This window comes from Sciurus carolinensis, chromosome 1, assembly GCF_902686445.1.
Source record: "Sciurus carolinensis chromosome 1, mSciCar1.2, whole genome shotgun sequence".
Lineage (NCBI taxonomy): Eukaryota > Metazoa > Chordata > Mammalia > Rodentia > Sciuridae > Sciurus > Sciurus carolinensis.
Window position 1 is genome coordinate 172,313,987 of NC_062213.1, and position 72,089 is coordinate 172,386,075.

The following is a 72,089-nucleotide window of genomic DNA, read 5'->3' on the forward strand; positions in this document are numbered from 1 at the left end:
ATAGTTTCTTGGAGTTTAAAAATACGTTTATGTATATGAATATCTGGATTACTATATTATGCTCATAGATGGGAAGATATTAACATTTTAAAGATACAGTACCATCATGTTAATTTGTAAATTTTTAATACACTGCTAGCAGGACATGGGGAGCAATAGAATCATTTAATCTCAAAATTCTATGGAAGAATTAATGTGTACTAATATTGAAAAGAATTATAAAACAAAGTTTTAATATCACTCTATCAGATATTAACATATATAACAAAGCCATAATGAAAGAAAAAAAGCATAATGATATTAATCTAAGAAAAGACAAATTCATTTGTCTAGAAAAGCCTAGAGTTAAATACGATATTTGTCTTCTGGTTTTTTCCCTCTTGTCCCCTCAGATCCATTCTCACCTTTCTTGGCCTTATTTTGTGCCTTGCAGAGCCGACCTCTACCAAGTCAGTAATTTGAGGTCCTTCCTTCCTGGCCTGTGGGACACTGTTAGGACACTAAAGTGTGGGTGGAGGGAGGGCAGTGGGGAGAAGACAAAGCGTTTTTTTTCCCTGCTCCGTTCCTGCTTTATTAAAACATTGTCTGTGACTCATGCCTCTGCAGCTCAGCTCCCTACTAGTCAGTCAGTCAGTCTCCCAGTTCTGGCAAGGCTACTTCCTGCTAATAATAAGGATGGATAACTTCTCACGGTAGCCAGATCTTGAGACTTTTGCTGGTTCATTTAGTGGTAGTTCACCTTTCTATAAACATTCTCTTCATTTGATCATCTTCAGAATCTCATCAGAATCAGCCTTTTGATTCCTGCTCTAACTCCAATTAAAATAGGCAGAATTACATATCAGTGGATAAACAATGAGATCCTGAGGATAATTGGCTCACTCTATGGAAAAAATATTTTCAAAATTCAGGGTCCTTGATGACATTCAAGCAAAATGAATTTCTTAATAAGATCCCCCAAATAAAAATATATGAAAATAATAAAATATATGAAAAAAATAATTTGACAACTTTAGACTAGTTATCTAAACTAATTTAAGGGCAAGAGGCAAGGTTAATAGATATTTGACATGGAAAAATATTTCAAAGATAATTATCTGAAGGGATTACCTAGCAGGTACAAGAAATATCTGTAAATCAGGGAGAGGTAAATGATAGAAAACTTAATAAATAAATTGTTAAATTGTATAAATAAGAACTCACCAAAGGATAGGATTGAAAACCTAAAACCCATACAAAGAAGGACAAAACCTTTACAGTCACTAGATAAATGCAAATATCAGGGAAAAAAGAGATATAATTTCTAACCCATGAGATGAGCAAAATTAAGAAATTAGATAAGATGGTGGGAGCTAACATCTATTTCAGATAAGAGGGGAAATAAACCCATCTATTCTGAAATATAATCTCTTCACTTGGCCTTAAATCAAGAATCCGTGCACCTATCAAATACCCAGGACATATTTTGGTAGATACCTCTAAGAGACTCTTCTCACAGGTGCTCTTGACATGTAAAAGAACATTTCCCACAATTCACTTATAAGAAAAGGGCTGGAGACAATCCAGGCAGCAGTCATTCAACAGTGAAAAATATTTCCATTCTGGAAGCATGTGAAACACAACAGAAACCACACAAAGGAATATAGGAATATGATCATTAAATTACTAAACACTATTAATCAAGAAAAAACCACCAGAGAAAAGAGACATATTACATATAGGAGAAAACCAATCAGGGTCACCAACTGACACCTCTGGAGAAATAAAACAAGAGAGAAGGAAATGGAATGATGTCTTTAAATTGCTGCAAGAAAAACAAATCAGCCTTTATTTCCATATCCAAAGAAAAAGTAAGTGAAAAACCAAAGCACTCAGGCCTGCTCTGCCCGTAGCTGTAAGAACCAATATGATAAGCCTAAGTCCATTTCTTTTCAGTTTCTTTTTACCTGACCCAGTCTTTGTTAAAAAAAAAAAAAAAAAAAAAAAAAAATGGGAGGCAACTGTTAGAAGGAAAAAACGAAATTTCAAACCCGCCAACCAAATATAGCAGTTTTGTTCACGACATGCTGTTTGAGCCTGCTTTAAGAGAAAGAACAAGAAGACACTGAAAGAAGATGCTGTACCCAAAGTATTTCTTTGTTCTGAAACACATGGCAAAAGAAAGATGAGTTGATTTTTGTTCAAGATGAGAGAGATAGAAAATAAGTTAGATATATACTGTGAAATTTTAATCTTTTGTACTGTCAAGATTTTTACATTTTAAAATTTTTTAAAATTTGTCTTAATTAGTTATACAAGACAGTAGAATGCACTTTGATACATCATATATAATGGAGTATAATTTCTCATTCTTCTGGTTATACATGATGTAGAAGGATTTTTACACTTTACCAAAATATTTTTAAAGTTACAATATTTTGAGCTATAATCTCAAGAATGGAGATTTTTGGGTTTTGAGTATTTATGTAAATAATGTGAAGATAAAAAAGAGAATGAGAGTAGTACAATGAGGATGGTTTAAGTTTAAATGTCAAAATTAATGAAATTGCAATGACTGCTGTATTTTAAGTCAGAAGTATGGGTCAGATCATGGAACATAACTTCTCAGATATCATATACACGCCTACATATTCTTATGTGTAGAAGAATGTGTAAGAAGAATCATTTATCTTTCTAAATCACTTCCTGAGAATGAATTGGCAAGCTGACACTTTAAACAAAGATCTGAGCCAAGCACGATGGCATGTACTCCTCCAGAAGCCGAGACAAAAGGGTGGTAAGTTCCGGCCAGCCTCAGCAACTTAGGAGACCCTGTTTCACAGTAAACAGAAACAAGGGCTGGGGATGGAGCTCAGTGGCAGAGCACCTCTGCATTCAATCCTGAAAGCCCTAAAAAAGATAAAATTTGGATGTCTTCACAGCAAAATATAAAATCTTTCCATACCTAATTAATATGATTAAATGGCATTATGAAAAGTAGGTCATAAAAAGTAAGCCCTTCTTTTTTTCTCTCATTATCCAACATTATAAAATTAAAGGTGCATCTCCAGTGGAAGAAACATTCTTTAATAAATGCAGTAGACCTTGTTGTCATATGAAGTAATATAAATGGGAACCTGTTCCACAATACACTTTTTTCTTCATTATTCTCTAACTAAGGGACATCCAGTTCCCCAACTGTGGTTATAACTCCATCCAAATCTCTATTTGTGTCCTGTGCTAATAGTGTTTGACTTATATCATAATATGATTATCTTGAACTTGAATAATTGATTTTGGTTCAGACTGCACATAAAAATATTACTTCTTCTCTTTCACCCAAGTTAAATGTTCTATTCCATTTACTTAAATAAGTGATTTGTATTCAAAGCAACCTAATATTTATCATTTAATTTACTAAGTGTCGAGTTTAGATACTGAGGTATCTGTTTAAACTATGAATTGTGTTTTGACTTAATGAGAAATTTTACATATATTTGAAATTAAAATAAGCTCTATGTAAACAAATATTGCCATAGAATTACCAGATTGGAGAGAATAACCTTTCAGACTACAACTATTATATTTATATTTACAAGTGCACTAAGATAGTCAAAGAGCAACAAACTTTTTAAGACAGTATTAAAGATGTGAATTTTTTTTCTAAATCCAAGAATGCATGCATCTTCAGAAAAATAAAAACCTGAAGGTTTTTGCTGCCAGAAATGTAAAGCAAAGTTATCCAGACAAAGAAATATTACACCAGATGTCAAGTATGATCTAAGGATAGAAGTTCTAGAAATAGTAAAAATGTAGTTGAATTTAAAAGATGGTTTTCTCCTTTCTTAATTTCCATATATAGTAATCAAATGTTTAAAGAAAAATAATAAGAATGTATGATACAGTTTATAATATGTGAAAGTAAAAGTATATCAACAGTAACCCAAAGAATAGGGTATAGAAGCACATAATTACAACTTGGATGTTTTTATATTATATAATCACTGGTATAATTCAATTCTAAAGTAAAACTTGACAAGTTGAAGTTGCAAATTTTAAACCCAAAGGCAGCCATTAAAGTAAATGCACAACTAATAAGAAAATAATAGAATACTAAGGTACTCATGTAGCACAAAACAGGATATGAAAAGCAAGGCCCAAAAACAAGATATGAAAGAAATTGTTAAATAAAATAAGATGTTGAATGTACAAAGAGAAAAGTTTAAAAAGAGAAAGCTTGAAAAGCAATATACTTCATGAACAGCAAGAATATTATTATCTTACTATATTAACATCAGACAATGTTGTTTGTAGATTTCAGTACAAAGAATACTGACAGAAATAAATAAAAATATTTTAGAATGACAAAAATCCAACTCATTGAGAAAATATTAAAATTATAGATGTGTATGTTCCTAATAAGATTCAAAAGTGTGAGGCAAAAAACTAACCAGACTAAGAAGAGGAGTTCAGAAGGAAAATTAGAAAATGTTATGAACTGAATGCAATTGAAAACACAGTACATCAAAATACAAGGGATGCAATCAAAGCAGATCTTAAGAAAATTATAAATTTCAATGCCTATACAAGAAAACCATGAGTTAACACTGACGTCTGAGCTTCCAGCTTAAGAACCTAAAGAAACATATATATTTCTGGCAGGAATATTATAAGGACAAACAATGGAAAAGAGGAATTGAGTTGGGGAGGGTAGCAGAGAAGTTCAGAAAGGCAGCACTGTGGCAGCAACACCCACCTACGAGGAGGACAGAGCAGAAGAGGAAGGAAATCACTCCATAGGCAATCAGTCGGTGATCAGGAACCCTAGCAGTAAGGCTCTGAAGCATAAGAATTTTAGTAACAAGAAAATATTTTTGAGAAAATGGAAGCTTTAAAATCTAGGAAAGAAGCTACAAATATGGAAAGTTAGGATTAACTCTGTGGCACTGAATTGGAATATGAGAATTGATACAAAGTCATGGATTTCAATATATTAGGTAGAGAATTAAGTATAGAATATGTGAGTGGATAAATTGATAGATAGATAGATAGATAGATAGATAGATAGATAGATAGATAGATAATTAGTTCTGTCAACTGAGAGGACCTAGGAGCAAAAGCACTCCAGTTTCACTGAGGACACATAGCATCCAAAGAGTCTCTAAATGCCACCCACTCTCAATGGAACCATGGTTCTTTGGGCAAATAACTGGTTCCAGAGTCAGTGCTAGAAGAACAAGATGAACCTGGAATAAACATTAGATAAGGACATGGAATTCAGGGTTCTCACTGGCTAAGGTGGGGCAATATGAGCTTCAAAATAAATAACATAGAAATGGGTAATATCTTTAAATAGAATACCCATGAGTTCAGACTCACATATATGTATAAAAATAAATCAAAGGGGGAAGAGAATTCATTTCTTTAGAATAGAACGTCAACTGACAAATGAACAGGAATGATGAAATTATTAACCAAGAACCTTTTCCTGACCAAAATGTAGTCAGGTTTCTGAACCTTCTTCTAGACCTGTCTGTGTATTTACTTGTAAAATTCTGTTTTAGAAGAGAACCTTTCTAAATCAGTTTAGTAAAAATTTCCCATCCTTGGTATCTGATCAAGCTCCTGATCCTCCATCATTCCCAGGTGATATTTAATATCTAGAATCTTGTTAGGTCAGTTTAGCTGGAATTACCCTTCTTCTGATGTGTCCTCTTAGAAATTCTCCATCCACTAACCCCCATCCTCCTCCTGAACTATAAATTCCTACTTGTCCATGCTGTACGCAGTGTTGAGCCTGATATCTCTCTCTCTCTCTCTCTCTCTCTCTCTCTCTCTCTCTCTCTCTCTCTCTCTCTCTCACTGCAAAATGCCATGGTAGTAGTCCATTTACTTGTCAGGAGCGCCCTGAGTGAAGTTTTCTTTACCACAGTTTAACAAATATCACTGATTATTTTTTTTTCTTTAACATTGGAAGTCACCATTTGCAATCATTATAGGAGCAAGGCAAGTGATAATTGGGCAAGAAACATTAATGCATACTAAAAATAGTAGAGGAAAGTAAAAAGAGAAATGTGATTTTACATAACCTCAAGGAAATCCCTTATAAAACAGTTATAAATAAAAATGGGGCAAAATCTTTATAGTTGAGAAATATGGCAGACATCATTTTAATGAAACTATCAAAACTCCCTACCAGAAAGAGAATAAGCAGACACAATGTGCCACCATACATAATCCAATGAAAAGAACATAGAATTACTTGATATTCTAACCTAAAATGATTAATCTGAGTCTAATCAAGAAGAAACATTACTCAGAGCAAACAGATGAGGGATATATAAAATGATGGTTCTATAATTATCAAAGGTGCCCATGTCATTAAAGTGAAGGGAAGACAGAAATTTTTTAGGTATAGAAAGACTAAAGAAGACAGAAAATTGGTTACTTTGCATAATCCTGAATTGGATTCTTTTACTATAAGGAAAATTTGTGGGACAAATACTGAAATTGGAATGGAATCGCCAATGGAGTTTTTGTACTATTCTTGAAATGCTGATGAGAGTTTGAAATTATTTTAAAGCTCAAGTAATAAGAGACTACTCTTACTTTCACTCTAAAAACAAGGACATTGTTAAACTACAGAATTATAACTTTTTAAAATCCATGAGAAAACTGAGGACACAAAGAGCCCTCATGAACTGATTTCCAGAGAGTGAGTGAGGAAAGCTTTCTCACTGAGACACCTACCACTGCCTCCGCTTCTGGTGGAACTGTGGGAGAAGGCAAAAGTCGCCATTGGCAGGAGAAAGGCAAAGTAAACTAACTTTTCAACAGTCACGTGGCCTCGGCTGAGAGATTAGAGGAGCCCTTGCCTCAGAGGAAGTCAGTATCTACCACCAGTTCTTTCCAATGGAAACTCAATTAGTTCTTGGGAATGTAACATGAAGGGCTGGGAACGGGACACAAAGGGGGCAAGATCTCACTTCAGGCATGCTGGGCCTGCCTCAAGTACAGGGCAGGGCTGCTGAAGATTAGAGGAAAGGTAGGAGAAGTGAAGGACGCTTCCTAAGAGACTCCCAAATCAGTTATACTCCCCTGGTCTTCTAATGGGTGAGGACAGGAAAAGAGGGTGAAGAAAGATCGCCTAAGAAACTAAAGGGCTACAAAGTATGGCAGGAGAGCAGAGAGAATTCCCCAGTGAACCAAAAAGCTGGCAGCAGGACAGAAAGCGATCTCTCTCTGTCCAGAAAGGTGGTGACTGGGTGGTAAAACATAAAGGCAACCTTTGCAGCTTGCCAGGGCTTAGCTCCTTGGATCCTTAGAGGGGAAAGTCCTGACATCACACTCCAAACACTTGAAGCAATTAGTGAGACTGAGTCCAGCTAATCCCGAAACTGCCCTGACGTAACTCAAAAAACTCATTAGATGGTTTCAGTCGCCTTTACCAACAACTTGACCTAGGAACAAATGTGTTCTTTGATGAGCAGAATAGCTTAAGTTCCTTCTGCTCAACAGCATATCAATAGCTGATATACAAAGTTCACAAAACATCAGAGAAGTAATAAAATGTGGCACATTGATAAGGGAGGAGTCAAAGAAGCAAACCCAGAGATATTGGATTCATCACTCAAGAGTTTTAAAGTAATTAAGATAAATATAATTACCAAGAGATATAATGAGAACAGAATTGGGAATTTAACACCGCTCAATTTCAGGACGCATTATAAAGCTATAAATCTAGTGAGAACAGAGTTGGAAATTGAACACTACTAAATTTCAGGACCCATTATAAAGCTATAAATCAAAACAGTGTTGCTATGAGAACAATAGTGTTGTACTGACAACTAACTTTTGAAGTAGTGCACAATACAAAAAGTCTAGGGCTATTTCTCTACTGTTGTTTGTTTCACTGATCTATTTGTGTATCTTTACAACAATAATACTACATTGTCTTCATGAGTATAATTTTATATTGTGGTTCAAAATCACATTATTCAACTGAGTTCTTATTCAAGAACCACCAGGCATATACCTAAGATTTAGAGGAAAGGTAAGCCCTCTTCTGCAAGTAACTATTTTCCTTTGGAGAAACAGCTTCTGAATCACTATCAAATGCTAGTAGAGATTGAATATCTGATATTTAGAAACTAATTGACCATAAAGGTCTACACTGGTTCCTAAAAATCAGCTCATAGACTGGTTGGTTGGTCAGAATCTTGGAATATACCCATTGGAAGATTAGTGACAAGTGGTCTAGGAAGCACATGTGAATATATCTCTCAGAACAAGCAAACATGACCATATTCATGTTTTTTTATATGACCATCCAAAGTTATCTATTGGAGAAGAAGCCTCAGCAATCAGGTAGACATGGCATCCCATCCTTTGAATGTCAATCAGCATCTTTTCTGAGTAACTTTGGTGCTTGTTTAGTGAATTCGTGTACAAAACAGTTGCAGTGGTGAGATAGGGTTATGCCTGAGCTCAATAATTTTCCCTTCCCACTGTTTCTCAGTCTACTGAAACCACTGATTATACAACCGTCAATGGTAGAGATTAAATATTAATCCCTCAATATTTTAAAACATTCTCCACTGTTTACATTGGACCTCTTCCACCATAGAAAAATAGTTTGTCTTTACTGGGTTAGATAATTATCCTGTATATGTATCCTACATATGTATTTGTCTATAGCACTACTGGCAGCATCATTAAATGCTGCAGACTTATCACAACATCTTGTGGTAATCATAGTATTGCACACAAAATAGTTTCTGATCAAGAAACTAATTTTACTTCAAAACAAATTCAGAAATGAGTTCTCACTAACAGAATTGACTGACTTCACCATGTACTGTATACCAGCTGCTCTTATAGACCAATGGAATGGTCTGTTGAACACTCAGCTTAGTTGTTAGCAGGAAAACACCATCTGTAAGGATGTAAACTACCCCCAAAAGATGCAGCCAATGACTTCTTTAGTGTCCTTTTTAACTCCGTTATCAAACTGCATAGTTTCAAGACTACAGAAAAAAATGGGAAAGGTTTCCTTTTTTTTTCCATGTGACATGGAAGTTGAGACTGCCACCTGGCCAATTTGAGCTCCCAGTGCCACTGAATCAACATCACCAAGGCAGAGAGAACTATTCCCAGAATCCCAGGAGCTTCTATTGCATAAATCTAATTCCTTAGGTTCAGTAGAAAATGTTAGTTAAAGATCACAGTAATGACATAAAAGCACGACCACTCAAAATTCAAAAGATATAGGAATGAAGAGATTTGGGTCCCCTCATCAGATAAAGGATCTCAACTATGCATATTTTCTCTCTTGCTGAAGAGGTATTATAGGCACATTCCACATTATCTCTTCTTGGGGAGCTAGGTAAATTAAATAGTATAACTGAAACACACTGTCAGAGCTCATCAAATAGTATACTATTCTAAGAAATGTGTTCTTATTTATTATATACATGCATGTCCACAAGTGGAGTATGAATGTGTCCTTTCTATAATTACTTGCCTCCAAATCATCACACAGTGGTCCAACTGACTACCAACCCCTTTACATTTCTGCAGAAGCCAGCACTTTCAGTCTAAGTGAGATCAGTTTAAATGATGGCCAGACATAAGGAAAAATCAGGATAAGTCATCATTCTTATCCTGAACCCAGACACACTTCTCTTGAGTTTTCTGTTTCTACAGGTAGATACACCATTTCAACAAAACAGAGGACAAATGTGTTTTCTGCATCAAACTTGCCCAGCATCTATTTATATCTGAACTAATCGTGAAACTCCAAGTATTTGTCTTTATGAATTTTACCAAAATTGGCCACAGTAAACTTCTCTGCTGGAAATAGAGCAAGAGTCAATGTAGTAGGAAGACTAGATTTTTTGAATTGCAGAAAGGATCCTGAGGAGGGTGATTACCATTTTGTAAGAGAAGTATTAGGCTACTCACCTGTATATCATTTAATCCATCCAAAATGTCAGCATGTCTTTGCTCCCTCCTTGTTCCCAGAAACACCACCTTCCTGACCAATGCTGCTACATGGTGAGAAAAGAGCAGGGCGGAACTGAACTAGTCACCAGCTCATTCACAGTGATAATTCAAATGAATAGAACCAAGTCAAGCCAAGGCAAGTCACTGCCAGAAATAGAACAGCTTTACAACTATCAATGTTCCCCGGACTCCTGAGTGAAGGAAATTCCCTCTCAAGTATCATATGACAAAATTTGATCTGGTATTTTATACATTTATTGTGGTGTAACTGATATATTAAAACTATACATTTAAGGTGCACAAGCTGATATCTTGATGCCTATGAACACTGTGAAATAATCAGCATAATCAAGCTAATTAATATATATATTATCTCACATAACTACCTTTTTTCCTTTTATGTGGTAAGAATACATAAGACCTACTCTCTCAGCAAATTTCAATTATACAATTTAGTGTTGTTAATAACACTAGTCACATTTCTGTACATTAGCTCTAAAACTTACTCATCTTATATAAGTGAAGTTTTGCATACTTTGACCAATATCATCCCATTGCCTCATTTTCCAGTCCTTGTAAACACTTCTCAATTCTCAAAACTATGAGATTTTTATATTCTGCATATAAGTGAGATCATGCAGTACTTATTTTTCTGTGTCTGGTTTTAATCTACTTGGTCTAGTGTCCTCTAGGTCCATTCATGTTCATCCATGTCTATCAAAAAATAGGATTTCAGCGGGCAATTAGCTCAGCCTATAGAGCACTTACTGAGCATGTGAATGGGCCTGGGTTCAAATCCCCAGCACCTTGGAAGAAAGCAAAATACGAAAAAATAGGATTTCATTTTTAAGTCTGAGTCATATTTCATTGCATATACACACCACATTTTCTTTATTCACTCGTCTATCAACAGACAGATTTTTTTTCTACATATTGACTACTGTGAATAATGCTACATTGAACCTGGGGATGCACATATCTCTTTGATACACTGATTTTTTCCTTTGAAGATACCCAGTAGTGGAATTGCTGGATCATGTTTTGGGAGAAACCCCCATACTGTGTCCTTAATGGTTGTACCAGTTTACATTTCCACCAACAGTGAGTAAAGCTTCCCTTTGTACCAACCATATCCTCTTCAATACCTGGTACCTCCCTCTCTTCAATAATTGACATTCTGAAAAGTATGAAATGGCTTGTTATTGTGGTTTTGATTTGCCTTTCCCTGATGATTAGAGCTTTAGGGCACCTTTTCATATACCCTACCATTTATATGTCTTCTTTTGAAAAATATATTTTCAGGACTTTTTGCCCACTTTTTATTGGTCTATTTTTTAAATTTTTTATTGATTGTTTTTGGTTATATGGAACATTAGAATTCATTTTGACATAAATGCAAAAACATGGAATGGCAATTTGCTCTAATTAGGTCCCCAGGACATCCCCCTCCCCTCTGCCTCCATTTCCTGCTCCCCTCTGCTCTACTGTTCTTTCTACAATTTACTTACAGTTTTTTTTTTTTTAATTAGTTTCTGGTGGATATACTTGATGCTGAGATTCACTGTGCTATATATTGTATGTACATACAAAAGTTGGGTCAGATTTCTTCCACTAATCTTTCCTTATCCCATCCCTCCTTTCTCTTGCTCAATCCCCTTCATCTACTCTACTGAATTCCTCTATTTCAATGGAATTCCTTCCCCCCCTTTTTTTTATTTCTTTCTTCCTTTCTCCCTCGCCCTTATTTTGAAATAGCTTCTGCCTATCAGAGAAAGCATTCAACCTTTGAATTTTGGCAACTGCCTTATTTCAGTTAACATGAGTCTCCAATTCTATTCACTTACAGGCAAATGCTATAATTCATTCTTTTTATGGCAGAGTAATACTCCATTGTTTATATACACCACATTTTTTTAATCCATTCATCTGTTGAAGGACACCTAGTTTGTTTCCATAGCTTGGCTATTGTGAATTGTGCTACCGTAAACATTGATGTGGCTGCATCATTTTATGTCGATTTGAAGTCTTTGGGATATCTAGGGAAGAGTAAGATAGTTGGGTCATATGGTGGTTCCATTCCTAGTTTTGTGAGGAATCTACATATTGCTTTCCAGAGTGGTTGCACTAATTTACAGTCCCACCAACAATACATGAGTGTACCTTTTTCTCCACATCCTTGCCATCAGTTTTTATTTAAATCACATCCTAACTGGAGTGTGATGAAATCTCAGTATAATTTTTTGTGTTTTGTTTTGGCACCAGATAGTGAACCCAGGGGTACTTAATCACTGAGCCACATCCCCAGTCGTTTTTCTTTTTTATTTTGAGATAGCACCTTGCTAAGTTGCTTAAAGTCTTTCTAAGTTGCTGAGGTGACTTTGAACTTGCAATCCTTCTGAGCAGCTGGGATCACAGACATGCGCCACTGTGCCCAGATCAATGTAGTTTTGATTTGCATTTCCCTGATTACAAAAGATGTTGAATATATTTTTCATATATTTCATATATTTGTTGGAAATTTTTATTTCTTTTTTTGACAAGTAAATGGCTGTTCAGTTCATCAATCCGTTTATTGAATGGGTTATTTGTTTTCTGGTGTTAAGTTTTTTGAGTTCTTTGTATATTTTGAATAATAATGCCCTGAGGGACAAGTGGCAAAGACCTTCTCCCATTCTATAGTCTCTCTCGTCACACCCTTAACTGTTTACTTAGCTGTGCAGAAGCTTTTTAATTTGACTCCATCCCACTTTCTGATTTTGTATTTTATTTCTTGCATTTAGGAATCTTAAGGAAGTCAATTCCTATGCCAACATGCTGGAGTGTTAGGTCTACATTTTCTTCTAGAAGTTGCAGAGTTTTGGGTCTAATTCTTGGGGCTTTGATCCACTTTGAGTTGAGTTTTGTGCAGGGTGAGAGATAGAGGTTAAATTTCATTCTACTACATATGGATTTCCCAGCACCAATTATTCAAGTCTATCTTTTCTCCAAGTATGTTTTTGGTACCTTTGTCTACTATCAGATAATTGTATACATGTGGGGTTTTCACTGTGTCTTTTATTCTTTCATTGGTCTTCATGCCTGTTTCGGTGCTGGGTATCATGTTGTTTTAGTTACTGTAGCTCTGTAGTATAATCTGAGGTATGGTATTGGTGATGCCTCCAGCATTGCTCTTTTAGCTAAGGATTTCTTTGGCTATTCTGGGTCTCTTATTTTTCTAAATGAATTTCAGAACTGCTTTTTCTATTTCTGTGAATCATGTCATTGGAATTTTGATGGGGATTGTATTTAATCTGTATAGTGCTTTTGATAGTATGACCATTTTGACAATATTAAGTCTGCCTATCCAAGAACATGGGAGGTCTATCCATTCTTTAAGGTCTACTTAAATTTCTTTCTTCAGTGTTTATTGTTTCCATTGTAGAGGTCCTTCAGTTCTTTTGTTACATTGACACCCATTTTTTTTAAGGTTATTACAAATGGGATAGTGTTCCTAATTTCTTTTTCAGCTGATTCATTATTGGAGGATAGAAATGTGATCAATTGATGTATGTTAATCCTATATCCTGCTACTTTGCCGAATTGATTTGTCAGCTCTAGAAGTCTTCTGATGGAGCTTTGGGTCTTCTAAATATAGGACCATATCATCATCTGACGAAGATATTTTGAGTTCTCCTTTTCCTATTTGTATCACTTTAATTTTCTTCTCTTGCCTGATTGCTCTGGCTAGTTTCAAGGACTATGTTGAACATGGGCATCCCTGTCTTATTCCTGTTTTTACAAAAAAATGCTTTCAGTTTTTCTCTATTTAGAATAATGTTGTTCTTGGGTTTGTAATATATAGTTTTAAAAATGTTGAGGCAATTTCCTTCTATCCCTAGTTTTTCTAGTGTCTTAAACATGAATGGGTGCTGGACTTTATCAAATGCTTTTACTGCATTTGTTGAGATAATCATGTGATTCTTGTGCTTAACTCTGTTTAAGTGGTGAATTACATTTATTGACTTTCACATGATGAACCAACCTTGCATCCCTGGGATGAAACATATTTGATCACAGTGCACTATCTTTCTAACATGTTTTTGTATGTAATTTGCCAGTATTTATTTAAGAATTTTTGTGTCTATGTTCATCAAGTTTACTGACCTGAAGTTTTCTTTCTTTGATATGTCTTTGTCCGGATTTGGTATCCGGGTGGTACTGGTTTCCTAGAATGAATTTGGCAGTTTTTCCTCCATTTCTATTTTATGGAATAATTTGAGGAGTGTTGGTATTACTTCTTTAATGGTCTGATAGAACTCATCTAAGAATCCATCTGGTCCTGGACTTTGTTTGCCTGTAGATTTTTGATGTCTTCTTCAATTTCATTACTCAATATGGATCCATTTAAATTTTCTGTATCCTCCTGGTTCAATTTGGGTAGGTCATATGTCTTTAGGAATTTGTCAATGTCTTCAACATTTTCTAACTTATTGGAGTATAAATTCTCAAAATAGTTTCTGATAATCCTCTAGAATTTAGTAGTGTCTATGTTGATATTTCCTTTTTCATCATGGATTTTAGTAACTTGAGTTTTTCCCTCTTTCTTTTGGTTAACTTGGCTAAGGGTTTAACAATTTTATTCATTCTTTCAAAAAATAACTTTTTGTTTCCTTGATCTTTTGAATTGATTTTTTTTTAAATCTCAATTTCATTGATTTTGGCTCTGATTTTATTTATTTCCTGTCTTCTACTGATGCTGGTGTTGGTTTGTTCATCTTCTTCTGCCTTAAGATGTAATGTTAGATTATTTATTTGATAGCTCTCTATTATTTTAATGTATGAGTTCAATTCTATGAAATTTTCTCTTAGAACTGCCTTCATAATGTCCCAGAGATTTCCATATGTTGCAAAACTCTTCTCATTTATCTCTGTTTTTTATTTCTCCCATGATTACTTCTGCTGTACATTCATCATTCAAGAGTGTATTATTTTGTCTCCACTGTTTATACAGTGTCTTTTATCTTTTCAATAATTTCCAATTTCATTCAATTATGTTCTGATAGAATGTAAGATATCTCTTTTTTGCTTGTTTTTGCTAAGATTTGCTTTGTGACCTAAAGTATGATATATTTCAGAAAATGTTCCATGTGCTGCTGAGAAGAAAGTGAATTAAATCACTGATGAATTAATATTAATAGTCTAATATTAATTAATATTAGACTATTATTAATATTAATAGTCTAATATTAATAGTCTATGAATCAATATTATTATTATTCTGTTAGGTCAAAATTAGTAATTGTATTTTTTAGTTCTTATGTCTGGATGATATGTATAGTGTAAGAGAGGTGTGTTAAAGTCACCCAGTATTATTGTATTTTGGTCTATTTTGACCAATAATGTTGAGAAGGTTTTGTTTTATGTAGATAGAAGAATTATTGTTTGGGGCACAAATGTTTATAATCATTATGTCTTATAGCATGACTCCCTTGACTGGTTTGAAGTGATCTTCTTTGTCTCTTCTGATTAATTTTGGATTGAAGTCCTTTTTGTCTTATATGAGAGTAGTTACCCTAACTTGTTCATGGGTACCAATTGTATGATATGTATTTCCCCATTCTTAAACATTCAGTAAGTGGATGTCTTTGCCTGTGAGGTGAATCTTTCACAGACAGCTTACTGTTGGGTCTTGTTTTTTAATCCAATATGACACTCTAGGTCTTTTTATTGAGGAGTTTAGACCATTTACTTTCGATGATATTATAGAAAGATGCTCTTTATTTTGTACCATTTTGATTTATTTCTAATGCTTAAATTGGACTGGGTTCTCCTTTAAATGACTATTTTTCTAGAGTAATTAATTCATTCCGTATGCTAGTTTTTACTTCTATTTTTCATTTATTCATGAAATGTTTCATTGAGTATATTTTGTAGTGCAGACTTTCTGGTTATAAAGTCTTTTAGCTTCTGTTCATCATGGAGAATTTTTATTTCATCTTCAATTCTGAAGTTTAATTTTGCTGGGTATAATAATCTTGGTTGGCATGCATTTCTTTCAGAGCTTGGTATGTATTATTCCAAGTCCTCCTAGTGTTTAGAGTCTGGGTTGAGAAATCCCTTGAAATATGACCAGCCATTTTTCTCTTGAAGCTTTTAAAATTCTATCCTTATTCTTTACATTAGGCATTTTCATTATAATGTGTCTTGGAGTAGATCTTTGATTCTATTTGGACCTCTATCTGTCTCTTGTATTTGAATTTCCACCTCATTTTTAAGGTTTGGAAATTTTCTAATATTATTTTATAGAAAAGATTGTGCATCCCTTTAGTTTGCATTTCAGATCCTTCATCTACCTCTATAATTCTTAAATTTGATCTATTGATGTTATTACAAATTTCTTGGATATGGTTGTGGGCTTTTAACATCTTTTATTTATGATAAGCTTTATTTTCAAAATTATGTAGTTCATCTTTAAGGCCTAAAAAAAAAAAATCTATCTTCAAAGTGGTCTAATCTGTTAGTTATGCTTTCCATTGAATTTTTAATTTGGATTCCTGATTCTTTCCTTACCATGATTTCTCTTTGGTTCTTTTTTTTTTTTTTTTTTTCCTCAGAATTTCTGTTTATTGAAGTGATTTTTCATTTCCTATATTTTCTCTCTAATTTTGCTTCTTACACCTTCTTTTAGTTTGTTTGACCTTGTAACTGTAAACTTTCTAAATTTCTTCTCTCAGATTTCCTTCACTGTATTGTTGATGGAGTCAGTTGTTGAAGCATTATGGGTTGTTTGGGATGGTTTGTTCCCTTTCTTTTATATATTGTTTGTATGTTATATTGTTTTGTATTGTTTGTATATCATCTATTGGTATAGTTATCATTTCTTTTAAGCAAGGAACTACTTTGTGAGCTGCTTCTCTTAGCGTCATGGGTTGGTCAAATATCTAAATATGGGTACTTTAATTCATACTGGTTTATTTTTATGCTATTAATTTGCATGAGTTTCTTACACATTTTTGGATATTAACTCCTTGTATATATATATATTTTTTTCCTTTTCTGTGAATTGTTTTGCTCTGTTGATTATTTCCTCTGTTATTTAGAAGTTTCTTATTTTTATGTAGTCCCACTTGTCTATGTTTGCTTTTATCGCCTTTGATTTTGGTGTCGCTATCTAAAACAATCATTGCCCAAAATAATGTAAAGAAAATCATACCCTAAGTTTTCTTGTATTAGTTTTGTGGTATTAGCTTTTACATTTATGTCTTAACATTTTTTAATTGATTTTTACATATTGTGTAAAAATAAACTCCAGTTTTTCTTATACATGTATATATACAGATGGTCTCCAACTTAACAATGGTTCAACTCAAATTTTTTTGTTTATATACCTGCTGGTAAATAGGCTTTGTAGGTTAGGTATATTAAGTGCATTTTCAACTTATGATATTTTTAAATTATAATGATTTTATTGATACATAATCCCATCGTAAGTTAAGGAGCATGTGTATAGTTTTCCAACACTATTAATTAAAAAGACTATCCATTCTATCCATTTTCTATTGTTTTTTCCTGGCACCATTAACAAAAATCATTGTACTATATTCAGACCCTCTGTTTTATTCCATTGGTCTATACATCTGTTTTTATACCAGTACCATGCTGTCACAATTTCTATAGATTTGCAAATGTATTTTGAAGTTAGTAATTATAGCATCTCTAGCTTTGTTCTTCTTGGTCATGATTGCTTTGGTTATTCATTGTCTTTTGTGGCTGCATATGAATTTTTATTGCTTTTCCTATCACCATAAGAACGTTCTTGGGACTTTAATGGTTGTATTGACTTAGTCAGACCCTGTCTCAAAATAAAAAATAAAAAAGGCTGGGACATAGCTCAGTGGTAATGCACCACTAGGTTCAATCTCCAGTACAGTACCAAAAGCCAAAAACAAAAGACAAACAAACAAAAAGATTGTATTGAATCTGCAGAACATTTTGAGCAGCATAGGCATTTTAACAAAAGTAATTCTTCAAATTCATGAACATGGGGTATCTTTCTACATATTTGTCTTTTCTTTAAGCCCCTCATCACTGTTTAACATTTTCAATATACAAGTCCCTTGTCTCCATGTGTATGTTTATAAGTATTTTATTATTTTTTAAACTATTTTATTATTTTTACTGATATTGTAAATGAGTATTTTTCCCCTTAACTTACTGTTTAACTTGTTTGTTGTTAGTGTGTAGAAACACAAGTGTTTTTTTGTATGTTGAATTTGTATCTTCTTAGTTTACAGAAGTTGATTACTAGTTCTAAACATTTTTGTTGACTTGCTAGGGTTTTATTATGCATGTGATCATGTCATCTGAGAGGAAAGATAATTTTACTTTTTTTCAATTTGGATGCCTTTTATTACTATTTATTATTTAATTGCTCTGGCTAGAAAATGTAGTAGTTTGTTAAACAGAAGTAGAAAAGTGAGAATTCTTGATTTGCTTCAGATCTTAGAGGCAAAGTTTTTAGTTTTCTCCATTGATTCCAATGGGCCTTCCAAATACTGTCATTATTGTAGTGAAATATAATGAATAGAATATCCAGACAGAAAAATCAATAAATAAACAGCTAGATACATCAACTGTTACATCATAAAATTAGTCTTAACAATTTTAAGAAAATTGAAATAATTCTAAATATCTTTTCAAACCACAATAGAATGAAACTGAAAGTCAATAGCAGTAGGCAAATGTGATAACTCACAATACATGGAAACTAAAACACAAATTTTAACAACAGTTGGGTCAAAAAGAAAATCAGAAAAGAATTTTTAAAAATATGTTGACTAGCAAAAATGTAAAAACATATCAAAATTTAAAGAATGCTGCAAATGAGGCTAAGGAGGGAATTTATAGTGATAAATACAGTAAAAAAATAATAAAGTTCTCAAATTTACAACTCAAGAAACTAGAAATGGAAGAAAAAACTCAAAGTGAGAAAAAGGAGGGAAATAATAACAACTGGAGCAGACATAAATAGAAAATAAGAAAACAATGGAAAATATCCAAAGCTAAAAGTAATTTTTAAGAAGTTAAATAAAGCAATGAATCCTTAGCTAGACTAGCTAGAAAAAGAAGATTCAAATAAGTGTAATTAGAAATAAAAGACGCAGCATTGGAAAGGATGCCTCAGAAAGGAAACCGATCACAATGGACTTCTATGAACCATTGCACAACCACAATTAGATAGTCTAGAAAAAATAGGTGCATTCCTGGCAACACATAAACTATCCAAACTGAATCAAGATGAAATATAAAGTCTGAACTGATTAGTAACAAATAAAGAGGTTGATAAATAATCAAAAATGTCCCAAAAGCCCAGGACAAGATGACTTCACAGGCAAATTCTACCAAATATTTAAAAAATAATTAATACCCATACATCTTAAACTCTTCCAACAAAATAAAAGTAGCCTGACCCAATGGCACATGCCTGTAATCCCAGTGGGTCAGCAGGCTGAGGCAGGAGGATCGGGATTCAAAGTCAGCCTCAGCAGCTTAGCTAGGTCCTAAGCAACTTTGTGAGACCTTGTCTCTAAATAAAATATAAAAAGGGGCTGGGGATGTGGTCCATTGGTTAAGTGCCTCTGGGTCCAATCCCCAGTACCAAAACTAAAATTAAATAAAATAAAAGTAGAAGGAATACTTTCAAACTCATTTTTTGAGGCTAGCATCATCCTGAAACCAAAACTAGACAAAGACACCTCAAGAAAACTATATGCCAAATTTCCTAATAAATACAGATATAAAAGTCCTTAAGAAAACACTAACAAACTGAATTCAGCAATACATTAAAAGCATTACACACCAAGGTCAAGTGAGATTTATTTCTTGCATGTAAGCATGCTTTAACATATGCAAATTAATAATGTAGTAAGCCACATTATCAAAATGAAATATCATCATTTTGAGAGACGCTGTTTTGGTTTGGATATGAAGTGTCCCCCAAAAGCTCACAGGTGACACAATGCAAGAAGGTTCAGAGGAGAAAGGATTGGGTTGTAAAACTCTTAACTCAATCAGTGATTTAATCCCCTGATAGGGATTAAATGAGTGGTAACTGAAATGGTAGTGTGTGGCTGGAGAAGATTGGAATTGGGGCGTGACTTTGGGGTATATATTTTGTATCTGGCAAGTAGAGACTCTCTCTCTGCTTCCAGAGGATATGAGCTGCTTCCCCCTGCCACACTCTTCCGCCATGATGTTCAGCCTCACCTGGAGCTCTGAGGAATGGAGCCAGCTGTCTATGGATTGAAACCTCTGAAACCATGAGCCCCTCAAATAAATTCTTCCTATTCTACAATTGTGCTTCCTCATCTACAGATCCTTTTAGTCACAGCAGCAAAAAAGCTGACTAAAACAGATGCATAAAAAACATTTAACAAAAAATCAACATTTTTATTCATTATAAAGAAAAACTTAACAAAAATAAGTACAAAAGGAATTTACCTTAACAAAATAAACACCATATTCAGAAGTTGGTTTTTTATTTTATCTCTCATAACTTCCCTTCTTCTGGAATATGAATTTTTCAGAGTCAATTTTCCTTGTTTCCCGAAATACAGTCACACTTGGTATATTTATGGTGCTCATTATAGGAACCCTATGAATACCAAAACCCAAGGATTCTCAAGTCCCTTACAGAAAATAGTATGCCACAGCATTTTTGTATAATCCATGAAAAGCTTCCACATACTTTTAATTATTTTTGGATAATAATTTATAATGGCTAATGCAGTGTAAACATTATGTAAATAGTTGCCATTTGGTATTGTTAGGGAATAATGACAAGAGAAAAATTTTGGAATATTATTAATTAGCTGTTGGTTGAATTCACAAATGCATTAGATGTGGGACCCATGTTTACAAAGAGCTGACTATACTTATAGGGTTAAAACAATTCTCATGTTTTGGGTAAAAAGACGGAATTTCTCAGAGAAGAGAGATTCTGATTCCTGGCAATGGTAGTCAAAGGGACAGAAAAGATTAATTGCCTTTTTTTTTTTTTTTTTGGCACCAGGGATTGAACTCAGCGGTACTTAACTACTGAGTCACATCCCCAGTCCTTTCTTTGTATTTTATTTAGAGACAGAGTCTCACAAAGTTGTTTAGGACATAGATAAGCTGCTGAGGCTGACTTTGAACTCACGATCCTCCTGCCTCGGTCCACCCAGCTGCTGAGATTACAGACATGCAACACTGTGCCCAGCTAAGATTAGCTATTTCTTAAATTAGAGTCCAGAGCAAGAATGTGACTTCTCATCATCCATTGACAGTGGGTACTATACTTGCCACCAGGAATTCCAAAAACTCAAGGATTTTCAGTGTGTAACATAGTCACACCCAAACTGAGGACTTATCTATTTACTCCTTTGGGGCTTGGACTGGTATCTTGCTCATGTCTATCAAAGACCTCCTTCCCTCTAATCTTAGATATTTTTAATGCATAAGCCCTCAAACTCTAGACAACCATCACCACCAAGTCCTGACTCCAAATATCCAGAACTCTGCTGGGATTGAAATCATTGGGTATTATTATGAAAAAAATCACAGGAAACCCTTAGAGCAGAGCTTCAATGAGTTGAAAGAGAAATGTAAAACTTTGTGATAAAACACAAAAGTATAAAATGATAGAGTTTCATATTTCATAACTTAAGATTTCAAATAGGTAGAGCAATTTCTAATGATGACAACAGAGGCTAACAAATCATAATGCTTTATTACTAATGTAATTTTTGGCTAAGTATAAGATCCAAACAGGACTGTAAGCACTCCCTGCCTATCCATCCTATTTTATTCCATCACCCTGAAACCACCTAAAGGAATCTGAGCTCAAAGAATATATAAGCATGCTATCTACGATTTTAAACTGCTCTGAGTGATTAGAAAAGAGATTGAATTTCTGAGGTAGTATATTTTGGATAACTTACCTCCACACAAATTGAGAAGTTTTGACTAATTCTGTGCCAAACAACCACAACACCCTCTTTCCCTTTCTGATGGTGCTGAGGTTTGAGTGTGTCCCCCAAAGGCTCATGTGCTAGAGCCTTGCTCTCCAGTGTGGTGGTGTTGAGGTGGTGAAATATTTAAGAAGGGGCTTAGTGGAAGGTACTTATGTCCTTGAGGGTGATTCCTTCAGAAAGAATTAAGGTAGTTCTCTTGGAAACCTACTTGTTCCCATGGGAGTGGGTTGTCACAAAAAGAGCAAGATAAATACCACTGTCCCAGATGTGCAGGCTAGATCCAGATCTTGCTATCTTAAGAGAATGGGGAGATGTGCTAGGAAGGTTGGAAGAAGTCAAAAACAAGAAGCATAAAAACAATATTGTGGTATGTGAATAACATCAGTAGCAAAGAAAGATGGGTTTTTGCTTGATAAAATAACTACTAAAGAAGTATATGACGTCTTCAAACTGCTAACAGGGTCTCCTGGCTCTTCAGTCTAGTGTGGGAGAGATAAGGCAATAGGAGAGACACCCACAAAGAAGGTGGTTTCCAGGGAGCTGAGTCAAGTTTTCTTTAAGGGTGTATATTAGTAAAGGCTCTCCAGAAAAACAAAATCAAGAAGACCTGCAGTTATAGACAGATAATTATTGTAAAGGATTGCTTCACATGATTGTGGCATCTGGCAAGTGTGAAATCTTCAGGGCAGGGCAGCAATCTGGGGACCGTGGGAAGAGTTTCTGTTGACACCTAAGTCTAAAGGCAGGTGGAGGCAGAATTCCTTCTTTCTCAGGGGACCTCAATCTTTTCTCAAGAACTTAAATGGGTTGGATGAGGCCCACCCACATAATTGAAGGTAATCTGCTTTACTCAAAGTCTACTTCTTTTAATGTTAATCATATCTAAAGATGATCATCACATCAACTTCTAAGACCATTGCTTGACCAACAACTCTGTGTTATTGCCTGGCCAAACTGACAAATAAAACACTATAGGAAGGAAGAAAGAAGAGAATTATATAAATAAGGTAAAAGGGAGGGCAGAATGAATTTACACAGAATGAATGCCCTGGGTCATTGAAGAGAATCAGTAGAACAAAAGAAATGGAAGAGTAAAGTCAGGAAAGAATCTACCAGAAGAGCAACTGCAGGGCTTTGCATTTTGAAGTGGTTCATGGTGACAAAGATAAGAAGTAGGGAGGACCAATTAGAACCAGGCAGTAAACCAATTCATAGAAAATGGGATTCCTTTAAGGGGTAGGAGTTTGTACTGAAGAGAAAATGCAAACAGAGAGCCTAGGCCAAACTTGGATTAGGCTCTAATATCTGAAGGGAGAAATGAAAGGAATATTTGGCAATACCATTGACCTTTTCTTGCACCGTGTTATGGTTTGAATCTTAAATGTCCCCCAAAGGTCCATATGCTAACGGCTTGGTCACCAGCCTGTGGCACTATCAGGAGGGGATAGAACTTTTAAAAGGTGGCACCTACTTGAAGGCAGTTAGTTCACTGGGGTGTGCCCTTGAAGGGGATATTAGATCCCTGGCCCTTTACTCTCTCTCTTTGTTTCCTGGCCACCATAATGTACCATCTCACCATAGGTTCAAAAGCAACAGAACCATCTATGAATTAAAATCTCTGAAACCTGTTGGCCAAAATAAACCTTCCCTCCTTATAAATCGATTTTCTCAAGTATTTTGTCACAGCAATGGAAAACTAACTCACCACTCCATTCCAGTTTTAGATATCCTGGTTGACTCCTTTAGTTCACACCTGACTTCCTCTCCCTGGGAATCTTGCTTTTCCTGGTCTGGATACTCCTGGTTCTAGTTTGTCTTAATGGGAACAGGAGGGATAGAAGAGGGAGGGGACTGCCCAAAATGTGGGGACATCTGTGTCTCCTCAGGACTTCTCATCCAAATTAAACAATTGTGCCTCTCTCAAGCAGATATAATTTTGCATCACTTGAAGCAACTTTCTTACACTTTCTAAATCCTCATTTGCATATTAATTTGATGAAAAATAGAGTACCTCAAAAACATCCTTAAAATGATCATGATGGACTCTAAAGTAGACTACTTGAAGAAGCTTTGATAAACACATGGTGAGTTACTAAATAGATGAAGATATTCCTGCCTTTATACAGTACAAGGTTCCAGAGATCACCTCCACCTCAGAAATTTATGTCTTGCTTCAAAGGATCAGGCACTGTATCTGGGATCTAATTAACCTACAGGCAGACAGAAATTCTGTCAAGCTCCTTTTTTTTTTTTTTTTTTTCCTTTCTTTCCTACAAAAGGGAGCACATGATAAGGCTTCAAAAGCCACGCCTGAATATTGCAGATCTTATAAGATTGAGTGTCATACCAGGGCTATAGAGTAAGTGGAAATTCTTCAAAGCATTAACCTCTCTAGACCATGTCCCTCCTCAGTCTTCAAATCTCTTCCCACAGCAATAAAGTCATGAATGAATGGTCTGGCTCAAGAGAAAGCAGGTATGGTAGAAAAGCCTTGACCTTTGGATTAAAATCCCGAATATTAAACAGAAGGTTGAGGGGTATGAATCATGGAGACCCTGGCTTACTGGTGAGTACAAGATCAGGACATAAGTGGAGATCTCACTTGAACCAAGACTGGGGACTTCTCCCAGTTTGGGTGCTCCTGAGAGATCTCAAGCCAGTACCTGGGAACATCGACATTGAAACTCTATGGGAGCTTCAGAAGAGCATGAACATGATAAAATAGAACATGAAATTGACTAAATATTCAAGTAATCCAGATTCACTTGGTTATTCCCTACTCATTGTTCTAGGTGAGGAGTCCTGGAACCCTCATTAAACACATATTTTAAAATCTAGAAACCTCTTCAAATTACTATTGAATCAAAATATTCAGGTTATCATTGTCTCTAGCCCCTAAATCCAACAATTCAGTCTCTATCCACTTTCTCCATCAACCCAGAAGCATACCTCAGTGACATTAAAATTTTTCATTAGAAATCAAATATCCCAAGTATTCTGTGATGTTTACTTTATTAAAGGCTTGAACTTCATAGAAAATATCACATGACTGTAAACACAAAATGATATTATTTTAAGGATCTCCTTTACCTTTCCCCCTTTCCTTTCTGACTCTCTGGACCACATAGAGAAAATATTTTCATTTACACATTCTTACCTCTCTCAGAAGTTTTGTCACTTGATGAAACTAAAGCTCATCAGCATTTGCCCCCCCAAGATGATTCACTGAAACATAGTTTCCAATAAAAGTAATATGCTCCCTAAAATGGTAAAATTTCTTGCTACCAGCAAAAGAGAAAAATATTGTTACTTCATTATTCTTTCCTGAAAATGAACTTTATAACTTATGCAAAAATTGAGCTGGATTTGGCTAGGTCATATGCAAGAAAACTGGAAATTGTTCAGGAGGGTCAATCCCTGGGTGAAGCAGCAACTTTGACACAATGTGAATCATACAAACTCAATCTGGCAAATCTTAATCTCTTGATCTTAATACATGGCAGTCAAACTTCATTGGACATTATTTCTATAATTGGAGACTTCAAAAAGTCTGCTAGGAATATATTCCTGACATTGCTTAAGTCACAGAAGCAGGTGAGGCAGACAGCCTTAGAGAGGCACAGATCAGGCATAAGAAGGTCAATCTCCAGAGGGCTCAGGAAAAAGGGCAAGGATGCAAAAGCCATACACAGCCCCCAGGAAAACCTGTGAAGACTTGACAAAACCTCATGCAAGAAGAATAAGAGTTACAGAAAGAAGAAGGAAAACACTAAGACAGAAGGATATGTGATTTGATCTTCATGTATGTCCTAAATACTCGCAATGGTGGTGAAACAGGATTCACTAATAGGATCAGTAAATGTATCTGTGTGTTCATGAATAGATCTTTGTGCTTGATAGACACTCTTGTCATTGTGTCTCTTTATGAAATGCTTCCCTTTATCTCTACTAATGCTTTTTTGTCTTATAATCAATCCTGTCTGACATTAGAATAGCCGTGTTAGCTTTCTTTTGATTGCTTCCTGTATGGACTATCTTAATCCATACTTTTGGACCATTTTGTGCTCTTCTACTGAAAGCATGTCTCGTGCAAGCAGCATGTTGAACTTGTCTAACCAGTATGACACTTTTATACTTCTATTTGGAGTATTTAGACCTTTCATTTTTAATGTAATGACTAATACAGTAGAGTTGCTACAAAGATTTCATTTATTTTCTATTCCACTTGTCACTTTCATAGTCCCTTTATTTCTTTTCTTTTCTTTTAATTATCAACTTTTTATTACTTTATTTGTGTCTCTTTTGTTAATAGTTACACAATGCTCCTTGTTTGTTCTTTCTTAACTTCTGGATTAGATAAATTTTAAATTTTATTTTTTCTTTTATTAAATTTTTAGTTTTATGCCCTACTTGCTATTTGGTGGTTACCCTAAAGATTACAGCATTTTCATTGATTTATTAGAATTAAATACAAACTTTGACTTGTATCATTTCCCAGTACTGCTTGAACATTAGAACATTTAGATTTCACTTATCACTTCAATTTTGTATTATTGTTTACATCTGTATTAGCTACATATGCATATTCTACTCTATAATACTTTCAATTATTATTTTGAATAGTAAATATTATCTACCCATATATTTACCCATCTTGTGTTCATCTTTATTCCTTGACTCTTATACTTCAAACAGAAATAATTTTCCTTCTACCTGAAGAAATTGTTTTAATGTTTTTATTGCAGTTCTGTTAACCACAAATTTCCTCAGTTTCTCTTTATCTAAATGTTTTTATTTCACCTTTACTTTCTGAAGCATAGTTTTACTAGGTAGAATAGAATTTTAGGCTGATACAGGTAGCAGAGAGAGAGAGAGAGAGAGAGAGAGAGAGAGAGAGAGAGAGAGAGTGTGTGTGTGTGTGTGTGTGTTCCAGTACCTGATAGATGTCAGCCTGATGACTTACAGATTCCATAGACTATCAAGAAGTCACTTATCAATCTTTGTGCATTTAAAGTTAATTTACCTTTCTGGAGACAGCAAGGAGAAGAATTTCCCTTGGAATTGATAAAATGCTCTGTAAATAAACTAAAACACATAGAAATACACATTTTAAATGGAGGAAAAAATGAACAAAAATGTGGTGTGTGAGAAAAATAAGTAGCAAACAGGCAGACAAATTCCAACATTTTAAAAAGTCACATTGTGGAACAATTTCATTCAAAAGGCAGAAATTACCAGACTGATGAAAAACAGATCCATTTAATCTATAATTACTTAGAGGGAAATGAGAGGGAGGAGGGGGCAGGGGTATGAAAATGGTGGAATGAGACAGACATCATTACCCTATGTACTTGTATGATTACACGAATAGTATGAATCTATATCATGCACAACCATAGAAATAAAGAGTTGTACCTCGTTTGTGTACAATGAAGCAAAATGCAGTCTGTAAAAATAAAAAAAATTTTAAAATAATTAATTAATTAATTAAAAAAAAAAAAAAGAGAGACACCTTTAAATTCAAAGACACAAACAGGTTGGCAATAAAATGATGAAAAAGTTGCACTGTGCAAACTGTGACCATGAGAGACATGGAGTGTCTGTCATGAGACAAGGCAAAACAGACACTAATGCAGACAGATTATTATTTACAAAAAGAAACATTACATAATTATGAGAGGATCAATAACATAAAATGATACAATAATCGTAAATGTTGCACCTACTTTTATACATGCATATAGAGTCCCAAAGCAAATAAATTAAAAACAGAAAAAATCAAAGAAGAAATGCAAAATTCAACAATTATGGTTGGATATTTCAACTGTTGACATTTCAATAATAGAACTAGATAGAAAATTACACAGGGTATAGAAAACAGACAACAGTGTCTTCTAACTTGACTGACCTTTATGGAGCAATCCACCCAAAGGTACAGAATAAATGTTATTTTCAAGAACACATTAAAAAATTCCCCACAGGGCTGGGGATATAGCTCAGTTGGTAGAGTGCTTACCTCACATGCACAAGGCCCTGGGTTCAATCCTCAGCAACACACATGCGCGCACACACACACACACACACACACACACACACACATACACACACACACACAAATATTCCCCACAAAACAACTCTCAATGAATTTGAAGAGACTTAATTCATATAAAATTTGTATTCTAAACACAAAAGATTAAAACTTGGAATCAGTAATGAAAGAAATTTGGTGAATTCCCAAATATTTGGAAATTAAGCAATACAGTTCCAAATAATTTGTAACAAATAAGAAGTCACAAAGGAAATTAGAAAATGTTTTGAACTTATCAAAATGAAAGCACAACATATCAAAATTCATGTAACATAATGAAACTCATACTAAAATAGAAATTTATAGTTTTGGGAACTTAGATTTGTAGAAAGTGAAGTTCTCAAATCAGTCACCTAAATCTTTACCTCAAGAAAATAGAAAAAGAAAAGCTAATTAAATAAAAAGAAATCAGAAGGTTGTATATAATGAAAAATAAATGAAAAAGACATCAAAAGGGAAGTAAAGAAAATGATCAGAGTAGGAAATAGTGAAATAGAAGCAGGAACACAATAGAGAAAACCAAGGAAACTGAAAACTGATTCTTTTAAATGACCAACAAAATGGCAAACCCTTAATCAGACTCAGCACCACCACCAACAAAAACAAACAAACAAACAAAAAAAACAGAAGACAAGAGATTGCCAAAACGAAAGGCAGAATGTAAGTAACTACTGCTGCTGTTGAAATTTAAAGAGTGATGATGGACTGTTAGGAAAAAACCTTTTGCTCAGCAATTAAAAATGGGCACATAGAAAAATTAACAAAAATGACTCAAGAAGAAAAAGAAAATCTTGATTAACAAATAATAAATTGGTAAGTTCCATTACATATTTAATTTAATACTACAAATATTACTTAAACTTTCTCAGAAAATAGCAGGTAGAGGAACACCTCTCAGTTTATTCTATAAGGTCAGAATTACCTTGATATTCAAACCAGAACAAGACATCACAAGGAAGAGAGCTAAAGATCAATATCTCATGAAATACAATTAACTATCTGTAAATCAGGAAGTGGGCCCTCACCAGACAAATCTGCTGGCACCTTGATCTTGAAGTTTCCAACCTCCAGAAATATGAGCAAGTTTGTTTTTCTATTTTCTTGAGGTAAAGATTTAGGTGACTGATTTCAGTACTTCACTTTCTACAAGCCTATGGGTGCCATTTGTTATAGCATTCAGAACTAAGACACACACTAATATTGAGAAAAAGGGAAAATTGTTTGCTCCCACTACTTTTATTCTACATTGTACTTGAGGTGCCAGCCTATACAAAAGGCAAGGGAAAGTCATGCAGATTGTAATGGAAGTGGTAAATCTCTCTTTATTCACACAAACCTCTACATAGTTTAGTTTTCTGACTTCTCTGCCATCTTTTATGACCTTGGAACCACAGTTCTCTGGGGTCAAAATTTCTGGATAGACTTAATTGCTTGGTTGAGAATTTAAGAGTGTTATTTTCTATAAGGTGGAATCTGGAACATGATCTTGGGAATGATTTGGGGTCATCAGGTCACTCTCACGCTCATAAAATGTTAAAATTATTTTCTTTTCTTGCTTATTAGATACAATTTTGATTGTTGCACTTACATCATTGCTTTATAAATTGTATCTCTTTTCTGCTAGAAGTTGCATCTCTAGAGACAAAGCATACTCCTCTACCTTTTAAACATAGCCTCATATATATGTACAAAAGAAGTTTGATGAATGAACGAGTAAATGAATTAATCACACATGTCCTGAAATAACTAACTCTAAGGTTAAAAAATATCCAAAAGAGGTGTACAAGATACATTAATAATCTGTAAGTCTCCTAATGAATTCAACATGTTTCCTGATCAGAGCCTCAACTAATGCAGCTCAGTTTATCCCAGGTCAGGTAGAGCTCTGAACCTCCTTGTCCATCAACTACCTCACCGTGATGTTCTTCCTGCAAGAAACATCACCAAACTCTTTCTATTGTTTATTTGTTTGTTTCTGGTTAGGAGACAGAGGAAGATCTGCCTTTCTGTTTGTCAATCCTCTGGTGCCCTAGCCCTTTGATGAGGAAAGAGTCTCACCTGAATAACTATTGGGTTTCAGCTCTGGGGAAGAAATCTTAGAAAGTGGACAAGACAGAAGAGTGATTTTAGTGAGGAGTAGAGAAAACGGAACATGGCAAGTGGATACATAAGAATTAGGAAGAGCCAGAGCTTGGGGTAGTGAGAAATTCACAATAATATGCATACCCTGCTGAGAGTAGAATTTGAATTGAATGGACCCTGAAAATACAGGAGGAATTAAACTGAGGGAAAAGTTAAGTTTTTGCTTAGCTTTATATTCCATGCTCTAATTTATTCAACTGAATTGTTTTTATTAGATAATTTACTTGTTTCTATTTTCAGGGTTATAAGCAATCCTGTGACAAGCAACATATACACACATTTTTTCACACATAACAAGTCATTTTCTCAGGCAAAATTCCTCAGTCTTGAATTCTCTGACAATGCTGGACTGCCGTAGTTGTGGGAAAGGCATCCTCTGGAAGTCAGCCAGGGAGATTCAGCAGAGCCCAAAAGTATCATGGAGTTGACAACGATAGATTCAACTGTGCTACCTAGAGGTGAAAGAAGCTTAGGTAGATTTATAAAATTCTATTTATCACATCAGTGGAAGATTAGGTAAACATCATTCTACCAGGTTTCATTTGGATTTCTAAAGTTCTTGGCAAGTATAAGATGTCTAGGTTTAGATAAAAAAACTAATTACTCATTCTCATGAACAGAACATTACCATAAATTCTAATTTCAGATTTTCCTACAGTCAGACTGCCAACTTCAGATTAGCATCTGTGGGTTGCTATCAGAGTTTACAAAGCAATCACATAATTTGACAAAAATTGGCCAACACTTACAAGAAGTGTTGTGTTATGTTGTTGTTATCATGTATATTTCAATGTTTATTCCAAGATAACTATTCTTTTTAGATAGAGAAATAATTCACATTTCACCAGGTATTAAACAAAGCAAATGTGAACTAAATGGCACAATATTTCAAGTCATTCTAGCATTTTACTTTTTGGCACCCTGAATAGATTGACACCCCGAAGAGCTGTTTTTTCTTTCCCTTATTCTTATCTTATACTCACAGCCTTCTTAGGATCCTAGTATAATGAAAAGAAGGGTAAAGTTGTAAGTTAGTCATAAGTTGAAAGGGTTTTTTTATCCTTAAGAAATCAGGTAACCTAATAAAAAATATAATGTAATAACTCAAAAATGGAATATTTCAAATCAGGCATCTAGGTCAGAGAAACTGCTTTTTCTCAATGGCCAGCAAGAGTATAACTAGCTCCTGCTCTTTCCATATTGCTAGATTATTACTCCTGGAGTCATAATCATAGTCCTTATGATACAATTTCCCAACAGATGTGCAGTGGATAGATCTCAAGTGGGCCCACTGAACCCTTAGCTTTCCTGATATCCAGGCCAGGACTGTCCAAGTTGGTCACTTCTTTCCAGAAGCTGATGTGAGGCCTTCAGCTGGTGGCAAACCACATTTGGACTGATGGTGGCCCAGAAAACCCGCAATCCACTGAAAAGTTCCACAAGTGCTCTGCCAACTGCACTGTAGACTGCTGCTGAAGATGAATGAAGAATCCTCAGAACTGCTAGAGGAATTCCTTTTTTTTTTTGCCCAAGAGCAAGGCATAGAGTTTAAAGATGGACCACTGGGCATAGTGGTGGGAAAGTCAGATAGAAATCCTAAGCCAGATAGAAACCCTAGCAGACACAGCTTCATATAATAACTCAAATATCTGTCTTAAAAAATTTCAGATATTTGTCACTTGAAATTCCATGGAAAAGAGACTATCAGTGTACCCAAAAATGCCACCAATGAAACATAAGCCCTGTGGAAGTAGGAAGAAAAATTGTAAGAACATTATGAAACAATGATACTTTTCTTTGGTGTGATGACATGAACTCTCAGACTCTCTCCACAACTTGGTATACACTCCCCTGTGTAATCCCCTGCCCTTCAGAGTGGGTTGGACTACCTCAGTGTTGAGGGTATTTCATCTCTGTGGCTAATGATGAAAGACTTTGACTTCACCTTGCTAGTGCACTTTCTCCCTTGCTAGCTTTGATGAAGCAAGTTGCCATAATGGGATGATCAACTAGGAACAAAGTCTTCAGCCCAACATCTCAAAAGGAGCTGAAACCCATCAACAACTAGGTAAGTGATTTTGATTTTGAAAGCAGATGCTCTTTATCAAACCTTCAGATGAGAAGATGATACCTTGATTAGAACCTTGTGAGAGACCCTGAAACAGAGGACCCACATGAACCACGCCTGGATTCCTAACCTGCAGATCCTGTAAAATAATACATGCATGCTATTTTAATCTCTTGAGATTGTGATAATTTGTTATATTGCCAAGGTTAATATACACAATATGTAAGACCATTTGCAAATCATGAAGAAAAATGCATGTCTGAATGAAAAGAAATGGATGGCAAAAAATGCAACTCAATAATTCACAGAAGTATATACTTTGAAAATTTAAAGTGTTTGTTCTTTATGTTTCATAGTTTCCTTAGCATATGAATTAGGTGTGAGGACAAAAAGTCATGTTGGGGGACATTAACTACAATATTTATAAAGATAAAGTTTTAGAAACCAATGAAGACTTTCCCATAGTGGGTACTTGTAATACAAGTATTTCTCTTATGCAGAGCATTTATTCTTTTTTCTTCTTGACATGATGCTTAGAGGTAGGCAATTCAGGAGTAGTATGAAGGCTCCATTAAATTATTAGGGATAAAGGCCTTTTAATCTTTCTGCTCTTCTATCCTGAAAGCAGTTGGCTTTCAGGGTCACCTCAGTCATATGATGACTTCTAGAGTTCAAGCCATTATGTTCTTTTTCCAGGCACAAAGGATGAGCAATAGGGGGATGGTTAAATGGCACTTGAGGGTCAGCTCAAGCCTCTGTAAAAAGCTTCCCCCAGGCCCATTCAGTGTCCCATTTGCCACTGCCAACATTTTCAGACATGTCAATCAGTGTCAAGGTGGGAGGCAGAAACTGCCCCAGAGTCTACACATGGAAACTTTAACATTAAACTATTATTGCCTAAAACTACAGGAATAGTTAATTACTCAGTGAACTCTGTGGAGCTTGAAGTAGTAAGTGCAAAAGAAAAGATTTTATCTCTATACTAAGGAATAATGGAGAATAAAGCTACTAAGGAGTAATACAGTGTTCAACTTTGAGGTTGAGATTCAAGCCTCTTTGAAGAGGGCATATTTACCACAGAAACAGAAACCTTCTGCCAGAGGCACACAGACCTGGCCAAGGAGATGGACAGTCTGTAGAAGTGGTCCAAAAATGCTAAGAATACAAGAAAGCTGAACACTCTTCAGAATTTTTCAGTGTTGAAGAGGGTGTGATGGACCAGACTATTCCATGAGAGTGGCCTTTCATGGACAGAATGTGGGAAGAATGGACTTACTCAGAAGTGGCTGCCAGAAAAGACAGTGACTTGCACTCACCACTGGAGCTCACCCATGGCTCCTGTCGTTAGGCACAGTGTTCTATAAATGTCAGTAACATTAGTTGATTTATAGTTGTTGAAATCTACTACTGATTTCCAGACTACTTATTCAATAAAATAGTGAAAGATGGAGTTTTGTGATCTTTAAATAAATATGTGCATTTGCATATTTCTCCTTTTAGTTCTATCAGAACTTGCTTTATATATTTTAAAACATTGTTTCAAGCACATAAACATACACAATTATCATATCTCCTAGATGAATGCTCCTTTCACAATTACAAAATGCTTCTCCTTATCATGTGAAATATTCTTTATTCTGAAATCTACTATTAATGTATGCTATTAATACAATCAGGTGCTACATAACAGCATTTGGTGTATTGTGAACCATACATACAATGGTTCAATTTGATCAACTAGTGATGTTGTAACCATCTTAATTTGTGCAATGACTAATTACCTAACAACACATTTCTCAGAACCTATCCCATTAAGCAGTGCGTGACTATCAAGTCATTTGAACTTTGATTAATTCAAAGCCAGGTGTTTCTTTCTCCACCCTATTATTTGACTTAATTTGATCTTTTTATTTAAAGTAAATTAATTACAAGTAACTCCCGGAAACATATCTGATGAAAGAATCATATCTAAATATTAAAACTTAAAAATAAGAAAACCCTCACCTCACTCAATTTAAAAATAGGCAAAAGACATGAACAGACACCAAAGAAGATATAAAGATGCAAGTGAGCATAGAAAAAGATGTTTACTTGTCATTAACAAATTAAAAAATAAAACAGTGGTGGCATGCTATTCCACACTGGGGAACATAGCTAAAATATGGGAAACTGTCACCACCACAGGTTGGCAAAGGTGTGGAGTGACAGGAAATCTTATTCACTGCTAATGGGAATGAAAAAATGGTACAAACTACTTTTCAAGACAGCTTGACATTTTCCTACAAACCTCACAGACTCATACAATATAATCTAGCAATTATGTTCTATATAGTAATTCTAGCTGATTTGAAAACTTATGTCTACACAATAACATACACATGTGTTGGGAGAAATCCTAGTTCTTAGATGGCAGCAGTGAACGCCTCAAGTGTGTAAGGAAAACCTTTGCATATACAGGCCTGACAGGAAAACCTGTGGAAAGGAGCGTTCTGCTTCGGCAATCTAGGAAAGTACACAACTTCCCCAAATTGATGTCGGTGTTACCAAGGGAACCAAAGGGCAGGGCTTGAGAGACCTAAGAAAAGGATGTCAATTCGGATTGGTCAAAGGTATAACCGTGGCAAATGATGAATGGTCAAGAGAAGTATAAAAGTCTTGTGTACTTCCTCAGTAAACGAGTTTGCAGGCTGCTCGCCACATGCCTGTTTCCACCCAACTTCCCAAGTCTGAGTCTTGATTCCATGCTGCTTACCCTGCATCCGAGATAGCCCGGCACAAGAAAAGCAACACACATGAATAATTGCAACAGTTTTTATTCATGATTTCCAAAAATTGGGACAACTAAAATGATCTTCATAATCTTTGTGTATAAAATAAAGAAATGGTGGTACATCCATAAACTGGCGAATCATTCAGTGACAAAAAAAGTGAGCTATAAAACCACACAAACACATGATATAACACCAAGTCAAACCAGTCCTAAAAAGCCACATCATCATCAGTTAAGTGACATGTGAAAAGGGCAAACCTATATTGACAATAAAATAATGAGTGGTTAACCAAAGCTCAAAGGGAAGAGAGGATTGATGTGTAGGTAGGGCTTGGTGGGGATTCTTTAGAGGGGTAAAATTATTCTGTGTGATACTTTAATGTAGATACGTGACATTATGCATGTCTCAAAACCCATAGAATTTAATAAATGAAGATGTTAATGCATACAAAGTTTTTAAAAAACCATTTACGTGATAAGGCAAACAAAGGAAGGAACATTGATGTAATGAGAGTACCAATTTCATTACAAACATATGAAACAACCTTACTGAAGAGGTGAGTGGCAGAAGTACTCACCAAAGTGGCACTGGAAGTGTGTAAGTCCAAACGTAAAAGGAAGTGCTCATAAGAATTGCAGTGCAGTTGATGAAGTTATTTCCCAGGAGGCTATGAGTTAACAATTCTGAATATTCCTATACATGTACACTGGAGTTGTTACAAATAAAATTGTGATAGATGGTAAGAACCAAGTGTCTCATTAGAGTGGGAATATACAGATAAAGAAGGGGAAGTTAGAATGATCCAAGTCCAATGAATAGATTTGGAAACAACACTATGAATTTATATTGAGCTTAATACAGATACAGAGAACTATGTATAAAAAATTATCAAATACATGTATGTACATGGGATAGTGGACACATATGTTTCTTTGTTCTGTCAGTTGAGATGGTCCAAAAAAAACAACATCCCAATAGCAACAAGCACAACTAATGTCCATATCTGGGTTTCTAATACCATTTGCTAATAAAAAGAATCGGAACTCCTTGAATAAATGATTGATTCTAGGACTGGGGTTTTAAATATATGGGATGATCCAGGAGCATTATGTAGTGTCAAAAAATATGTGTCCCTCCAGACAGAAAATGGAGAGACAATGAGAGTCCTACAGTGATGGGTTGTCACAGAAACACAAGCACCAACAGAAAGCACTCCCTCTTGCCAAAGTTGAATTAATTTTAGCAAAAAATTACTATTGTAGCTGGGCATGGTGGCACGTACCTGTAACCCTAACTGCTCAGGTGGCTGAGGCAGGAGTATTGCAAGTTCAAAGTCAGCCTTGGCAACTTAGTGAGGCTCTAAGCAACTTTGCAAGAACCTGTCTCTAAATAAAATATTTTAAAAAATAAAAGGTCAGGGATGTTGCTCAGTGGTTAGCACCCTTGTTTAAATCCCCAGTACAAAAAATATTAAAATTGTATTATATCCTAAAGTATATAATAAATATCCATGAGATCATAGAGGTAATCAAGGTCAACATGAACAGTGGTGAAGTCATGTTGATGATATGTACCTTTGATATGACAATATTGTGTGAATGGCATCTCTATGGGCTTCATAAAAAAATATAATAATGAGGAAAAAAACGTCAGATAAATCACACTTGAGGAACATTCTACACAATATCATACCAGTACTTCTTAAAACAGTTAAGGTTATAAAAAAACACAGAAAGTCTGAGAAACTGTTATAACCAAGAGAATGCTTTTCTAGATGAGAATGTGTAAGAGAAAAGGGACATTAATTACAAACTAACTGGAGACATCAATCCATTTGTCTTTTAGTCAGCTTTTCATCATTGTGACCAAAAGACCTGACAAGAACAACTAAAGGAGAAAAAGTTTATTTTGGGGGTAGGGAGGGGAGGCATACGGTGTCAGAGGTCCTAGTTCATAGATGGTCAACTCCATTCTTTGGGACCCAAGGTGAGGAAGAACATTATGGCTGAAGAGTGTGGCAGAGGAAAGCAGCTCAGGACATGGCACCAGGAAACAGAAAGAAAGAGAAACTCCACTCACCAGCAACAAAATATACACCCCAAAGGCACACCATCCTCTAGCCACATCCTACCTGCCTTCAGTTACCACTCAGTCACGACTTGGGATAAGGCTATCATAACCCAATCATTCCCCTCTAAACCTTCCTGCATTGTCTCACACAGGAGTCTTTGGGGGACACCATATCTAAACCATAACAGTTTGAAAACAACGTAGACTTAAAATAATGTAACCTACTAATGCGAGATGATAGTAGGAAAACTGAATGTAGGTAGAATAACATAGAAACTCTGTACTTACCAACTTCTCAAAATCTAAAGTTGTTCTAACAAAGTTAATTTGAAAAATGTGTCATAGATCTAAACACAAAATACAAAACAATAGGAGTGACTTCAGCAAGATGGTTGAATAGAAAGCCTCAAAGTCTCCTTCTCCTCCTGCAGGCAGTGACTGCACAACAATACACGGACCAATTCCTTTTGTAAGAAATCAAAAAATAAATAATAAATAATAATTTTTTTAAAAAGCAGTTAAGAGATTTCCACACCCCAGACCACCGGGGAACGGCAGTGTCAAAGCCAATAGGAAAACATTTGGCATTCACTTTCCACAATCCCTTCTCTTGGCTCAGCATGACATGATGGGAAGAAAATTCCTCAATTCTGACTTCTTCCTAGGAAGAGAAAAAATAAATAATGATACATATATATAAAATTCAGAATTGGGGTGGGAGGTAGGAGCTGTCCAAGGGATTGATTTCTATCTTACCTAAATGTGAGCACTGAAAGGAAAGGGCACTAGACTAGGTTGGGAGTCACCAAACTCTTTTGATAGTTTAGAGTTGAATACATACAGTCACCAAGTCCTTCCCCTCAGTTCAGCAGGGAACAAGAAAGAGAAAAAAATCTTCTCAACTTCCCTAGGGAAGGAAAGAGTTGGAGCAAGTATACGGGTTTCAACTTTGTAGGGAGCTGCCTGAGTGACTATTTTTTGACTTTCTTTTCTTAGAATATTGATGGGACTCAGCCTGATCTGATTTCTTGAGGACTTTGAAAACAAAAGAGAGTTGGCTGACTTACGGCTGCTCCAGAAGACCTGCAATACAGTAGGCAGAGGCCAAGAGAGAACAGGGCCTCTCCCTTAGGAGGAAGGGAGAAAGAGAAGATGGGGCATGTACTGGAAGTCCTGGCTTTCCGACAGTCTGTGAAGGGACTCGTTTATGTCTTGGCCATCTCAGCACTTAATGCAACCTGACATACTCTAGAACCTTGGAAGTCACGGAGAACAAAAGAGAGAAAGTTGGCTGGTACCAGCTCCAGAGAACTTACACTACTACAGATTACAAAGACAGCAAGATGTTATAAGTTCCTGGAGGGTGGGGGGATCAGCAATTCCCTCTAATTGGTAGCTTTGCACAAGCCCAGGGAACACACATCCACAAACAGATTTAAAATGTCTGTTTAAGCTCTAGCTGGGGTGACTGGTGAAGGTCTTTCCTATATGGACCCAGTCTATAAAGACTGAGAGAAGAGGTCATTTTTCAAATGTGCAGATCCCAACAAAATCAATGTGCATGAAGAAACAGGGAAATAAAGACTAAAGGAACAAAATAAATCTCCAGAATTCAAACTCCACATAAATGAAGAAATATGGATTATCTGACAACAAATTCAAAATACTCACCATAAATATGTTCAGGGAGATCAGGAAGTGAAGCTTAAATAAATATAAGAAAATCAACAAAGATACAAGAAATTTTAAATAACTGAAAAGAAATTTTGAAACTGAAGAATACAATAATTAAATTGAAAAAAATAGTCTCTAAAGGAGATCAACAGCAGATTTGATATAAAGAAGAATTAGTGAATTTGAAGACAGGTCATTTGAAATTATCCTCAGGAACAAAAGGAAAAAGAGTGAAAAAGAGATTAAGGGATTTATGGACACCATCAAGTTTATAAATATAAGCATTGTGGAAGTTCAAGGAGAAAGGAGAGAAAGAAGAGCAGAAAATTATTTTGAAGAAATAATGGTCAAAAATTTTCCAAATCAGAATAAGAAGATGGACATACAGATTTAAGAATCACAATAGACCTTAACTGGTCTATTAATATTAATTCTTAATATTAATGTAATTATTAACTGGTCCATTATTATTAAATCTGAAGATGTCCACACAAAGGCACATTATAATCAAATTGTCAAAATTCAAATACAAAGAGAGAATTTCAAAACATCAAGACAAAAGTGATTCATAATATACATGGGAGCCTCCCTAACACTCCACGGATTTTTACGTGAGACTGGGTGATATATTTTAAGAACCAGAAGAAGATGCTAACCATAAATATGCTCATGGAGCTCAGGAAGTGAAGCTTAAATAGAGACAAGAAAATCAACAAAAATATGGAAATTTTAACTTTGAGAAAAAATAACCCTACCAAGAACACTGTATCTGGCAAAGTTATCCTTTAAAATCAAAGGAGATGTGATGTTAGCAAGATGATGGAATAGGAGGTCCCCAACTTTAGTCTCCCTCACAGAAAGATCAGTAAGCAACTACCCATAGACAATATTCCATTTGTGAAGATCACAGAATCTGGGTGTGGTAGGAGAATCCCTGTTAAGGTTTGGATATGAAGTATTGACGTATTCCTCCAAATGTTCCTGTGTTAATGCAGCAATATCCACAGGTGAAATGGTTGGACTGTGAGGGCTATAACCTAGTCAATTCACCTCAATTTAAATGGACTGGTTTGGTGGTAACTATTGGCAGGTGGGACATGGTTGGAGGAGGCATGGCCTGGAGGTTCATCTTCCCTATGGCTCCTGCCTTACTTTCCTTACTTTCTCTGCTTCCATAAATGTAGCAGCCCTCCTCCACCACACTCTCCTGCCATGATGTGCTGCCTCACCTTGGGCCCAGAGAAATGAAGTTGGCCATCTATAAACTGAGACCTCTGACACCATGAGCCCCAAAAAAACTTTTCTTCTTCAGTTTGTTCTTGTCCAGTACTTTGGCCATAGTGAGTCAAAGCTGACTAAAGCTTGGACATGGTCCCCTTAAACTAGAAGAAATGAGAAAAAATTATATTAGAAACATGGAGTTTCTAATATCATTTTGACAGGGTGCCACTCCCTCAGGCTAGCACAACATTCATATTGAGAGGTCCCCCGGTCCTAAGGTTTCTCCAGTCAGAGGAGAAGAAAGTCTAAGACAAGCATTCAGTTTCTTCAGTGTTGCGGGGCCCTTTCTGGAAGTACCACTTCTATCTGACCTCATAGGAAAACTGAAGAAATTGGTAGGGCTACACCACCTATAGTCTTCTAGGAACAAAAGGGGGACAATGCTAACAACCACTAGTAAATAGGTTAAGGTGGTGGCACCATGTCCCTACCAGCAGCATTGTCTGGTCATACAACTCCGTTATCAGCTCCAAATACATGAATAACTGAGTAGATGGCCCCATTTGGCCAGAGATTAACAGCTGATAGTTTATTCTGACTGAGGAACCCAGTCAGTGGTTCATCACAGCCATGGAAAATAGCTATCAGCCCCACCTGGGTAGGGAGCCAAGTCAGAATCCCTGGAAAACTAAGGAGCATAGTTCATGAACCCATCTACCTATGGTGCCCAGTCAGCCAGACTCCAGTTGTAGAGTATGACCCCCAAACCACACCTACTACAGGATAATATGTCCAAAATCTTAAGTGGGATGATATATTCAAAACACTGAAATTAAAAAATTGTCAAATAGTAATCCTATACCCAGCAAAATGATTCTTCAGAAATAAATGAGAGATAAAATCTTAACCAAAAGAACAAAAGCTGAAAAATTTGTTACTAGACTTTCCATGTAAGAAATGCTAAAGGAACTTCTTCAATCTGATATAAAAGATGCTAATTAGTTGTGATGGGCTGACAGATCTGACTCCATGAGAATGTTATAGGCCAGATTCTAAGGGAAATGACTAAACAGACTCCATTTTGCTGAGACTCCATGTTATGTAGGAAATAAACTTCTCCCATGGGAACACCCCACCTCTGTGCCCATCATCAGTTACTTGGTGTGACATGTTTAATAATATACAATGGCAGCTCCTATGTAGTAAAGAATTGCTCTCTTTTGATTCCTATTGCTCCTAAACAATGTACCATGTAAACAGTAATTGTGTGGATGTTAGCAACCATTCTTTAGTTTGTACCTAGGTAAGGGTCATTTTGATCCACTTCCCCTCTGTCGATGATCTCATGATGTTAATGTGTAACTTCAAATCATAGCAACAGACACTTATGATTGATGTGATTTTTGGTATAAGAACCCCTACAACCCTGTGGTCGGGGCTGTTCTCCCAATAGACATTTTTTGGGACATTGTGTGAGACAGTCAGCCGGCCAGCTTAATAAAGACTCTCAAATTTGGACTTCTCAGTGGTGATCAGTCTGTTCTTAAGTTGTGCCCCATAACATAGTAATGTAAAACACATGAATGTATAAGATTTACTTTTGAAGTTAAATACGCTCATAGTTAGAATTCTCTAATATTGTAATGTTGGTGCATATATCATTTTCAATGTTAATACAAATGTTAAAAAAGAATTAAGTAATAATTTGCATTATCATTATTCATAATAATCTATTGTGCATGCAATATAAAAATATGCAAATTGTAACATCAGTCTAAAATGTGATAGATGAGGAATTAAAGGTATGGAGTTATTATCTGTAATCAATGTTATGTTATCAGCTTAAAATAAGATATTATAACTATATATTTTACATAGACTTTATGAAAACCTCAAAGAAAAAATATGTAGTAGATACACAAATTATTAAGATACCACCACAAGAAGTCATCAAATTACAAAGAAGGACAAAAAGAGAAAAAGGAAATAATAAAGGAACTGCAAAAGAGTCTGAAAACAATTAACAAATGACACTAGTCCATACGCAATAACAACTTTCAATGTAAATGTATTAAATTCTTAAAAGACGTGAACTAGTTGAATATTTATTTTTAACAATATTCAACCACAAGCTGCCTTCTAGAGACCCACTTCAACTTTAGGGACACACGAAAGGTAAAAGTTGAAAACTGGAAAAAGATCTACAATGCAAAAGGTAACCAAAAGAGAACAGGGTTGGCTATATGTGTATCAAACAAAATAATCTTTCTCAAGAGACAAAGGATACTGTGCAATGACGAAAGACTCAATTTGTCAAGAGGATATAAAATTGTAAATACTTATGTTCCCAACGTTATAGCACTTAAATATAGTCATGTGCCTCATGATGACATTTCAGTCAGAGACAGATCACACGTGAGAGTGTTTGTTGCCTAGTGATGTCATAACTTTTAGTTTAAATAAATTACCGTCTATAATGTCTGTTATCTAATCATGTTAGAATATTATCACCTCAATAATGCAGAAAAATTGACCAAATACAACGCCTCAATAAATTAGGTTTTGAAGGAAGTATCATAATTAATTATTAATCATAATACAAGCCACAGGTGACTATGATTAATACATTAATCATAATACAGGCCACAGATGACAAACCTGCACCTAACAGCATACCCAGCACTGAAAGTTGAAAGTTTTTCCTCAAAAACCAGCAGAAAGACAAGGGTACCCACTCTTACCACTTCTACTGAACCTATTACTGGAAGTCCTACCTGCTACTACCCTCTAGTTGTTGCTATTCTACTCTCTACTTCTGTGATATCAAAATTTTTGTTTTATAAAAACATGTGATATTTGTCATTCTGTGCCTGGCTTATTGCAACTAACATAATATTCCCCAGTTTCACTTATTTTGCTGCAAAATGACAGGATTTCATTCTTTCTGTGACTGAATGATATTCCATTGGATGGATGGATATATATATATATACACCTCATTTTCTTCATTCATTCATCCATTGCTGGACCTCTGGGTATTCCACATCTTGGTTATCATGAACAGTTCTGCAATAAACATTGTGAAGAGCAATGTTTCTTTGACATACTGATTCCAATTCCTTTGGATATATATCCAGAAGTGGATTAGCTGGATCATATGGTAGTTCGTTTCTAACTTTTTGAGGAACTTTCAAACTGGTTATACTAATTCATACAACAGTGTCTGAGATCTCTCTTTACTCTGCTTCCCTTGCAGCATTTGCTATTTTTTATCTCTTTGATAAAGGCCACTTATTGGAGTGAGATAAGATCTCATTGTGGCTTTGATTTGCATTTCCCTGATAATTGGTGTTAGCATTTGCAATACTGGGATAAAAATACCTGACAAGGACAACATAAAAGAATTTGGGGGCTCATGGTTTCAGAGGTCTATGGTCCCAAAGCAAGGTAGCACACAATGACAGTAAGGCATGGCAAAAGAATGCTGCCTTTTTTTTTTTTCTACCAGGGATTGATCACTGGACTACTGAGCCACATCCCCTGCCCTATTTTGTATTTTATTTAGACACAGAGTCTCACTGAGTTGCTTAGTACCTTGCTTTGGCTGAGGCTGGCTTTGAACTCATGATCCTCCTGCCTCAGCCTCCTGAGCCACTTGGATGTTGTTCCATTTATCAGAGCCAGGAAGCAGAGAGCAAGGAAGGGGAAAGGGGCCACAGAGAAGGTGAGCCCTTCCAGAGCATGCCCCCAGTGATTCACCTCCTCCAACCATACCCCACCTAACTACAGTTACCAGTCATCCCATTTAACTAGGATGAACTCATTAGGTTACAGCTCTTACAATCCAATAACTTCACCTTCAGACAATTCCTGCATTAACACAGGAGTTTGGGGGAGGTGCCTCATATCCAAACCATTACATTCCATCCCTGGTCCCCAAAAAGCATCATTCATCAATCTCACAACGCAAAATGCGTTTAGTCCATCTCCAAGAATCCCACAGTCTTAATAGTTCCAACACTGCCATAAGTTCAAGTCCAAAGTCTCCTCTGAAATTCAAGGCAAACTGTTAGCTGTGAGCCCCTGTAAAAACTCAAAAGCAAGTTACATATACCCAGTATACGGTGGCACAGAGTAAACACTCCCATTCCAAAACAGAGTAAAAGGGGCATAAAAGAAGGGATAGAACCCAAATAAAACCAAAACCCAACCTGGCAAATGGGTCCCTTAATTCCATGTACAGGACACAAGGTGGTGGTTTATTTGTTGCTCTGTAGTCTAGCTTGATTGGATGGCTTGGGAAGGCATGCACTGGCTGGAGGTCATCATGTGCATGAGGGTAGAAGTGCATTACCAAGCTTCAACATATCCTCCCCACCCCATTTCCTCTCCCACTTTTAATTCACTCTCTGTTGTGCAGAGAGTCTCAAGCCTTTCTAGGAATTTATCAGGGAAATTGATTGTCATTAGCCACAGCTTCCCTGGAGCTGTGGATGCTAGCAGAGTTGGTTACTTCCCATTGTTCAGGTTTTAGCTCCTGTGTCACCCCAGGAAAGTACAACATGACAATCCTAGCTAAAGAATTCCTCATCACTTCCTGTCATAGTTTCTTATTTTTTTCATCCTCATAGCACTTATTACCATATGAAATGCTTTATTATTGGCTTATTGTGTATTTACTAAGATGTAAGCCTATGGGCATGAAGTTTGCTTTTCTTATTCATGGCTATATCTCCACTGCCTCTACTCATACCTGTAAAATGAGTGGTGCTAAGATATTTGTTGAATGAAGACATAGTCACAAGACACTGGGCAGGGTGGAGATGAGAGATGCTACAGAGTCAGCTCAAAATTCAAATAGCCAAGGCTCAGTACCATTCCCAGAACTTGTCCTCATCCAAAACTCAAATTCATTTAACCCACCCTGTTCAAGTCTAGAAAATCTAGGATAACGTGATCTCTCTCACCAACATTTGCTTTGCCTCCAGTTCCTATGTTCCTGGTTTGTTGATTGCTACATGTCTTTGGTACATTTCATATTCACTGTATCTCCTGATCTCCCCAAGCACAATGCTATGATTGTGATCCTCTCCCTGCCTTACGGTCATCCTGCCCACCTGTCTGTGTTTCAGAAGAATACAATAGATAAGGTCAAAGAAAGAGTTATAAATATGGAATTGAAGAAAAAAATTCCTCTTACTTGCCACTTGGGGAAAAATTGCTATTTTGCCACAGGACAGGGCTGTGTCAGGATCTTGTCTGATCAAACCCTGACCATCCGTGCAAGGATTCAGAGTAGATGGCTTTGAAGGACTGTCTCATGGGTGCCTGCACTCTCTGCCTCAAATGTCTATAATATGGGATGCCAAGCTGGTAGTTCAGTCTCAAATTCTTTTTAGGCTAAAAGATGATTCACTTGAATGAATCAACAATAAATTTTAAAAGAATGTTTTTGTCCTCTGGTATTTTATTAAGCATAAGTGAACACCTGACTCAGAAGCAGAATGAAGAGAAGTTGGAGGGATGCTGGACAGAACCACCAGCTGGACTGGTCAAAACCTAAGTACCAGAGTGCCACCTACAGGTAAAACTAGTACTGCAGCATTTTTAAAGGCTGCTCATTTCAAAGCCAGGAGAGAAATTTACTCCTGGAAACCCCTAAGTGGTGAAAAATCTTATCATCACAGCCTTGTCCTATGGCAATGATGAAGTAAGCAAGTTCTTCATATCTTAAGTCAAACCTTCACCTTCCTGACCACTGCACACCACAGTAACTGTCCTTTCTCTGACAGATCCTACTGTCTCGTTTTTAACATTCATCAGTCCCAAATCTTTCTTTCACAAATATTTCTCTTGACATATGCTTTGTGCCAGACTCTGTGGCTCTGGTGATTCACAAGTTAGTTCCTGGGACAGAAGGGTCTTCGTCCATCTGACAGTGTCCCTCCACATGAGAGGAGCACTCTGTATATCTCCGAAAGGTGCACCCTACCCTTTTCAGAAGCAGATCCTCTAAAAGAACATATCTCATCCTCTCCAGAACACATGAACCTTTGCAGGTGTGTAACTTTATACAGTGAAAATCATCAGTTTGAATGTCAATGAGATATGTTATTGAATCTTAGCTCTGTCATTTATGAAGTGTGCAGACTACTGAAACTTGGCTAAATTAATGATCTTCTCAGACATTTTATTTCCCTGATTGTTAAATGGGATGATAAAACCTACCTAATGGTGTTATGATAAGGATCAGTAATGGTGTTTATTATTTATATACAATCTAGCATAATTCTTGAACCAAAGTATTAAGAAAATATAAGCTTATACTATTATGATAATAATCAAAATTCTAATGATGAGATTAACTCAATTTTGCAAAATAGTTCTGAATATTACATTATGTCCACATGTGTGATAGATTGCCAAGTAAGACAGTTTAGTTTTATTTTTTGTTTTGTTTTGTTTTGTTTTCTTTCATCAAAAGAAACAGTTAGCCTCAGCAATTTAGCAAAACCCTCAGCAACTTAGTGGACCCTGTCTCAAAATAAAAAATAAAAAGGAATGGAATGTAGCTCATTCAGTGGTAAAACACCCCTAGGTTCAATCCCTAGCACAAAAAGAGAGAGAAACAGCTTTTGGTTTCTGACAGTTGTAAGTTTTATCAGCTTGAAAAAGATCTTTTTATTTTTCTCTGAACCTTTTAGTTGTATACCCTCGTTATTGTAAACAAAAGGTCATAAAGTAGACACTGGGACATGGACTTGCTGCAACAGGATTCTCCAAGATTTATGATGATTGCCCTTTGGGAAATACCCCCACATTTGGCTACTCAGGAACAGGGGCTAAATTTGTACAAGGTCAAGCCAGTCTCTCCTTCTGACAGTCATCAAGATTAGACTCTCTCTCCTAGATCATCAAACCCTTCGTACGACACATGCTCTTGGAAAAGTCAGGGAAGGTGGTGTTTTAGGCAGACAAGCCTTGCACAATGACACGAAAATAAAGCAATGCGACCTAGTTTTACACCTCAGGTGCAGGCAGCACATCTGGTATGTGGCAGCACGCAGTCAACGGTGGTTCTTGTTACTGATATTATTGTTCCACATGGTTTCTTGCTAATCCAATCCAGAGCTCATGTCCTCTGGCAGCAGCCTCATCTGGGCTCAGTCAGCAACCTCATGGTGAATGCTCACTCAGTGGCAAGACCAGAGGACAGCGGGGGAGAGTGCAGGGCAGGGTGGCCCAGCCAGACCGACAACACAGACCCAACTCAGAATGCTCAAATGTCTTTCACATAGTTCCTCCTTTGAGGTTACATGGTTTTCCCCAGCACAGAAACACCAGAGAAGCATTTCCAAATAATGCTTACCCCTTGGGCATTTCTAATAGTGTTGTAAGTGGCATGTCTAAAGGGTAACTGCCCATGTTGAAGGTTGTTTCTCCTTTGTCTTTTCCCCCACCATTGATGAATTTCATGCACAGGGTGAACCAACAGAGAAGGGAATGAAGTAATAGTGCTTGTGGATGTGACAAAGTCCAGAAGCCTGGAATCATCTCCTCAGTGAGTTGCACTTTCTCTCCCAGTGGACTTTCCATGTTTTCTACGTGAATAACATGCTTTTAAGTGCTGAAAAACACAATGGTCACCCTAACAAAATGGCAACTTGAAGGTAAACTGCCATCGCTGATTCGCATCTCCGTAGTGCAGGTCTCTTTCTAATGCACACTTAATTACATTTAGAGGCATGGGGAATACTTAATTACATTTAGAGGCATGGGGAATAAATCATATTCCCCTGGTCTGTTGTTACGATCACCTTATAGATGCAGACTTCCAGGTCTATCTTTAGGTTTATTGGTGACAAATATCAGTTCATTGTCCTAATGGTGAAATAACATCAACTGCCACAGGATACAAATTTAGTGAAGTTCCTCAAAACCTCACTAACCTCTGAATCATAGGCAACAAGAATTTAAGGGTCCAGAAAAATAGCCCACGTCTTCCTCAGCCTCCGAGGCACGTTGGAATTGCCTGGGGAGCTTTTTAAAAATGCTATGTACAGGTCCCACCTCATACCCATTAAGGCAGACTCTGTAAGGACAGGGCCTAGTTATTAGTATTTTTTTAAACTTCCCAGGTGATTAATAAATGCAGCCTAGAATGAACAGAGCAATATTAAACAACCAGAGATTACACAGGCAGAGACTTTGAGACCCACAGCTGAGGGCCACTAGCGCAGGATTCCTAAGTTGGTTCCCTGAACCCCTGAATGACTCACCCCTGACTCCAGGTCTCTACCTCACTCACTAATTAATCAAATTGTATGGAGCACCTACTATGTGCCAGAAACTCCATTCCTGGAAAATCCTCCTACCTCTTAGGTCGCCAAACTTTTTCCACTTCTTTCTAAAAGGCATTGCGAGCACACAGGAGGAATAAGTCCCAGTGTCCTACTGCACAGAAGGGTGACTATACTGAATAATAATGTATTGTATATGCCAAAAAGGAAGGGAGGATCTGGCATGCTCTCACCATAAAAAATAATAAGTATTAGGTGATGGATATGCTAATTACTTGAATTTGATCATTTCATTATGCCTGTGTGTATTGAATCATCACAAATATATACAATTATGATTTGTCAATTAATTTTTAAATTTTTTTGTAAAGCATTGCCTCCTAAAAGCAGTTTCTTTTGACTGACTTGACCACCAGAGGGAGCCAAGTGCCCCACTCATTTTTGAATAAACACAGGGTGGACAATTGAAGCAGGGGGCTAACAGAAGGTAGAAGGCAGGCCCTCCAGGGAGCAGGAAAGTGACCTCTGAGACTGGGCCTGAGACACTGCTGCCCACCTGAGGACCACTGGCCACTCCAAGTACAGCAGGCTTGGCAGGCAGGCCCTCCTGGCTGATCACCTCCAACCATCAGTCTGTGAAACCACCCTAGAAGGTAGCATGAGAGTCGGATGTGGCCAAACTATGTGTGCCTTGAATACAGCAGGGGCCCAGTCAATATTAAGTCCTGTATTCTGAAGTGCACTCCCCTACTTCCTCCCACACTTTCTTGCAGATTGGCCTATTTTCTCTTTTCTGATAAGCTCCATGATACAAGGAAAGCCTGAGCCCAAAGCAATCACATCTTCATCGTGGGTAGCCATTTAGCTTGTCAGAAAAGCTGTCCCCCTTTTAAGCTATAACTTGGCTCTCCATAATGATTCTGCCCTCAGGTCACCAGAGACCTGAATTCTTCTCCTCTTCAGATTTTAACCAACAAACCCTTCCCGCCCTAGTAAGAGGTCCCCAATTTTTGGTTCCCACAGCTGAAGATCCCTGTTTTAGTGGCAAGCAGGGCTGAGGCCAAGGGACACTCCTGTGTGGTGGTCTGCACACTGTAGGCTCTTAGGCACATCCCTTGGGGTCGCAGGTCAGCCTGCTGCTTCCTGTCTGTCTACCTGGTGGCTGCCTCCAGCTGCCAGATCATTTTCCCATGAATGGTACAAAAGACCAAGTTCACTAAGATTAGAAATTTGTAGTTGGGATTTGGACCCAAAGCCAGACCAGCTCCCCTAGGCCCCTCCTCCCAGTCCATTCCCTCTGCCTCCCTTCCCTCCCTTTCTCCAACACACAGGATGGAGTCTCTCTGTTGGCCAATGCCCAAAGAGCTCAGCTCTCTTCATCATGAAAACCACTCTTAGGGTTCCAACTCCTTCATTCTCCTCCAGGAGAGTGCAAAACAGTTCCCAAATGATTAGTCACATTTCCACTCTCAGCCTGGCACCGCCAGAGTCGGCGACCAGTAGCGGGAGTGACTGATCTCTCCCAGGGCTGGGATGAGAATGCACTTTTCCTGCCACACATCTCAACTTCCCTTCCTTGCTCCCTCCCAGTACACACAGACACACAAAAAAGAATATACACACACAGAGACACACACAAAGACACACAGACATGCACAGAGACACATACAGACACACATGGAAACTCGTTCACACACACATATGCAAAGACACACACACACACACACATGCACACACGCACACTGCTTTACCACACAGCCTCAGAGAGCTAATAAACTCTGTTATGGTTTAGGCTCGAGGTGTCGCCCAAAAGTTCTTGGGTGAGACCATGCAAGGGTTAGAGGTGCAATGATTGGGTCACAGGTCTCAACCTAATCAGTGCATTCATCCCCTGATAAGGATTAACTGGCGGTAACTGTAGGCAGGTAGGATGTGGCTAGCGGAGTCAGGTCCTGGGTGCATGCCTTTGGGGTACATATTTTGCCCTTGCTGAGCAGAGCAGTCCCTCTGCTTCCTGGTACCATGTTCCCAGCTGCTTTCCTTCACCACACTCTTCTGCCCTGGTGTTCTTTCTGCCTCACCTCAGGCCCCTAGGAATGAAGTAGGAACATGAAACCCAAAACAAACTTTTCCTCCTCTAAAATTGTTCTCATCAGGTCTTTTGCTCACCGCAACAAAAAAGATGACTAAAACAACATCCTTGGGCAGAGGCACTGTCCCTGTTTCATCCCTGAATCCCCAGCAAAGTGCCTGGCACCCAGTATATGCTCAATAAACGTCTGCTGAGCAGGACAGAGCCACAGAGAAGCCAGCCCAGCGGTTGCTTAGAACAGCAATGGACAAAACAAGTCCTGTCCAGATGCCCTGCTGATTAAATCCAGCATATGAAGTTCTTACTGGAAGATTTCACACAATGGAAACATTTTCTGAGAGCCGCCTCCCTTCCTTTCTCACAGAGCCCAGACCCCCATCTTGAGCCCCAGTGACATGGTCCCTTCTCTGTTGGCTGTGGCCTTGTTGTAAGGGGCAATTCTTCAGAAGGGTTCTGGCTTTTTCTTTGGCTTGATGTGTGTCCTCAGGAAACCTGGGACCCTGGGGAAGGAACCCCATCATCAGACAGGGTCTGCCTTCCAGAGACTGCTTCCATCTGAAGGTTTCCTGGGCATCACAGGAACCCAGGTTTGCCCGACTCCAGAGCCTGTGCTGGAAGCCACTGCGCTGTACCTCCAGCACCATTAGCAACCAGAGGGCCCCAGATGCGAGGAAAACAGCAGTGTAAGCTACGCAGGTCGTGTGGAGGGGGAGTGAAGCCTGGTTTCCAGAGCGGGCACGGTGGTTGTCAGCCACACCCCAAGTCGAGGGCCTGCATGTAAGAAAAGAGGCATTACAGAATACAAAGTGAAGGTTCTAGAACCAGAGGGAACCAGGCTTTTACCTGAACGCTGCCACCAGAAAGCCAGGTTACCTTGGGCAAGTCACCTGAGCGTCTTGCTCTCACTCAACTATAAATTTGAGATTAATTATAAACCCATTTCAAAGATTGTTGTGGAGTTTAAATGAGATAACACATATAATGTACTTAGCTAACCCTCTTACAAGTTATCTATTATCTCCATTTTACAGATGAGGACACTTAGGCACGGAGAAGGGAAGGAGGTTTTCCAAGTTTGCACAGCTTGTCACTGGCAAAGGTGGGGTACAGAACACAATTCTGTCTGACTGGCTAGTCTCTGCTCTTTCTCAGGACGTGTGGAGTCCCTTGGGATCGGGGCCATGATCACCATGGCCTGGACAAAACAGTTTCATTGCCCTTAGAATCTGATCTGTGGAGGTTCCCTTTCCCAGAGTCCTTTGCAGCACCAGAATCTGCCTCTTCTAGGCTCTGGTTCTCAGCTAGGCTTGAGGAGGACAAAACCCCCACAGTCTACCAGCAACCTGCATTCATAAAGGCTGCCTTACTTCTTGTCTGCAGTGAGGGAAGGTGCTGCCTGCTTCACACTGGCCTGCCCAGCTCTCCATCCCCCAGAAGCCCCTGCTTCAGGCCTGGGTGCAGGCGCTGCCTGTGCTCAAAGCAGGTAGCTGGCCTTTTGTTCTCCCTCAGGCACAGCCCAGTGTGAGCCCTTTAGGCCCTTCCCTCTCCGTCCCTCAGGCCAGGTTGGTCTCATAGCCCTCCTTTCACCTTATCCAGAGGGCAAGGCCCCTGCCGCACCCAGAGCACCGGTCTGGGAGAAGCCGTCTCAACACCATGAGCAACAGGTAGGGCTTCATGACTCCCGCAGATGGTGAAAACAGAGATGGCCCAGGTGGCTGTTCTTCAACTATCCCCAGCAAGACATCTCAGTTAGGACGAGGTGAGGCCCCAGACACAGCCACGAGAACGCCAGGAACTCCTGCATGGCCCTGGGGGCTGGGCTGCTCTAATGGCCCTGACTCCAGGTTTTGGGGCAGAGCACCCGCCATTAACACTCAGCGGGGACCCCCAAGGTGAAACTGACAAAGAGCAGGCTTCTGCCTCAGGCACACCTGGGTCTCATCCCAGCCTCACTGCCTTCCAGCCCTGCAGTTGGGGTCTGATGACTTCCCATCTGTGAACCTCAATTACCCTGTCCCGGGGTCCCCCTCCCTTGTGCCTATTTTTAGAGTTATCATGAGGATATGTGAGGTATTATTCATCTGCTGAATGGTCCGGAGCAAGGGAGAAATCCGACTCCCTCTTTTCTGCATCCACCTCTACCAGGGGATCTCACCCCAGTATCCCTAGCCCTGCATTTGTTCCAATGCTGTAACGCATTGAGCAAATCTCTCTCCCTCCCTCCCTGTCTCTCTCTCCCTCCTCCTTCCCTCCCTGTCTCTCCCTCCCTGTCTCTCTCTCCCTCCTCCTTCCCTCCCTGTCTCTCCCTCTCCCTCTCTGTCTCTCTCTCCCTCCTCCTTCCCTCTCTGTCTCTCCCTCTCCCTCCCTCCCTCTCTCCCTTCCTCCCTCTCTCTCCCTCCTCCTTCCCTCCCTGTCTCTCCCTCCCTGTCTCTCTCTCCCTCCTCCTTCCCTCCCTGTCTCTCCCTCTCCCTCTCTGTCTCTCTCTCCCTCCTCCTTCCCTCCCTGTCTCTCCCTCTCCCTCCCTCCTCCCCACCTCCTCTCTCCCTCTTTTCTTCCCCTGTAGGTGTGGCTCCCTCTGTGAAGTTGAGGTCATGATTAATCCCTCTTTTTATTTCCAAGGCCTACTGCAGGGCCCAGCACTCAGTAGGTTCTCTCTGAGTGGTGGAGCTAACGAAATAAAGACAGCAGACCCTCCACCCCTGGGCCCTTGGTCAGCTCATGCCAGAGTAGCAAAACCTTACAGTGTTCACTGAAGAACTACTTAGTACCCGGCCCTGTGCTGGGGGCCAGGCACACTCCTGATCCTTATCCCATTCCATCAGGTACAGATTATTACCTCTGACCCACCACACTGCTTTTTTTTTTTCCCTGTGTTTTGGGTTGTTTTCTTTTTTATTCTTTTAACTTAGGAGGTGGCTGAGGTTCAGAAAGATAAAGTACTTTGCCCAAGGTCATGCAGCTAAAGGATGTCAGAGTCAGGACTGGAAGCCAAGCCCATAACCCCAAAGCTTACCCTTATCGCTGCAGCAACAGCCTCTTCTCCGAAACTGAGAACCACCCCCTCCCTGTGGCGCCTCTCCCCATGCCCAGGATTCCTGGAGGTCAAGGCAAGGGGCACAAAAGGAGCCAAGCGCATCTCAGGGGCCGCAACCCTTCATGCCCGTTGGGTACGTGCTCACCCAGCACTCCCCAGACTGAAGCCTTAAAGCCATCGCCTTATTTAGTGTCTCCCCCAGGCTAGCTCAGAGGCAGCTCCACCACTCTTGGCTAGGAATATTATTTCAAATAACTCATGCGGACAGCTGTGTAACCAAGAGAAAAGATAGATGGGTCCCGAAGTGCCCCTTTGCTGTAGATCACAAACCCCACTCCCTTACCCTCCCCCAAGCTACCCGGACAGAAAGAGGTCAATGATTAATTATGCTAAGATAAACAGAGTTAATTTTCTTCCTGGATAAAACTAATTACAACTGTGTTTGTTTTGGTAGGACACGGAATTACTGTCCCCGGTGACAAATCTTCCTAATTGAAAAGAGTGTTTATTTTAAAGGGGTGGGGGCCGGGGTCACTAAACAACAGTTAGCTAGTGTTTTCCCCATTTTTCATTTGAAGAGGGACTGTGATTAGGTGTTGGCCTCAAAGGAGCATGCACAACCTCTCTCCCCGGGTCCGCCTCCCTCAAGCCTGCTGGACAGCCTGGACGAGAGCATGAGGGAGAAGCCTGTGGCCGTTCGGAGGCGGATTCCTAGAAGCATTCATGCCCTGTGGTTGACTGGCCTTTAGTGGTTGGTGAATTTGGAGGGTGCTCTCTTTGGCAGCCCACTGTCACTGGCCTGAGGTAGTAGAGTAAATCGAGGCATGGGATGGCAATGAGGCCGAGAGAGTTGGCATTCCACTCACGACGGGCCATATTAGTGTACTAGGGCCGCCATCACAAATTACCACAAACTGCCATTAAAAAATTTTATTTCTGCCACAGAAATGTATTACCTCAGCTTCTAGAAGCTGAAGTTCAAAATCGAAGTATGGGCAGGGGTGTGCTCCCTCCACAGGCTCTAGGGATGGACACTCCTTTTGCCTCTCTCGGCTTCTGTAGCAACCCTAGGCCTTCCTGGGCTTGGGGTAGCATCCTCCCACCTCTGTCTCTGCTTCTGAGGACCATCCTTCCTCTGTGCCTATGTGTGTGTCCAAATGTCCCTCTTCTTCTATGGATACCGTCCATACTGGATCAAGGGTTCACTCTACTCCGGCATGACTCATCTTGATGAATTGTATTTCAACAACTCCATTCCCAAATGATATCCCATTCTGAGACCCCAGGGGTTTGGATTTCAACATGCCTTTATGGGGGACGTGGTTCAATTCATGACACAGGTTACAGAGACCACCTTCAAGAGTGTGGAATGAGTAGAGGGAGGACACTGAAAGACTGTAAAAGACTGTAATGAATCAAACAACATTACCCTATGTAAATTTATGATTACACAAATGGTATGCATTTACTCCATGTAAAGAGAAACAACTTGTATCCCATTTGTTTACAATAAAAAAAAAAAAAAAAAAAAAAACGTAGGTCACTGGTAGGTATGACCCAAAGTAGGAAGATCAGTTAAGTAAAAAGTTGTTAGGATGATCCAGGTGAGTCTTCATACCTGAAATTGGACAGTAGTAAAAAATAAGTTTGGTTGGAGAGAAAGGAATCTTTGGTGAGAATGTTAAGAGTTCCAGGATTTGATGATCAGAAGAACATGACGATTTCCGGGATGCCGGAGGAGTTAAGGAAGGGGAGGATCCAAGAACAACTTCCAGCTTTCCGACTAAGCCACGGAGCTCCAGAGGAAAAGCAGGCTGGAGAGGAAATTAGCCTAGTTTGGGACAGCAGTATATGATCTCTGATCAGAGATGTTTCAGGTAAGTGCAAGGGACCTAAAATTAATGGGGATACATTACTCTGGACATACAGATTTAGAAGCCATCAAGAAAGAGATGATCATTGAATCAGGAAAAATGACTACAAAGGCTGAGAAATAAGGGTACAAGACAGAAGCCTGAGGAATCTGTCAAATAATAGATCCAAAGAAAAGAGGAGTGAGTGGATTGAACTGAGAAAGAGCCAGGAGGTTGGACTGAGAAAGTGCAGTCACAGAGTGGACATCAGTCAGGTTGGACTTCTCAGGCTTCCCAACCCCAACCCAAACTAACCTCTGGCCTCAACGGCACTCACAGCACTACTGACCTCTAACATGCCTTCTCCCAGATGCCTAGATGCTGATTATCCATCATAGGGTGCATATGGGTGTGTGTGCACCTGTATGTTGCCAAACTCTAGTAACCCTCCAGGGCATCCTGGATCGTGTCACTGTCTGCTTCTCTTAAGTCCCTTTCGGCCACCCTGAATAAGGTTTAGCACAAAGCAATTGCTTATTGCTAATATGTGAAAAAATGTGAATAAGTAAACCACCCTCAATCACTCATTTAGTACCAATTATAGTTAAGGTTCTCTATCAGAAACCTGACATAGGGACCAAAACGAGATAGGTGCTACTGAATGTTGATCAAAGGAAAGGGGGAAGAGAGGAGACCGCCAACAGCAGTCAGGAATATTTAGAATGTTATTAACAAGAGGTGCCACAGGAGAAGCTGAACACCAGGGTGAGATGTGGAGGAAATAGAAGGTGAAAGTCGGGCACCTGGATCCTACTTCTCTCCCCCAGGAACTCCCTGTGGAGATCATTTGGCTTTCAGGCCCCAGTTTGCCCTTCTTCAAAGCTAGGGGCCTAGGCTCTAAGATTTTCCAAGATACTTGGCCTTGGAAAACTGGAGTCCCCCTAATTCCTTCTACCATTATACACAGAAACTTCATAAATTTTCTCCTGTTATCATTTTGTTTTTGTTTTTTTTTTATTGTAAACAAATGGGATACAAGTTGTTTCTCTGTACATGGAGTAAAGGCATACCATTTGTGTAATCATAAATTTACATAGGGTAATGTTGTTTGATTCATTCTGTTATTTGTCCCTTCCCCCCCACCCCTCCCACCCCTCTTTTTTCTCTATACAGTCCTTCATTCCTCCATTCTTGCCCCCCTCCCTAACCCTAACCCTAACCCTAACACTAACCCCTCTCACCCCCCATTATGTGTCATCATCCACTTATCAGCGAGATCATTCATCCTTTGTTTTTTTGAGATTGGCTTATCTCACTTAGCATGATATTCTCCAATTTCATCCATTTGCCTGCAAATGCCATAGTTTTATCATTCTTTATGGATGAGTAATATTCCATTGTATATATATACCACAGTTTCTTTATCCATTCATCAATTGAAGGACATCTAAGAATTGAGCAGCTGTGAACATTGATGTGGCTGTATCTCTGTAGTATGCTGATTTTAAGTACTTTGGGTATAGGCCAAGGAGTGGGATAGCTGGGTCAAATGGTGGTCCTGTTATCATTTTTATTCAATTTTTTTTATTTTTTCTTTTTAGATATATATGACAATAGAGTGCATTTGGACATATTATACATACGTGGAGTATAACTTATTCTAATTAGGATCCCAGTCTTGTGGTTATACATGATGTGGAGTTTCACTGATGGTGTATTCATATGTGAACATAGGAAAGTTCTGTCTGATTCATTCTACTATCTTTCCTATTTCCATCCCCTACTTCCCTTCATTCTCCTTTGTCTAATCCAGTGAGCTTCTATTCTCCCCCATCTCAACCCACTACTGTGTGTTAGCATCCATGTATCAGAAAGAACATTTTGCCTTAAGTTTTTTGGGACTGCTTATTTCCCTTAGCATAATAGTCTCCAGAGCCATCCACTTACCATCCATTCTTCTTTATGGCTGAGTAATATTCCATTGTGTGTATATACCACATTTTCTTTATCCACTCTTCTGTTAAAGGGCACCTAGGTTGGTTCCATAGCTTTGCTATTGTGGATTGAGCTGCTATTAACATTGATGTGGCTGTGTCACTTAGTGTGTTGATTTTAAGCCTTTGAGTACTTACTGAGGAGTGGGATAACCAGGTCAAAGAGTGGTTCCAGTCCAAGTTTTCTAAGGAATCTCCATACTGCTTTGCAGAATGGTTGCCCCCAATTTGCAGTCCCACCAGCAAAGTATGAGTGAGTCTTTTCCCCCACATCCTCACCAATATTTTTGTTACTTGTATTCTTGATAATGCTAGTTTGACTGAAGTGAGATGGGCTCTCAGTGTAGAATCTTTATTCCTATCTTCTTGACAAAGATTCTGTGTTTGGTCAAAACTTTGTCAGTGTCTGAAACTTCTTTAGGCCCATGTGTGTACTCCCTTTTAAAACCTGTTTTAGCAAACAACACTGCCAAGGCTATTTACCTAGAATCCCCCACCCTCACCATCGAAATCTGATCATCATCAGCATATGATCAAAATTCATGACTCCCCACTCTTTGTACCTGATCACCTTGGCCTGCCTTCGACAGAATTCTGGTTAATTGGTTCAGTCAGAAATCCCCCCAGACCTACGTCTCCTCTTAGCATTTTTTCATCTACCAATCCTCTGCGTCCTGGCTATGAACCTCCACTTATCCCTGATACTTTCAAAATGAGCCTAAATTCCTTATTAGAACCTCTCTCCCCCTAGTGCAATAACCCTGAGTAAAATTTTTTCTTCACAAACTTAACTTTTGTCCAGCTCTGACTCTCCTTGATGCCTCAGAGAAGACACTGAGGCTCAGAGAAGTTTTCATTTGCCCCAAAACTGGAGTGAGATGGGAGCAGGGTCCACAGAAAAGGGAGGCATGGGAGAACATTCCCGTGGCAGTGGTGAGATGGACGCAGGGCAACTGAGAGAGAACAGGGTTTCTGGAGACAGGTCACTAGGGTGACTCAGGAGGAAAAAGAAAAAGTCCACGTCCCACGCAGCTTTGAATATCTAAAGACTCTAACACACTGAAAAAATCACTCACGCTGAACTGCAGGAGCTCAGTGTGGTGACCTGACCTGTGCGCTTCAGTGTTACAGGCTTCGTGCTTTCATGTGGCTACTGCTCTCGGGAATACTCTAAAACTGGAATACTTCCAAACACGGGTCCTTGCAACAAGCTGAATCGAAGATACACGCAAAGCTTTTTAAAAAAACATAAATGTCTGGGTTGTGCACCAAAATCATGGCCTCAGAATCTGGGGGCAGAGCCTGCACATGCGAGCCTGCACATGCGTGTTCTCAGGCGAGCCTCAGCTCCGAGGCACCGGCAGAACTGCTCGTGCCGCGTCCACACCCGCTTTCCCAAGCAGCGCCTGCCGCCTGGTGCCCACAGAAGGTACTGCAGGGATCCTACATATCCCAGCGGCTCCCTGCAAGGGATGGAGGAGCACACTGGCATTTCTCATCCGCGCTCAAATCCCCACTCTGAGCTGGTCTGGCAGTGGAACCAGGTGTGCGCTTAGAAAAGGTGGACACCTAGTGTCCGATGTTGGTTCTCTCCAGGAAGAGGAAGGAAAGTTCCCCTTTTTTCTCTTGTGAATAAGGAAAGTGGGTTATTCTTTGCAAAGAAAGTGGTGATGGAGACAGAGTAACGAGGGGCAGTAAAGATGTGGAGGAAAAAGAAAAGCACAGGCGTGGGTTCGTTTGGGTTCTTTCAGTCCTGGAAAGGAGGCAGATCATAACAACTGCGGATCCTTGGGTAGGGCCGAGTCATTCATGCCTCAGTTTCCCTTCTCCGTAAAACAAGGGAAATAAATTCTGCCTATCTTCTAGGATGTGAAGCGCAATTAAGATAATGTATGTTTGGCACTCGGCACAGTGCCGGTCTCAATGTTCAGCAACCGACGTTAGTAGATCAGCCAAAATCAGTTTATTGAGAAGACTTAGTTTATTGGAGTCTAAGAATAAATCTCATTCAATTTATTTTCTCCAGTCACTGCAGTTAACTATGATCTATCCAAGCTCTCAGTTTCATCTCCTAAAAATATCTCCAGGCAGATCCCATGGCTTTCCTATCGATATCAGTTACTAAAACCCCAGTCCAGTCTAGTTCCCAACTGCAATCTCATATCTAATTTCAATAGCATTTCCTCTCCTCCCTTCGGAGTTTGCCAGACTTATAACTCAAGTTACAAGCATGGGAAGGGAGTATGGTCTTATCTTTTACTCGTCTTTCTTCTCTGGGTCTAAGCCTTTCTTGGTGAGGTAAGAAAGGAAAGTGAAAGGGATAGTGGAGGTCACCCTCAAGAAGAGGCTGTTTGTTGGTGGTAGGCAGAGGTCCCTTCTCTTGCTCTGTCTTGATCTATGGACCTCTACTGCTGGTGTCCTCTGCTAAACATGTCAGTTTCTGTTATGGCTTGGATAAAAGGGGTCCCCCCAAAGCTCCTGTGTTAATGCAGAAATGTTCAGAGGTAAAATGATTGGACTCTGGAGTTGTAACCTAATTGGAGGATTGGGTGGGTGGTACCCGTAGGTACCACTGGAAGAGGTAGGTCGCTGAGAGCATTCCATGGAAAGGAATGACTCCTTTTTCCCTTCTCTCTCTTCTGCTCCCCGCTGCAGTGAGCAGAGTAGCATCCCTCAGCCATGTCCTTCCACCATGACGTTCTGCCTGCCTCAGGCCCAGAGCAATGGACTAAGCCAACCATAGACTAAACTTCTGAAACTGTGAGCCAAAATAAACTTTCCCTTCTCTAAATTGTTTCTGTCAGGTATTTTGGTCACAGCCACAAAAAAAACCTAACTAGCTCAGTCTCTCACTAGACAATGTGAACTATGAGTTTGGGGAGTCATGTTTATTTTTTTATTTTTTATTTTATTTTTTTTTGGTGCTGGGGATCGAACCCAGGGCCTTGTGCTTACAAGGCAAGCACTCTACTGACTGAGCTATCTTCCCAGCCCCTATTTTTATGCCAGCTTCCTCCATCACTGAGAACCCCGCAGGGAGGGGTAGCCAGGTCTCCCTTTGTCCTGCTCAGCAGTCTATGCCCCCAGCTTCCTCTCTAGATGTCACCTTCTCTAGTCCAAAACAATCAGAGCTTCTACCCTCTTCTCTGCTTTCTGTCCTCTCCTTATAACAGAACCCTGACAAACATAGAAGTCCCCTTCTACACTCTCCGAGGGCCCAGGGGATATTGGGGAGACAGGCATAAAACAGACCTCTTCTTCTTCCCTGGAAAATTCCACAAGAGTGCCTGCTGTCCCTTCAGAAGTGGGTCATCCCACCAGGCTCCCAGACAGCAAAGATCTTTTGATGCCAAAAGATTTGAACTTTTGCCCAAAAAGGTCTTGCTCAGTAGTGGGGAATAATTACTCCTATACTGCTCAGATATGCCAAACAAATCATAAAAAGCAAGACCTGATAAGATCAAACTGTTTCCAAGTAATTTAATACATCCCAGAAAAAAAAAAAAAGTTCAAGGAGATTTATGGGAATATAAAAGATCCACCACCCAACAAGGTAAGTCACAATTTCTGGCATCTAATCAAAGATCACCAGGCTGCAAAGAAGCAAGCACAGAGGAGAATCATCCGTCCATCAAAACAGTTCAAGAACTGAGACAGATTTGAAATCAGCAGGCTAAGATGTCACAGTAATTATTACAATGCTCTATACATTCAAAGTTAAGTAGAAACACAGAAGCTGTCAAAAAGACTCAGTCCCTAAAGGTGAAAAGTACAATGTTTTAGATGAAGAAAAGCTCTGGATAGTATTAAACACAGCAGAAGAAAAGATTAGTTAACTTGAAGACACAGCAATAAGAAAAAGCAAATTAAACATAATGTAAGAAGAAAGAAAATAGTAAAGTTCAGTGCAGAAATCAGTAAAATAGAAAACTGTACCAATAGAAAAAAATCAACAAAATCAAGAGATGATTCCTTAGTAGCAAGAATACTGATCAACTACTCACTGAACTGATCAAAAAAAAAAAAAAAAAGGAAGATACAAATTACAAAATTAGGAATGGTCAGGTGACATCACTGCAAATTCCACAAATATTACAAATTATTAATAGCATGAGCCATTTTATACCCATAAATTTGACAATGCAATTGAAATGGACCAATTCCTTTAAAAATACAAATCTGCTATAGCTCAGCCAAAAAGAAATAGATACCCTTAATATTGATGAAGTAAAATTTGTAGTTTATAACTTTTCCACAAAGAAAACTCTAGTTTCCTCCACAAAGAAAAATCCGCCAAACATTAAAGGGAAAACAAAACTAATTCTACAAAACATTTTCTGAAAATTGAAGGAGAAAGACTTCCTCACTCATTAGGTGTTGCCAGCATTGCCCTGATACTGAAGCCAGATAATGACATTACCAGAAAAGAAAACTACAAAGCAATATCTTTCAAAAACAGATGAAAAATTCAAAGCGAAATTTTAGGAAATCAAGTCCATACTAAAATTTCAAAAATCAAATCCAATATATAAAAACGGTAATATAACATGGCCAAGTGAAGTTTTTCCAACGAATGCAGGTGAGTTTAAATATTCAAAAGTAAATGCAAGTTCTGCAGATCTGTTGCATAACAGTATGAATATAATGAACACTATTGAACTGTACACTTAAAACTAGTTCAAATGACAAACCTTATATATTTTACAACAATATAATTTTCTTTTAAAAATACAACTCACCATATTCATAAGACAAAAGGAAATATCCATAAGATCAATAGAAGCCAAAAATTAATTTAATCTAATTCTACATCTTCATAAAATCTGATCATTCCTTAAAAAACTAGGAATCAAAAAGAATTTCCTCAATTTGAAAAGGGGTATATAACAAAGAAAAAAAAAACTATACCTAACATTTTAATGATAAAGACTAGATATTTTCCCTCTACTAGGAATAAAAAAGGATAGCGACTTCCACTTTTTTCATTATTTTTCTAGATATTTGAGACAAAGCAATCAGGAACAACAACAAAAAAAAAAGGAACCCAAATATAAGCTGATTATAAAATTCCTGTGGCAAAACAGAGGACTTAGAATAATTACAACAACTTTGAAAAAGAAGTGTCAGTAGGATAACTCTACCTGATTTCACAATGGAAAAGAATGAAGAGCTCTTCTTATTCCCAGGCAATATGATTGTTGATGTGGAAAATAATAAGATGTTCAAAAAAAGAAATAGAACCAATAGGTAAATTGAGCAAGATTACAAAATACAAAATCAATATACAAAAATTGATTGTATTTCCATATATTAGCAAAAAAACTAGAATGAATACATTTTTTAACATGTATTTACAATAGCATCCACCAAACAGATTCTAAATAATTAGGGATAAACCTGAAAGACCTGTACACTAGAACTACAAAGTAACACTGAAAGGAAGTCAAGATCTAAATAAATGAAGACATTCTTTGCTTAGAGGTCAGAAGACTCACCATGGTTAAGATGTCCCTTCTTCCCAAATTGATCTATAGATTCATGCAACTCAAACCAAAATCCCAGAAGGCTTTTTACATACACCAACAAGCTGATCCTAAAATCCATGTGGCAATGTAAAGAATCTAAGATAAGTAGAACCACTTTGAAGTAGAATAGATGGAATAACTAGTTGATTTCAAGAATTATTGTAAAACCATGGTAATCAAAAGTATGACATGGAATTCAAAACAAATAGATAAAAGGAACTGAACCCAGAGCCCAGAAATAGACCACACATATATGGACAACTGATATTTGACAAAGCTGTAAAGGCAATTCAAGAAAGAAAGGAAAATCTTTTCAATAAATGTTTTTAAAACAATTAAGGATGCACAGGCAAAGAAGAATGAGAAGGAGGAGGAGGAGGAGAGGAAGAAGAAGAAGGAGAAGAAGATGGTGGAGGAGGAGGAGAAGGAGGAGACATAGGAATAGAAGAAGAAAATAAAGAGGAATTCAATCCACAACTCACACCATATATAAAAGAAACTAACTCAAATGGTCATAGACCTAAATGTAAATCATAAATGTATAACTCTTTTTAGGAAAAATACAGAAGAAAATCTTTGTGATCCTAAGATAGGCAAGGGTTTAAAGCAAACACCAAAGTAAGATTCATAAAAGAAAAATTGAATAAATTAGAATTCATCAAACTTTAAAATTTCTGCATGTCAAAAGACACTCAAGGGACTCTCTGCTTCACGTTCATCATGTGAGCTGCTTCCCTTCACCATCCCCTTCTGCCATGATGTTCTGCCTCACCTTGGGCCTGGAAGAAGGGACTCTCTGCTTCACGTTCATCATGTGAGCTGCTTCCCTTCACCATCCCCTTCTGCCATGATGTTCTGCCTCACCTTGGGCCTGGAAGATTGGAACCAGCTGTCAATAGATTGAGATCTCTGAAACTGTAAGCCCTCAAATAAACTTTTCCTCCTCTGCAATTGTGCTGGTCAGGTCTTTGAGTCAAAGCAATGAAAAATCTCACTAAAACAGAAATTGGTACCAAGAAGTGGGGTCATTGCTGTGACTACCCTGACCACGTGGTTCAGAATTGAATTCCAATTTTTGGAATTTGTGGGAAGAATTTTAAGATATTTAGCAGTGCACGCTGGAAATGCTTTAGGTTGTTGTAAGTGAAGCTTTATGGCTGATTCTGGTGGGAGCTCAGAAGACTAAATGCCAATAAGACTGTGGACAGTGAAGACAGTTCAAGAGGGTTTGGAGGAAAAGGACACTCTTGGTAATTGGACTAGAGGTTGTTCATGTTATGTTCTGACTGAGAAGTTGTTGGCATTTTGCCCCTGAGACTTTCTATGAGGCCGATTTTAAAAGTGATGGATTTCTTAATCTGGTGGAAGAAATTTCTAGACAGCATAGCATTTTAGTGGTAGCATGGATATTGCTGGTGGCTTTTAGCCAAATTTATTGTGGTAATCAGGAGCAGAAAGTTTTGAAAAACTTGGACTTGAAAAGTGGGAGTAAAACTGGGGCTAAGAAAGCTGCAGTTGTTAAAGAAATTACTGCCCATAGAGAATAAGAAAGATGGCTTGAGGGCATCTCAGGAATTGGCAAGATCATATCCATCTCAGACTCAAGGAAGTAAAAGTAAAAATTCTGTTGAGAAAAAACCAGTGGGGGTACCCTTCCTTCTTCTACAAGGGGAAGTTTTTTCAACATGCACAGCTATCCAGGCACTCAGAAGCTATTGCAGCCAGGGTCCCTGGGGGCTTAGCTACTGCTCAATGGCAGCAAACCTTGGCATCAACCATGTGGTGTTGGTTCTGCTGGAATGCAGGATGCTGAGTTAGGGGGTCATGGAGGATTCCACCAAGATTTCAAAGGAAGGCCTGGGAGGCCAGGCAAAGTGTCCCAGGGTAGGAGTCCCTGTGGGAGACCCCTGAGAACGTGATGTGTGGAGATGTGAAGAGGAAGCCGAAGCTGCAGTGAGACTCCCGGGATTAAGAAATGCCAGTACCATGGAAAGTCCCCTGAGGAAGGCCACAGGAATCAAGCTGAAACAAGCCATCAGAAAGACGCCTTGGGCTGCAACCAACAAGGCCACTGGGGTGGAGCTGCACAGGTCGTTTGGACAGAATATCACCATGCCATGCACCCCAGATGCCAGACACAGAACTCCAGGACTTGTTTGCCCTGATGGATCTCAGTCTTACTTTGCTCCCATCCCTTCTATGTCCTATTTTTCTGAATGGAAATGTTTATTCTGTACTTTTGTATTCTGAATACTTATAAATAGCTTTTGATTTTGACAGGAGCTCATGATGCAAGGTTGAGTCTCAGAGGAAACTTTGGACTAGAACTTTTGGGCAGTCCTGGAACTTCTGAGGCTATGGGGACTCTTGGAAATGGACAAAATGTATTTTGCATTGTGAGATGGTCATGAGTTTTTGGGGCTCAGGGGTGGAATGTTATGGTTTGGATGTGATGTATCCCCCAAAAGCTCATGTGTGAGACAGTGCAAGAAGTTTTAAAGGAGAAATGATTGGGTTGTGAGAGCCTTAACCCAATCAGTGACTTAATCCCCTCGTGGGGATTAACTGAGTGGTAACTGAAGGCAGGTAGGGTGTGGCTAGAGGAGGTGGGACATTGGGGCCATGACTTTAGAGTACATATTTTGTATCTGGCTAGTAGAGTCTCTCTCTCTCTCTCTCTCTCTCTCTCTCTCTCTCTCTCTCTCTCTCTCTCTCTCTCTCTTTCTCTTTCCTTTCTGATCATCAGGTGAACTGCTTCCCTCCACCATACTCTTCTACCATGATGTTCAGCCTCACCTTGAGCCCCAAGGAATGGAGCCAGCTTTCAATGAACTGAGACCTCTGAAACTGTGAACCCTTAAATAAACTTTTCTTCCTCTACAAAAAAATAAATAAATAAAAAAGACACTCAAGGGAATAAAAAGACCAGTTACATACTGAATGAAATATTTTTAGTGCATTCATTTAACAATGGACTTGTAATCAGAATCTATAAAGAACTTTCAGACCCAGTATAAAGAAAAGAAGCAACTCAATAAAAAGCAAACAATATCTGAACAGACATTTCACCAAAAACATATATGGGAGTCAAATAAGCATATGAAAAGTTGTTCATCCTTATTAGTAATTTTTAAATCATGATAGAAAAACAATACACACCTATTAAAGTGATTATAACTAAAAATACTAATCACACTGGTTTTGGCAAAGATACAGAGGAACTGAACACTTACACATTACTGAGGAGAATGTGGAATGGCAGAACCACTTCAGAAGATAATTTTGGCAGTTTCTTAAAGTGTACAGCAACCATATGATCCAACTATTCCACTAAGGTTATACTAATACATATATTCACACAAAGACATTCACATGAACAATTGTAAGCAGTTTTACTTGTAATAACTCCAAGTTGGAATTATCCACGTTCACCAACACGTGAATGAATAAAACTGTTGTATAGATACCATGGAATGCTACTTAACAATATAAAAGACTGAACTAGTGGTCCTGCAGCCATAGGGATGAATTTCAAGATGTTTATGCTGACTGGAAGAAGTCAGACAAAAAGGAGTATTTACTGTATGATTCCATTTATATGAAAGTCTAGAAAATGCAAACTGGTGATAGCAGAAAGCAGATCAATGGTTGCCTGGGAAGAGTGGGTAGGGGACGGGATGGAGGATTAATCACCAAAGGGCAAACTTCTACAAAAGAAACTCAGGGGTGATGGATCTAGTCACTATCTTGACTGTGATAATGACTGCCAGAGGGTATATCAATGTCAATACTTATAAAATTGTTCACTTTAAAATATGTGTAGCATGTCAGTTATATCTCAGTGAAGTTTGTTTGTTTTTTAAGAACAGCAGAAGATAGCAGTCTCTACTTTGTGTGCTCTCAAATTCCAATAAACAGATGGCAAACTCTTCCTAGAACTTCCCAGGGTTCTGCTGTGCTGTAATAGCAGGTCTGGTGTGGGGGGTTGTCTTCAGGTTCAGCACATCAGCAAGCATCTGACAGGGAACGAACATCCCTTGTCCCTTCTTCCTCTAGGTACTCCTAATCTCCAGAAGTCTCTCTCTGGGAACCTCTTCTCTGACTTAGATCAAGATAGGGTAGACCTAAAAAGAAGGTGTATCCTTTCTAGAACATTGCACTCCCCGTGGGGACTATGACACATTTCTCTCCTGACCTATATGCTTGTACAGACCAGGGGTGGGGTGCTTGGCAGCAGTCATGAATATTAGGTATAGCTGGGGTGTTTATTTATCTCCAAAAGAGGTATCTGACCCCAACTGCTTGCAGTTACAGTGAAACCTCTTGTTCAGATAGAAGAGTCAAGAGGCCCACAGGAGGGGGGGAGTCTTGCTGATGGGCTCAGACCTTGGCTGGAGGAGGAGGCTTCATATGTGGGGAGTGGGTAGGAGCAGCCATAGGCCCAGAAAGCTTCAAGCTGCATATCGAGCTGAGTCAACAAATCTTTAATGACTTCTCTCTTGGGGGAATCAAGGGATGGGTCAGCCAGATCTTGAAATCAGCAGAGTTTTGTCCCAGGTTCCTCCCCCACATTCTTCCTCCCTCTTTTGTCCCTCCTTTCAGCAATCAATGTTACTGAACAGAGACAGACAATTCTCTTAGGTTTAATATTTTCCCACCACAAATACAATTTTTAACACACAATTGTTTGGTCTTGACTAAAAACAATTTAAATATTTGTGTTAGCCAACTTTTTGTCCCTGTGACCAAAATACCTGACACAAACAACTTAGAGGAGGAAACATATGTTTTGGGTTCATGCTTTCAGAGGCTCAGTTCATGGTTGACTAACTCCATTGGTCTGAGTCCCAGGGAGGCAGAACATCATGGCATAAGGACATGGCAGAGGAAAGCTGGTCAGTTCATGGCAGAGGTGATGGGGAGCCAGAGGGACAAAGTATAATTACCAAGGCTACTCCCCAAGTGACCCATCTCCTTTAGCCATGCCCCACCTGCCTACAATTCCACAAATTATTAACCTATCAAGTGGATTCAACTCATGTACATGTCATGCTGATTCAAGCAGGTTTTAATGATGCCCACTGTATACTGATTCCTATTCTAGATGTTCTGAACAAGAGAGAAAAACAAGGAATACATCCTTGTAATGATTCCATAGGAAACTCTAGAAAGTCCTCTCTCTGGGCTGTTCTCTGGAGACCATTCTTCACTCTCCATCCCCACAGACTGACTGACCTCTCACTTCTCATCCAGGGGGAAATGCTTCCTCTTGCCTTAGGGACTCTCAAGGATGTCTGACACTCGGGTTTGGCTCCAAGTCAGGCTAGGTTGACATGAATCTTTACAAGCAAATCTGCAGTGAGTATTCTTCTGGGCTCCCATTGCTGGCAAATTGGTCACATCAATCACTGTTCAAACTTCCTTTTGAAGACATGAGGATAAGGGCCTACTTATTTATGACAACCTCCTGAGGACTTCCCTCCGCCAACAGAGTTCCACAGGAGGAGAGAAGGTCATTAAACCAACCACCTGCATTGTGCCCTTCCTTTACAAACAAGACCCCATTCTTTAAGTGTATGTTGATGCCAAGAAAGGGATCTGCTTAGAGGGGAAGAGGGACCAAGATAGGGAAATAAAGCAGCAGATAAGCTTACAGGTCAACTGTTGAGTTAGGACAAAAGTCACTTAACCCACTTTGTAACAATGGCCCTAAGATCCAGAGAGGGAATGTGTCCAAGGCTGTGCACGGCCATGGCAAGGCAGGACTGAAACCTGACCCGCACTGCCCCACCTCTCTATCAAGAGTCCTTTTTCTGCAGTCATTCTCAATTCTCATAGGAAACTTTTGAGTGACTGAGAATTTCCAGAACCCCACTTTTAGTGAATCTACGTGTTTAAATTTCTTGCAAACTTTTTTTTCCTTTCCTTTCTTAGAAGAACCAAGTTGTGTGATTAGGGTGAAATTTTCTTTTCCGGAATGAGGTACCTCAAAGTCTTACTCTGGTTGGAAAGGGAGGGCTCACTTTTTAGAATGTAGGTAAAGAGAGAGCGGGAAAAACCCTCATCACAAGTCCTGTGAGATCAAAGTTATGAACTATGTCATAGAACAGTAAACAGAAGAGGAAGAAAAGCAGTTTGCCCTATTCAGTACTTGAGTCCATGGCTGATTAAATCTGAATTCTTAAAGAAATAAAAGGGAATATGGAAGCCAAAACAGTATCTTTATAGGTTAGGGTTGGAGGCAAATGGTCCTGTGCCAGAGACTGGGTAGATGCACTTTCTCTAACCATCAGCTAGACTCCATCTCCTAGCCTTGCTCTCTTCTTCTAGCCAGTGAGATGTGGACTAAAGTACTATATACACCAGTTCTCTGAAAACCTGTAACATCCTAACACATTTCATTCCCTATTCCTTTCTTTTTCTTCATTTACTGATTGAATGACCCAGAAGATTCAAGAATATAATTTTTCAACCTCAGCCCTATTGGTAGTTAGGGTCAGACAATTCTTTGTTGGAGACTGACACACACATCGTAGGATGTTTAATAGCATTCCTGTTCTCTATTAGATGCAAATAGCATCCTCACTCGGCACAGAAGAGACAGCCAAAATAGTTCCAGACATTTCCAAGTGTCCCCTGGGAGGAAGAGTCATCCCTGATTGAGAAATACTGTTCTAGAAGATGCCAGAGCCACACTTGGAAGGAACCTGAGTCCTGAATGAATACATGAATTAGAATACCCTTCACACATTTGGCAGGGATGTGAGCAAGAACTTAATTTTGTTTTGTATTTTGAGACCTATTTGTTCCAGTTAGTATGTGCTGACTGACATGGTATGCCTAAGCCATTCCCACAAGTAGACAGACAGTCACACCAACCAGGCAGAGCAGCTCTGTACCAGACTCACCTTTGCCTACAAGGAAAAGAGTCAGGAGTTACAGCAGAACAGGTGGTTCCTGTTGGCAGACAGTAAGGTGAAGAAAGAGAGCTAGTTCTATACACCAAGAAATTCCACCCTAATGAGACAGACATCATTACCCTGTGTACATGTACGATCTCACAAATGGTGCAAATCTACATCGCGTACAACCATAGAAAGGAAAAGTTGTACCCCATTTTTGTACAATGAATCAAAATGCAGTCTGTAAAAATTAAAAAAAAAAAAAAGATGTTAAAAAAACGAAATTCCACCCAAACTTACCAATCAGGTAAGTCACTTCTCATCTATGGTGGCACGGAAATCTTAAATGTACTTCTTAGAAATCCCTTCCTTGTGCAACCAGGAGGCTCTACTCAGGGGGACTCCAGATCCCACTGTTCTTTCGCCATGCCAAAAGATTTCTCTCAATATGGAAAATGGCCTGTCTTCTTCTCAGTAGACAGTATGGCCTGCTTTTCCTCTTTTCTCTGCTTTGCCTTATTTTATTATTAAAGTCAAGGCTCAATCTTTGACCAAAGTCAAGTGTTGGTCTGTGACTACATGGAGGCCTTGCTTTATGACCAAAGTCCAGGTTCAGCACAGGAAGGACAGGACTTGGTCCATGACAGAAAAAACGGAACTGGACTCCAGTAAGGATAAAACCCTCAGCCTCGTTATGAATTTTGTACAGAGTTCTCATCACACAATCCATTTCCTTTTTTTATTGTCCTTTATATTTCCATTTAAGTGATATACTAACTGCTTCCCATAAAACTGTCAAGAGAATGAAATGAGAGACCTCAGTCCAGGAGAGGCAGACCAGTGAAGAGAAATAACTGGCTGGAAGTCAAGCATCATGGATCTGTGTCCAAATCTGATCTGTCACTAACTGATTGTTCCAAACTGGACAAATCACTTTCCTTCTCCAGATTTCCATTTCCTCAACATAAAGTAGTCTTATGATTTCAATGTGTACCCCAAAGTTCATGTGTTGGAAATGTAATCCCTAATGCAACAATGTCATAAGGTGGGCCTTACAAGAGATGACTAGGTCATGAAGTTTCTGCTCTCATGAATGAATTAATGCCAATATCATGAGAGTGAGTGAGTTATCATGAGACTTGGTTTGTTATAAAAGTGTTTTCAGCTCTTCCTTCTTACACTCTCCTGGTCTTGCCTATCTGCCTCCTCCATGGGATTATGCTGTACAAAGGCCTTTGTCAGATGCCAGCATCATGCTCTTGGATTTCTCAGCCTCCAGAACCATATAAGCAAATAAATTTCTCTTCATTTAAGATTATCTAGTCTCAGATAATTTTGTTATAGCAGCAGAAAGCAGACTAAGACAAATAGAAACATTAAGATGGACATCTCTTGTCATCGAATGTTAACTGCATTGAGAAGTATTAAATCAAGATCCTCTTTATACATCTAATGTAAATAGCAACCATGTGCTGTTACTTTCTTTCCCTCAACTCTTGCTATGTCCAGTTAAAGCTTTGGATGTTGCAATATGCAATGAAAGTTGCAATATCCTCCAACAGATCTTCTTGAACCCAGACTCTCTCCAAACCCTAACCTATTCCACTAGAAAAAGACTGAACTACATAACATTATCAGGTCCCTTAACTTATGATAATCTTAGAATTCTCTGATATTATAATTCTGATAATCTACCTTTTTAAGATTCCAGATTCAATTCTAAATTGAATGTACCTGATAGCCTAACATTCCAGGGGCCTTAAATTCTGAAGCCATAGGAGTCCAGAATTCTAAGTCTAACTTGAATTAAGTAAGGTTACATAATAGTAATATTGCAAATTTTCATTGGCTTCTTCCCACAAGACCCCAAATTCCCAATAGGTTATCTTTGACTCCTCTTGAACACATTTGACCAACCAGAGAACAGCACCATCTGCTCCTCTCTGCGGTTTCTGCCCTTTCCTTCTCCTGCCAGGTCTAAGGTCTACTGCCAAGCACCCACTGGCCACTCCCCACCCCCACCAAATAGCTAGAAACATTCAGCCTTATCTGAACCTCTTTGGTAGACAGAGACCTAGACCCAAGTCAAACTCCTCACTTCCTAATATTATCATTTCATATCTTAGTGCTCCTTATTGTGAAGTTTCAGATAATTTAGAATTCCAAGTTTCTCACAATCTACAATCTGGATATTCTTGGACATTAATAATGTAGGCTTCTGAGATCTCTAGGTTCTGAAATACTGTGATTCTAAGACAGTGGGAGATGCCAGAGTATCTTCCACCTGGTCTCGAAGGCTCTGGAATGAAGGAAGCTGGAGGCTGGTTGTGAGCAAGGCTGCAGGAGGCACTGTATGGAAAGGTGTTGTGGACCCAGGA